Source organism: Lynx rufus, unplaced genomic scaffold, assembly GCF_022079265.1.
Source record: "Lynx rufus isolate CCGP_SWC_20201006 ecotype Redwood Valley unplaced genomic scaffold, mLynRuf1.p SCAF_3, whole genome shotgun sequence".
Classification (NCBI taxonomy): Eukaryota; Metazoa; Chordata; class Mammalia; order Carnivora; family Felidae; genus Lynx; species Lynx rufus.
This window is the reverse complement of record NW_025814845.1, coordinates 194,905,143-194,977,231: the sequence shown is the minus strand read 5'-3', so window position 1 is coordinate 194,977,231 and position 72,089 is coordinate 194,905,143. Positions and strand designations below refer to the sequence as shown.

Sequence of the window (72,089 nt, the reverse complement as noted above, 5' to 3'; positions counted from 1 at the left end):
AAGGCAACAGCCTTTCTTACAATTAATTTTTGCCACCCTATTTGAGAATTAGAAGCTTTTGAGGTGAACAGCCTGTGGATTTGGTGCCGTTACTTGCCGCGCAATCTTAGATGGTAAAATAGGATCCTGTTTGACCTGCAGCCTAGCTCTGCTCCCCTCCTTCCACTCACTCCGATTATGTTAGCTGACCTGACCTAAACACTCTGCTCTTTCAGTAGAAACAACTGAGATGGAATGCCTTGAATTAATTTGGAAAAAATAAAATCTAGCAAAACAGCTCTCATCGATGTAATTACCAAAGTGAGCTGCACACCATTCATTAATTTCCGTTATGCCCAGACTAAGAGGATCCAAGTTTCTGGAATAGGATTGAGAGAAGTAGAGAGAGAAAAGCATGTTTCTTCCCATCCTGATCTCTCCTGGTGATGTCTCCAGGCTTAGCCCATCACCCACTTTGAAAAGGATGGAGAAAGCCCACTGCAGTGAGGGGGACTCATAGAAGAGCATGGAGAGAATAAAATGGGGGAGAAGTCACGTGCAGCAGTTGCTACGTCATTACAGTCGTAAAAGCAGGACTCCACTCTCCTTGGAGTTGTGATCCGAAATGAGAGCATTATTTTTCTAAAAACTCATTTGTGACCTTGAAATGTTTCTGGAAAGATAAAGGAAAGTTCTTCAGCTATTCAAGTATCAGTAGCCATCATTGTGTGTGTGTGTGTGTGTGTGTATACACACACACACACACACATATATATGGACACTTTGCATCTGTTTCTTATGCAGGAAGGAGGCCTTGCAACATTTCATTCCTCTTCCCGCCTTCTCATTGCAGGTCCCGAAGCAAGTGGTCCTGTGCTTTCCCACCCCCAGGCAGGTCCAAGTAGTCCTAAGGGGAAAGAGGCAAGCAAGGGAACCAGCAGATCCCCCCCCACCTCCCCACCCCCCCACCCCCCAGCCTCTGCCCTGGAGCCACAGCTTCTACCTGCTGGAGCTCTCCCTGCAGGCGTCACTGTTGGAAGAAGGTTGAGGCAGGTTGAAGGAGAGGATGTGTTCCCAGAATCTGAAGGTGAAACTATGGATACTTATTTTTTTTTCCATAGAAACGTCATTATTCACTTCTGTTGAGTCATGCTGAGTACCATGCCTCAAGCATATGAGTTAGACCTTTTAATGGACTGTTCTAATGTCTAGATATTACAAAGTGTGCTCTTAGAAATGGTAGTTCTACCAGGCCATTAGCAAAACAAAACCAAATAAGAGTGATGTGTGATCAAATAGAGTTTGGAAAACACTTCCCTGGGTACCTCTCCTCTTCACTGTTTACAATGAGTATTAGCATATTAAAGGCTCTGAGAAATCACAAGTTTAAAAGGAGGAATCTGTTAACATTGCTTTTCCAGACCCTATATAAACAAAGGCCTGTGTCCCCCACCCCCCATGAAACCCTTAACATTTTAGGAATCCTGCCTTGTAGGACAGGTCCCCTAATATTTTCCATCAGAGCCCTGACAGTAAAAACAAAACATGGACACTCAGTTAAGTTCGAATTTCAGATGAGCAATGAATAATTTTCAATGAAAGTATGTCCTCAACATGTCCCTGTAATTGGTTTTATTGGTTATATCTGTTTTTATTCACTAAATCTAGAACCTACTTTGTGGGCAGCGACTCGGCCCTGCTTTTGTCGCGTAAAAGCAGCCCACAGACATGGCATGCGGAACGGTCCTGGCTGTGTTCCAGTACAACTTTATTTATGAACATAGAAATTTGAACTTCATACAATGTTCTTGCATCAGAAAATACCATTTTTCTTCTGATACACTGTTTGAACCATTTAAAAATGTGAAAGCCATTCTTAGCTTGCAGGCTCTACAAAAACAGGGTGGGAGACTGATTTTGGCTTATGGGCTCTAGATTGCTATGCTATGAACACTTTCTGAACTCCCAGGATTTAAACTAGGGGCTTGTTGTAATACAAGTATGCAAGTATCCGTATCTGCCTTAGGGCTGATTCCTTACCTGCTGGTAGAGAATTGAGCTTTGAGCTCTGCACTGGCCTTCACCTGTTTCAGACCCACCTCTTTAAAGATACATCAGAGCTGAAGTGGGTCCTTTAGTTGGGGTGGGGTGGGGGGAACCTGGCTTGGAAACCTCCCCAATGTGACCGGTACTCAGCGGACTGTGTGGCCCCTCCACCTACCCAGAGCATGCCGACACCAGCCTAATACACAGTTTTAGACTGAATGCCTAGACCAACGTTTTCACTGTTTAAAAAAATTCTAAGGAACGAAGTAGCAGCAAAAGGTTCAGTTCACAGGTAAAAAGGATAAAACCACAGTAACAAAGACTCACGTAAAACAGGAGCAACTCTTTCCCTTGAAATCATGGAGTTATATTTGCACTGAGAGCCATGGGTTGGAAGGTGGTCAAGAGTAAGTTCTCCCACTGTTGGTTTGACCTCAAACCGTTCTATGAAATAGGAACACAAAAACTGTTAGAAAATCACTACGGCCAGGGCCAGAATAAGACACTGTAATTTAAAAATTAGGCAAATTCTTTAGACATCTGTTTTATCATATTCTTAAGAGTGGTGTGAATATGAAGATTATTAACCTTCTCCCCACATTTTTCACATCTTTGATGCACAAGATAGTGGCTTTAAAAAAGTTATTTCAAAAAAAACCCGTTATTTTAAAGACTATCTTTATGTTCTTAGTTTTTTTGATAAGTTTTTATTCAGTAATAATATGTATACAGAAAAGTAAACAAATTATGTGTTTACAGCTTGATGAATTTTTGGAATGAATACACTTGGGGTAGCCATCACCCAGGTCATGAGATCATGTATTACTAGTAAGTACCCCCCAAATCCCCTGCTTGTCTCTCCTACACAGTATCCTAAAAAGAAAATACTGTATTGACTTCTGTCATCACAGGTTAAATGATTTCTTAAATATTGTTTATATTTCATATGAACAACATGCAGTATCTGTTTTGCAAACTTATTTAGGCTTTAAAACTAGTGACTTAAAATTATTTCTTTGTTTCCCCTATTTCTCATTAACTAGTTCTATAATTCTATCTATCGCACTTGGATATCAACTTCCCTGTGCTTCTAAAGATCACTTACTGCCCCTCTGCAGCTTGAAGAAGAATCTAAGGTTATTTCTACTTATCAGCCAGACCCTGTTCGTGCTAAATACAGCTCTGGTCAGCAGCATCCTCAGAACTATAATTACCACAGTTCATGACTTTGAGCTTCAAATCAGCAGCCTCAAAGATCAAGATGGGTGATAACAGAATACTGTTGCAGAATCTGAAGGGTTGAGGTGATCCATGGCTAAAGAGAAAGTGTGCTCACGGGAGGACAAGAGAGATACAGGTTAACTTTGTGCAAAGATGGACTTTTAATTAGAAGATTAAATAGAATACTTGTGTTTGGCTCTAGAAATCCCAGTGAGAACTAGTGAGTGACAGTGATGGTGAGGTAGACTAAATATAAGCAAACATTCTGTGTGAAAAATAATCGTATCTGATTTATGGTGTTAGAAATAAGGTAACTTGACAAAACTAAAATGCCGAAGTGCGGTAAGGGGCTGACAAGGAGCCGTCAGTGTTTTAGGGTCCTTATAGTTGGAGAAAGAGTAAAGACATTAATTTTAGATGAGGATAAGTCTGCATGGTGAAATTTCTAGAATGGCACTACAAAGAGTAGAAATTTAAAATTTTCCAAGTCAGTTTGGGGGGTGGGGGGGAGACAGTCTTTACAAAAAATTCAATCCAATCAATCCAAAAGAAGAAAAGATAGGTGAAACAATAACAAGAAACGGAAAAAGAATAAAGAGCACAAAACACCACGATAGACGTGAATGCAAATATAGCAGTAGGCAGTACTACTGAATTCCTAACAGTAAAAGTCACAGTGAATGAAATAAATAGGTCCGTGCAACAGGATACTTCATAGAGGGAAGAATGGCAGGACTTGTTTACCAAGTGCCAACACTTGCTATAAAGCCATAGTAACTAAGATCGTACGGGTGATGAAGTTGCACACATTTAGACAAAATCAGCTAGGATATATATATATATAGGAAACAGGCCCAGATATACACAGAAACTTGGAAAGTTTGAGACATAAGGATACTACAAATCAGTGGGGAAAGAACAGACTATTCAAAAAATGGTTCTGAGACCATTGGTTCTCCATTTCAGTTGCAGACAAATTAAGATCTTTTTTTTTTTTCAAATTAACATCTTAAAAGAGACTAACCCCTTATCAGATACATGCTTTGCAAACATTTTTTCCCCATTTTATAGTTCCCTTTTCACTCTTGTTTCCTTTGCTATGCAGGAAGCACTTTAGTTTGATACAACCCCATGTATTTATTTTTGCTTCTGTTGCCTGTGTTTTGGATGTCATTTCCAAAAATTCATTGCCAATACCGAGAAGCTTTTTCCCTGTGTTTTCTTCTGGCAGTTATATGGTTTCAGGTCTCATGTTTAAGTTTTTTAACCCATTTGGGTTTGATTTGGGGTGTGAGATTCTTCAAGTGGATATCCAATTTTCTCAGCATGATTATTGAGGAGATAGATTGTCCTTTCCCTATTGTGTATTCTTGGCATCCTTATTCAAGATCAGGTGACTGTAAATGCGTGGGTTTATTTCTGGGCTCACTGTTCTGTTTCATTGGTTTACATGTCTGTTTTTTATGCCAGTACTTTACTGTTTTAATATAGTTTGAAATCAGGTAGTGTGATGCTTCCAGCTTTGTTCTTTCAGAGAATTGCTTTGGGTTTTCAGGTTCTTTTGTGATTCCATGTGAAGTCAGGATTGTTTTTTCTATTTCTGTAAAGACTGCCATTCAGTTTTGCGAGCTTGCATTGACTCTATGGATCAATTTGGTAGTATGGACATTTTAACAATATTCTTCTAATCCATGAACATGGGATGTCTTTCCATTTATCTGTGTCTTCTTTCCTTCATCAGTGTTTAATACTTTATAAGGAAGTAATATCCAAAACGTATAAGGAATTCATACAACTCAATACTGAACAAAGCAAATAACCCAATTAAAAATGGGGCAAAGGACCTACGTAGATGTTTCTCAAAATAAATACAAATGGCAAACAAGTGTATGAAAGGTGCCCGACATCACTAATGATGACCAATAATCAGGGACATGCAACCAAAACCACAATAATATATCATCATACATCTGTCAAAATGGCTGTTATCAAAAAAGACAAAAGATAAAAAGTGTTCATGAGGATGTGAGAGAAAAGAGAACCCTTCTACACTGTTGCTGGAATGTAAATTGGTACAGCCATCATGAAGCAATATGGAGATTCTCTCCCAAATTAACTACCGTATGATTCAGCAATCCCGCTTCTAGGTATATGTCCCAAGGAAACAGAATCAGTATCTCAGAGAAATATCTGCATCCCCATGTTCACTGCAGCAATACTCACATTAGCCAAAGATACAGAAACAACCTAAATGTCCAAAAATGGATGACCGTATAGAGAATATGTACATGTATACATACACACGTGCACACACTCAAAATGGAATATTAATCCGCCTTTAAAAAGAAGGAAATTTGGGGGGTGCCTGGATGGCTCAGTCTGTTAAGCTTCCAACTCTTGGTTTGGGCTCAGGTTATGATCTCACGGTTCATGGTTAGTGAGGAGCCTGTTTAGGATTCTCTCTCTCCCCCTCTCTCTGCCCCTGCCCACTGGCACAGTCTCTTTCTCAAAATGAATAAATAATAAATGAAAAGGAAAATTTATCATTTGCAACAACACAGATAAAACCAGAGGACGTTATGCTAAGAGAAATAAGCCGGACATGGAAAAACAAATACTGCATTTCCACTTCTATGTGGAATGTAAAACAGGCTCTTCGAAGCAGAGAGTGAAATGGTAATTTCTAGGGATGGGGTGGAGGGGCACGTGAGGAGATGCAGATCAGAGGTGCAAAGTCTCAGTTATGCAGGATGGGTAAGTTCTGCAGGTCTAATGTGTGGCATGGTGACTGCATCTAATTGTGTATTGTGTACCTGAAATTTGCTAAGAGGGTAGGCCTTAAGTGTACTCACTACACAGAGCAAGCAAGCAAGGGAAAAAGAAAAAGGAAGAAAGAAAGAAAATGGCAACCTTGTGAGGAGATGGATATTTTAATGTTTATTTTTGAGAGCGAGAGAGCCTGAGCAGGGAAGGGGCAGAGCGAGGGGAGACAGAGGATCCAAAGCGGCCTCTGCGCTGACAGCAGCAAGCCCAATTCAGAGCTTGAACTCAGGGAACCGTGAGATCATGGCCTGAGCCAAAGTCAAACGCTCAACTGATTGAGCCACCCAGGCGCTCTGAACATGGATATGTTTGATTGCAGTGATCACTGAACAATGTATATGTATATCGAAACACCAAGTTTTACACCTTAAATATATGTAATTTCTATTTGTCACTTATACCTCAGTAAAGTTGAAAAATTATTTTAAATGAAAGGCTAACATAGCAACATTTTTCTAGGTATGTCTCCTGAGGCAAGGGAAATAGAAACAAAAACTCTTTGGACTACATCAAAATTAAAAGCTTCTGCACAGGAAAGGAAACAGTCCACAAAACTAAAAGGCAGCCTGCTGAATGAGAGAGGATATTTGCAAATGACATATCCAGTAAAGGGTTAGTATTCAAAATACATAAAGAACTGATACAACTCAACACCCAAAAAACAATCCAATTAAAAAATGAGCAGAGACATGAACAGATGTTTCTTCAAAGAAGACATCCAGATGGCCAACAGACACATGAAAAGATGCTCAATAGCACTCGTCACCCGGGAAATGCAAATCAAAACTACAATGAGATACCACCTCACACCTTTAGTCAGAATGGCTAAAATAAAAAACACAAGAAACAACAAGTGGTGGTGAGGATGTGGAGAAAAAGGAACCCTTTTGCACCGTTGGTGGAAATGCAAACTGGTGCAGTCACTCTGGAAAATGATATGGAGGTTCCTCAAAAGGTGAGAAGTAGAACTGCCCTACAATCCAGTAATTGCACTACTAGATATTTACCCAAGGACTACAAAAATACTAATTCAAAGGGATACATCACCCCGATGTTTATAGCAGCATTATTTACAATAGCCAAATGACGGAAGCAGCCAAAGCATCCATCTATGGATGAATGGATGAAGACGATATGGTGTGTATGTTTATATATATATAAACATAACGTGTATATATACATATATATGTATATATATACATACATACAATGAGTTATTCAGCCATAAGAAAGAACGAAATCCTACCGTTTGCAACATGGATGGAGCTCGATAGTACAATGCTAAGCAAAATAAGTCACCCAGAGAAAGGCAAATAAATACTATATGATTTCACTCATATGTGGAATTTAAAAAACAAAAAAAAATGAGCAAAGGGGAAGAAAAGACAAAACAACTAAGAGACTCCTAACTACAAACAGATGGTCACCAGAAGGGAGGTGGGTGGAGGATGGGGAAATAGGTGATGCGGTTAAGGATGCACTTGCGATGAGCACTGGGCGTTGTATGGAAGCAATCACTAAATCGTACACCTGAAACTAATAGAACGTTGCGTTAACTGGAATTAAAATTTAAAAAAAAGTGGAAAGGCTAAACCTTAGTCAAGGTAAGGATAGGAGAATATTTTTATAACCTCATGATGCCAACAGTATTAATTATGAAGTTTGTATTTGTTTTTCATTTCTGCCGTAACAAATTACCATAAAGTCGGTGGCTTATGAACAATAGCCATCTTTACTCTCACAGTACAGAAGTCTATGGGCTTCTTTTTAGAGGCTCACCAGGCTGAAATCGAGATGTTAGCAGGGCCACATTCCTTCTGGAAGCTCTGGGGATGAATCCTCTCCCCTGCTCATTCATGTTTTTGGCAGAATTTGGCTCCTTGCAATTCTAGGTCCAAAATCTGTCTTGTTGCTGGCTGTCCCTGAGAGTTGTTTGAGGCCATGCCCTCACCTTGTGCTCTCCAGGTGGCCTCTGTTCAGTGGCAGGTTGAGGCCCTCCCACACGTCAAATCGTTCCTGCTTCTGCTGCACTCCTCTGGGTCCACTTGGAGAACCATCTCCGCTTTTAAGGGCTCGTGTGATTAGACTGGATCCGCCTGAATAATCCAGCATAAACTCCCTATTTCGAGGTCTGTGACTTCGGCAAAGCCTCTTTTGCCGTGTAATACAGCGTGTTCACAGGTTCCAGGGATTGGGGCATGAACAACATGGGAGACATTCTACCTAGTACAGAGTTTGATAAAATCTTCTCAATTGAGAAATACATATGAATGAAGTCGTGCGCATAAACAAACTTTTTGAAATCAAGGCAATGACAAAGGCTGCAGGACAATGGTTACTCTCAGAGGCAAGTATGAAGAAGGCGGTAAGAGCAGGACACCGGGAGAATATAAAGCTATGGGTGATGTTCCACGTCATAGATTATGCAGTGATACACAAATATTTATTCATTGTCTTTTTAAAGTTGTACATCTACATTATATGCATGCATGAATCACAGCAGAATTAGTGTTTAAAAACCTACAAAAGAATTTGACTATATAATTCCACAACAGGATTAATGACCTCAGTTCTTTTCTGTTCACAAATTCATGAGTAAGAGCAAATAAGGAAGAGAAACAAAAAATGATAGGCAGTGGAAGATGAACAGAGCAACAGGATGAAAACCAAAATATCCAACTCACATTGTGAGGGGAAGTTACAGTTACTGCTCTCCTTTCCTTCCAGAGACTAGAGAGAAAATGGCTCTTTTCTTCAGAAAGTGGGGGTTCAAATGAGGGAGAAATCCTACTGACCTACAGCTGCCTCATTCTTGAATGGTTTTAGTGCCACGGTCATGATGAAGTCACTAAATGTCTGGAATCAAGGACTATAGAATTCTGAGACCAGTGGTGTCCTAAGTTAAGTGTTAGTAAAGCAACAACAATGAAAGAAAGAAAGTTCACTTATTTTGTTTGTCATTTGTTGGGACTCTGATGACAAATGCTTTGGATGCTTTGAGAATTATTTCAGTGATCTCTCTGGAAGATTGCCGTGGGTTGCCTCCATCTGCCTTACCTTACGTACCCAGTCTACATACCGAGGCTACTACAGGACAACCATGACCATGGTCTGGAAATCATCTAGAGCAAATCATGATAATCCAGGCTTTTCCTAAAGTACTTACATCCTGATGAAGTCTGAAATATTCTCATCCTCGTTAGTAACTTGATATTTGAACTTACTTCCCACAGAATTTTATGTGAACATAGTCACTCTTTTCTAAAAAGAAAAGTGTTAATATACTAAGTTACCCTATGCTTTCATTTAAAAAAATATGCCGTAAACCACTCCAGCGATGATAAATCATTCCACTGCTAAGCATAAGAGAACCACTTTCCCTTTAAACCAGGGATAGAAAAAGCAGAGTTGGGACAGACAGTGGTCAACTTTTCTTTCATCTGTACTCAAGCATAGATAGCCTCACTACGTTGGGAAGAATTCAGTTGACTATTTCCAAGGAAAACTTACTGGGATTCAATTTTCTCCTTAATTTTCTTTGCAACATTTGTAAAAGGAAGAGGAATTCTACTTTAAGTTCATTGCTGAGCGTGTTGGGATTGCTTTTTATCTCTGATGACCTAATGTTATCTTTAATCGACTTGGAAGCTGTGGAGCTAGGAACCAGGGGCAGACGCATCTGGTAACTGTAGTCTGTGAAATTCACGAGGTCATCCTGGATACTTTTAATTCTGGAACGAAAAAAATATTGTTGACAAGCCATATTTTAGTAATGAGATTTATATTACCAAATTTTCATTTTAAGTTGTATCGCTAGAAGATTCCAAATGACTTACTCTCGATGCGTTAGCAAAGTATAAACCTCTTGTATTAGTATTTCAGGTACTCCAGCTTTGCAATGAATTGTTCCATGGATTAGCTCTTTAGGTAATTTAAGTCTTTTTCTTGCCAGGAACTTTAATAGTAGAAAGAAGGTATTTTCATTATAAGAAGTTACGTAAAAATCTTCATTTACTTTGTATTCACCTTAGCCCCCCTTTTTTTGTCTCTCAACTAATAGTTTTTTTTAACATGTTAATTATTAAAAAATATCGTTCAGCAAGAAAAGCAACCATTCTATCCTACTCCAATTTGAAATGAGTTTCATAAGTGACTCCTGACAAACTTTAATAACATTCATTTTAATACACGGAAACAAGCTGCCAGCTTCGTGGCACAGCCACACGCACGTGTGTGTAGATATCCACGACATCAGGAGTACACCATTTAAAACACAAACTTCTTAAAGTCGATGACTGCTAATTTACCTTCTCCAACTGTGCCCAGTTATCCAACTTGACTTTCAAAGAAGTTCCATTTTCAAAGGATGACAATTTAAGGTCCCTGGGGTAATATATAGTGAATATTTCTGCAATCAGGAAGCCATTTGAAAAATCCCTGATCCATAATATTAAAGAAATGAAATAAAATGTGGTTACTTTTACAGTTTGTTTTATAATCAATTAACACCAATTTAATATTCCACACTGACAGCAAATAACTTATAAAATTAGTTTTGTTGGATCATTGCTCTAAGGAAGACCTGCTATGGAATAGAATTTTAATAAGATTAGATACACACTAAAGGCTTTCGTGTTCTTTTTATGAACCCAAACTATTAATTTGTATTGAATCTTCATTTTAACAAGATCCCTAGGTGATTCCGATGCACATTGAAAATTTCAGGCATGTCTCTATTAAGGAGTATTGAAATTAGTAAACCAGAGTCTGCAAAAAAGTCATCGTCTTCATCTTTATGGAAATTAGTTCGCATTCCCAGAGCAGATATTAACCGCCCGTTACGTTCAGGGTGGCTGCAGTTCAGCAGCAACTTTTTTCCAGTCCCTGATTGGAAAAACTAGATGCCACCCAGAGGATAAACTGATCCCCACGATTATTAATGTCCAGTGTCTCTAAAGAAAGAGCCTTGACTATCAGTATTTTTTTGTAGTCACCAAGGCATTCTATATTAGCTTAAATCTAAAATGTGATGATTGAATGGGTAAATGAATAAGTGAGTGCTTCATCGCGTATTTTCCAGGCCCGCTCCCTAAAAGAAGGGGTGTGTGTGCTTGCGCGCGCGCGCCGCGCGCTGAGCGGGTGGGGGTCGGGGTCTGAAACCTAAACCAGGGGAGTAGGCCGTCTGCGCCCAGTGCCGCGGCGGGGCAGGCGGGGCAGCCGAGCGGTCGGCGGGTCCCCGGGGTGCTCAGGCCCCGTCTAGGCGGCTTGCTCCTGCACCTGTTGACGTTCCTAGGAAAGAAGGTGAGATCCAGGCCCTGGAGCCAGCGCAGAACCGACGGGGACAGGCGGGAGCTCTTCGGTGGATGCGGATAGACCAGATATTTCTTAGGCTTCCCTCGGATGGGAGCTGCTGCCTGTGGCGAAAGTGACGGTGACTTGGGTAGGGCTGCCGCCGGCAGTGTCAAAAGCCTTCCTCCCAGGCCGGCGGCAGCCATGTCGCTTTCTGGGTTTCTATGGCAGCATCCGCGGCGGGGCGGGGCCTCGTGGGGGCGGGGTCTCAGCGCGGCTGGGCGGGGCCCGTGGGTGGGCGGGGCTTCGGCGGGGGCGGGGGCGGGGGCGGGCGCTGGGCCTCGCGAGCTCCCCAGTTTGCAGAGCTGACGCTCTGGTCTGGGGCGATTCCTGGCCCCAATCTTGGTTGTAGTTAGCCTCTCTTCTCCCAACCCTTTGTCCTTCCAAATTTACTTTTTAGATATTGTGGATTCAGCCCAGCCAAAGGCCTATTGTCTGTCAAACATTTTGAGGATGGGAGAAGCTTCCAGAAGACAAGGTCAGTTTTTGTTTAGAAATCGGAAATGGTAGAGTATTTGCTCCAAAACGCCAAAGAAAAAATTTTCGAAATTAAAGTGAATAAATGTCTAATATCTACAGACTTAACCTCTTTCCTTAATTATTACGTTGTTTATAAAAATTTGTAAGTTTTCCCATTTCACAAGGATGCCCTGGTATAGATGATTCATTCATTCAACAATTATTTGAGTCCCTAGTATGTGCCAGGCACTGACCTAGTTACTTGGGATTTATCAGTGAACAATGCAGAGGGGAAAAAAGTGTAGCATCGACAGTTATAAACTAAATACGCAACAGATTTGTTAAAATCCTTCAAAAAGTTTTGCAAAAAAACACCAGTGTGGCATGTAGATACATATTATGCAAGATAAAATATGGGATAGAGTTTGATAGTGAAGCTATATAATGTTTTGTGGCATGTTTATTCATATAGAGATTTATTAATAAAGCAAACCATGGGACACCTGGGTGGCTCAGTTAAGCCTGGGACTTTGGCTCAGGTCATGATCTCGAGGTTCGTGGGTACGAGTCCCAAGTTGGGCTCTGTGCTGACAGCTCTGAGCCTGGAGCCTCTTTGGATTCTGTGTCTCCTTCTCTCTGCCTCTCCCTGCTCTGTCTCTCTCTCCCTCTCTCTTAAAAATAAGTAAACATTAGGGGCACCTGGGTGGCTCAGCCGGTTAAGCATCCGACTTCAGCTCAGGTCATGATCTCACAGTTCATGAGTTTGAGCCCTGCATCAGGCTCTGTGCTGACAGCTCAGAGCCTGGAGCCTGGTTCGGATTCTTTATCTCCCTCTCTCTCTGCGCCTCCCCCGCCAATGCTCTGTCTCTCTCTCTCTCTTGCCTTCAAACACAAATAAAAAGCATTAATAAATAAACATTAGAAAATTAATAATAAAGTCATTGTGAGTCTGTATATGGTTTGAAAGAGAAGAACGAAGCTATGGAAGTATTTTCTTTTTGCCCAGTGAAGTTTTTCACGAATGACTAACTGTTCTGTACTGTGTTACTCGCTGCATCTTCACAATCCAATATGGTGGCCCCTAGCCACCTGTGGCTATTTATATATAAATTTAAATAAAATAGAATAACATGAGTGACACTTGCTGCGTTTCATCTGTTCAATATCCACGTGTGGCTGCTGGCTGCCCATGTTGGACAGCACAGATACAATGCTGTCACCGCAGGGGGTTCTATTAGGCAGCTGGGCACTAGATTATTTATAGAAGGTGCACAGATATAAATACCAGTGAAAAGATCATGTACACTGAAAAGCTCCACCATGGTAAAAATATATCAGGGAGGAAGCATGTAATTTGGATTGAGGGACTCTAGGAGTCTTTTCAGAGAAGGTGACATTTGATTTGGATTTTATGAGGCGATATTTTAAATTGTTTATGACAGGCATTGGAGGACCAGCTCTACTTTTTTATTAGTTATGTGACTTTGGGCAAGTTGTAAAATGTTTAAAAGGTGGAAATAAATAAGTTATACCCCACAGGGTTGTGTTAATGATTAAATAAAGTTAAATATGCAAAGAGCCTAGAAGGGTGTGCAGTACATAGTAAGATCTCAGTAAGAATAAGTTGTTTCTAAGATGGTCATGGAAATCTGTGGGATGGGGGGGATGGGGACAATTCCACACGGAATGACTAATGTGAACAAAAGTACAGATGATATAATCTGTGATATGTGAGGATTTTTAAGTTAAGTTTATTTAATTTATTTTGAGAGAGAAAGCACAGGGGAGGGCAGAGAGAGGGAGGGAAAGAGAGAATCCCAAGCAGGCTCCACACTGGCTCAAACACAGGGCTCAAACCCACAAACCATGAGATCATGACCTGAGCCAAAATCAAGAGTCCAACGCTTAACCGACTGAGCCACCCAGGTGTCCCAATATGTGAGTTTTTTATGAGTTTTGGGAAATAACGAACTCAATAGGGTTAGAGAAAGCGTTTAGGTTTTAGCATGAGTGCTAACCCAAGATTTAGGTGGTAACAGCTAAGGAGCTAGATTAGGGCTACGGACTGGGGCTAAATTAAGCAAAGTTTTGCTAAGGGTTAAAGCCTTCCCGTAATAAATCTGCCAGTTGATAAGCAGATACATCTCTGTTTCAAACACGTTCTGTATTTAGCCCGTCTTAACCACCACAATGTGATTTCTCCTTTGCTGAAAGCTTTATTAAACTTTGCCAATAGGGGGAGCTAGAGGGAGGCCAGGAGGGAAAGGGAGGGGAAAGGGCGCTTGCTGTTTCCACATGAATTTGCAGGGGTGTTGCCGCAGCAACAAAGCATCACCTGGCAGGGGCAGGTGGTTGGATCTCCAACTTTCTTTGGCTCTCCTGGAGCAGATTTCATCTTAATGGTTCAGACGTTTACCAAGCCCTGAGAAGCGGCCCTCCTTAAAGAGTCCCGGATTTTACTCTGAGCTTCCGAAGCCTTGGCTCCAGCTGTGTACTCTCACCCTGCAAAAAGCCAGTCCATAGAAGTTTCCCTTCGAGTTCTCGGCTCTTACAGCCCGCACTTCTTAACTGTGTTCTCCAGCACGAGCAATTGCTTCCTGAATCGTCTATTTCTGTTAATTTGATGGCCCCATTTTAGTTTTTCAGTTCGCCGGCATCTGTTTAACCACTTCCTTAGATTAAGTTCTTGTTTAAATTGTGTAGTTACTTCCGTCTTCCCGACTGGATGCTGAGGGATCCGTTGCTTTATAGGTGGAGTGAGGTTTCCCTTTTCCACTAGTTGACCTGCTTCTCACTAAGGCATCAAGATCCAGGTCCAGTCAGCATGGCATCATCCGTAGAGTGCACACGTGATGTTCCGTGGAACGTGAAGACACTTAGAAACCTTGGCTCATCTTCCGGCAGAAAGCACGAAAACGGATTTGACCCTACGGCAAGATCGTGAGCGTGCACTATGGGTCCTGATAAATAAAAGCAAACTACTTTTGGTGGTTCTTGCAGATTGTGACAGAGGGGAAAGGTACTTTCCAGATGGGTAATGGCGTCACAGTTGCTAGGACTGTGGTGATTTATTCCAGTAAAGAGATGTCAAATGGGGGGGGGGGGGGAATGGCTATAATTGGAGTTACTGCCTGATGAAGTTTGCATTAATCCACAGTCACCCCGTAAGATCCACCGAAGTTTTGTACCAGCCAGATAGCCATCAAAGTCGTTGGTGGTTTTTGATGGATCGCCTGCCGAGAGAAAATTCAGAGAGCTTTACTTCACAAGGATGTTTTGCTGAACAAGGAGCAAACCGTTCTCAAACAGGGAGATTACTTGCAACTCAAAGGGGAGGAGTAATTTTGTAGCCAGTGCGTGCCCGCATACAGCAATGACACGGTCGCGGGTGGAGCGTTCCAGGCAGAGGAACAGCAGGGGCAGAGGCAAGGAGGCAAGAGTACTTGAGGGAGAATCAAGTGTGCTTTCTGACTTTCCCACTGGGAGCTTCCCTGTAAAAGGCACTTTGTGATCTGTCTCCTGATGCAAACAGGAGGAACAGAGTCATTCCTCTGGCACAGGAGTCTTCCGGGGGGCACACCCTGGCCAGTGAACGCTCCCACCGAAAAGTGGGTTTCACAGAATCTTTTGGAATTCAGATGCTACCCCAGAAAGAATGGGGAGGGAAGAAAAAAGACTGGCATTAACAGGCTCCGTCTGAAGAGTGTAGCTGAGAGACTGAGAAAGCACTGAATTGAATGAGTTTACCCCAAAGGGGCCAGATTTCACTGGGTGAAAGGGAAGCTCGCGATAAACGTGAAGTTCTACGAGAAGAATAAAGTTGGCTTTCATACGCCTGAATATGTGCTTTGTAAAATTTGTATCTATAAGGTAAGCCTCTTAGACACCAAAAATGTTTTGAAAAATGTATCTGAGGGGTGCCTACATGGCTCAGTCGGTTAAGCGTCTGACTTTGGCTCAGGTCATGATCTCACAGTGCCTGAGTTTGAGCCCACATCACGCTCTGTACTGATAGCTCAGAGCCTGGAGCCTGCTGCAGCTTGTGTCTCCCTCACTCTCTCTCTCAAAAATAAATAAGCATTAAAAAAAATGTATCTGAATTTCAAAAGTTACTTATTGAAAGACTCCTTGAATTTGAGCATACTACTCAAAATGGGAAGATACCTATCATTTAAAAAAGGAGAAAACTGAGACCTCGAGAGCTGAAGTGAATTGTTTAAGGTCCTAGAGCAGATGGAGGGGTAGTAACTCAATTTTTTTTCCCTTTTTTTATTAAAAAAAATTTTTTTAATGTTTATTTCAGAGACACAGCATGAGTGGGGGAGGGGCAGGGAGATAGGGAGACACAGAATCAGAAGCAGGTTCCAGGCTCTGAGCTGTCGGCACAGAGCCTGACGCGGGGCTCGAACTCAAAAACCGTGAGATCATGACCTGAGCTGAAGTCGGTTGCTCAGCCGACTGAGCCACCCAGGCTCCCCTTTTTTCCTTTTTTAAAAAATGTTTATTTATTTATTTTGAGAAGAGGGAGCATGCATGAGTAGGAGAGAGAGAGAGAGAGAGAGAGAGAGAGAGAGAGAGAATGCTAAGCAGACTCTGCACTGTCAGCACAGAGCCGGATGTGGGGCTCAATCCCACGAACCATTGAAATCATGACCTGAACCAAAATCAGGAGTCTGACACTTAACCAACTGAGCCACCCAGGTGCCCTACACCTGAGTTTTCTGAATAAATTTCCTGCCACCAACACTGAAAAATCTGACAATGATTGTTTAGGTTTTTAAGAGAGAAGGCAGGCCTTGAAATAAACTAATTATAAATGATAATTAGAATAAGAAAGTTGAAAAATTAGAGTAAAAAAGTGAGACTAATCCGGGAGAGAGAATAATGTATAAAGTTACTTTGTAAACAGACAGCCACAGTCACTTGGGTTCAAGACCATCACAGAGCAATGAACACAGTACATTCAGACCTTCTTTTCCAAAGGGGCCATGTTTCACATAGTGTCTCTGTTCACTTCTTCGGAAACATCAAATATACTTTGTGGCTAAAACAAGAGTAGAAATTAAATACCTTTTCCTACAAAATAAATGTTTCAGCAGTGCCTTACTACAGTGATTAATTTCATGGTACTTTAATCTCATGTCAAATAGTTTGGTGTTGCTTGGTCTTTGCCTTTGTGGGATTTTGTCCTTAGATCTTTGTGTGTGTGTGTGCGTGTGTGTGTGTGTGTGTGTGTGTGCGCACACAGTAAGATTTGGATTAGAAGGCCTTCAAAGTATCTGTTTCAGTCTGCACTACTCTCCTAATGCCCATAATACAGTGATTTGAAACTAATGTTGAAAAAAATTAGGGCAACTGAATCTTATTCTCCATTACCTTCAATTATAAAACCAAATACTAATTAGAACAGAAAAAAAAAAGTGTTTTATTCCAGTGATAATAGTCACACTTTAACATATTAACAAACACATGATACAGTTAAATTAGAACACTTCTTCGATAAGACAATCATACCCAAGCAAAGATAAAAGGTATCAGCATACTAAAATTTTAAAGTATCCGTTTTAATTTTAATATTGATGTGTACTTATTGGCACAAGCCCAGTGAAAAGGGACAAATTGTATTACCTTACACCCTAAGCCTACATATGTCTAGCTCAGGGAAAATACTAGTCAACACCTGTTTCACTAAAAAAGCAGTCTGAATACCCAATTATATGTAATGAGGTTACTCTATAATTAAACAATTAAATGCACATTATTCATGAGGACATTATAAATTTGTTAGGCTGAGCTATTTAGTAGAATAGCCTCATTTAAAAGTCTCTAGGCACACAGAAGACATTTTTTTAACACACATGCTACAGCCTTATTTCTATTTTTGAAAATCTAAACACGACTTAACGATGTGATCTTAGTGACTTTGGGGTTACATTCAAGAATAGTTTATTTCCCATAGGTATCCAAAATTCAGCCAAGAACCGAGAAGAAAGGAAAAAATAGGCCCCTGGGCTTATTATTAAAATAGTGGTCAAAATACTTTATCAAACTTTGATAAATTTATAAAACTCATCAAAACATTTTCTACGTTACACTATAGTAAGTATCCTATCTTATTTCTCAGTCCACAACAGACTCAAACTTAGTCTAAATTACAAAGAAGACACAGTTTGTTTTATTATGTTTTATACCGCGCTAAAGTATGTTTAAGGCAGAAGAAAATAAACACAGTAATAACCTTGCCGAAGACACTACTTTGTAATGCTATATACCCTCTTGCTAACACGGTCTAAGCCTCAACCGTTGCTTTGCAGAAGAAGGATTGGAAACAGCACTAGTAGGGTGTATGTATGGGGTAAATTTCGTAAGGTGTCTAAGTTTGCTAAGTGGCGCAGCCTTTTTCTTTTCTTTGCACACCCCACAATCGAAGGAGATTTTATCTTCTGTTTTCCACAGACTTGGACTGCCCTGATCCCTGAAGCATGGCCCAGGAAGGGCCTCTTTCGCAACTGGGTACGAAGTTCATGGTCTTCAGTCTGCAGGTACCACCAGCTAGTGACAGTTTCTGGATGGAAGAAGGCTGGAGTGCTTCGTACAAAAGCACTGTAGAGAGGCCTTATGAGGCTACCCTGGAGAAGGAGGAAGTCTTAAAATAGTCTTAGCAAAGGTGTAAGGTTCCAACCATCCCAGGAAGAGATGGAAGGAGCCATAACCTTAGTCCAACCCGTTTCTGGAATGGGGACATTTAAGGTGGCAAAGTGACTAGTGAGATCTTTGCAGGGAGGGGGGCAGTTTATCTTTTCTTGATGAACTGATGATTATAATGACAAGCGCACATTCGACGCGGCGGGTTTCGTGAATGACAGCCATCTTTATTTCAAAAAGGGTAGTTGTTCTTTTCTAAACCATACTCGTATTTTGCATTAATGTAAAAAATACACAGAGATCACCAATTACAGCAGCTAAAATTTAAAAGTTAATGCATTATTGGCAGAATGGAGGCCTTTTAAAGTACGTAGTTTCAGTAAGAGTTCACATTTTTTTTCATAAAAAGAAACACTGAAATGAAAATTTCTCCTTTTTTCTACATCAAAAAGGGTACATGGGAATAGCTAATAATATATAGATATTTTAAATATGCTATAGTCCAAAAAAAAAAAAGTAAAAATGCATAAAACAGTAGTACTCACTAGTACACTTAAAATTTAAATTGACATTTCACTTCTTCCCCAGGGCCTCATAATCCCTTATATACTGTGTTTAGCATATTTTACTATGAAATATACACTATGCAGATGAGACAGAAATGTTTTGATTTCGCAAGTATTTAGCATTACTTCCCTGCCTTATCGGTACTGTAAGAAATTCTGCAACAACGTTGGCAGCTGGAGCTGGGGGATGAGGTGCAATCTCGGCCTCCCTATGTAGTTTCTGATACAGAGTCGGCAAAGTTGGCAAAGGCTGCTTGGAGTAGCTACAAAAGACAGGAAGGCATTTGTTAATTAAAATCCAAATGGATTTTTATATGTTGTTAAGATGCACAAAACAAACCATAAGCTTCAGTGCTTTGAGGTAAATTAAATAGGGTAGTGCGACCGCTATGCTAGAGACATTTACATAAGCATTTCAGTGGCTTTTATTTATAAGCTCTTATTGTAATTGTGGTATATTCCATATGGGTTCTTTAAAACATTATAATCCTGAGGCTTATGAAATTGTTATTGCATGTAAAGCCTCAGAAATAAATTCTGCTTCTCAAAGAACATATAAGTCAAAAGACCCAATAATGTTAGGCACTAAAGGGGGAAAGTTTTAAGTTGTATCTTTTTCTCAAATTAGGTCTACTAGTTAAGCCAAAACAAATTTTATTATAGTGTCTGAGCCACACTTAAAAAATTCTGTTTTAAAATACCAAAAGTCTTGGGGAACCTGGGTGGCTCAGTCAGTTAGTTAAGCATCTGACTGTGGCTCAGGACATGATCTCACAACTCACGGGTTCGGGCCCCGTGTCGGGCTCTGTGCTCACAGCTCAGAGCCTGGAGCCTGCTTCGGATTCTGTGTCTCCCTCTCTCTCTCTCTGCCTCTCCCCTGCTCACATTCTCTCTCTCTCTTTCTCTCAAAAAATAACCATTAAAAATTTTTTTGAATAACAAAAGTCTTAGGTATGAAAGTATTTCCTGATTCTGTTTCTATAACATTATAGAAGCCATGTGCCCTTAGAAAAGGGGGCATGTTTCTAAATATTTATCAGCAGATATTAAACAGAATTACATATTGCATATTGTCAAACAAACTGAATACATTTAACTTAACCCAACATATACAGACTTTATTTAGGTAAGATAAAAAAAAGAAAATTGAGATCATTGTGCTATCTTCTTTACAGATAGAACCTCAGTTAAAAAATCATCTGCTTCAAAAAAATATTTTAAATGTTATGCCAGTATCATTTTACATGTCAACAAAAAGTCTTTACTTTGCATTGATTTCAGGCAAATGTATTTTTGTGGGTTTTTTTCTCTTTTTTGGTTGTTTTTTCTTTTATTTTTAGAGAGAGAGCACAAGCTGGGGGTGGGGGCAGAGGGAGAAAGAGAATGTTAACCAGGCTGCACCCTCAGCACAGAGCCCGATGCAGGGCTCTATCCCAAGACCCTGGGATCGTGGCCTGAGCTGAAATCCAGAGTCAGAGGATCCACATACTGGGCCACCCAGGGGCCCTGTGTTTTGAAGTGCCCACAAGTATTCCTACCTTCATGCTGAAGCAACAATCTTTCCACCAAACTGCTGGAAGTCGCCACATCTACAGGTCGAAGCAGCTCTGTATTTTTGGCATTGATATCCGCTCCAAATTCCAGCAGTAGGTTTACAACTTCCGTACTGGACTGCTGGGCAGCTGCATGCAGTGGGGTGTCCCAGTATTTGCCTTTTTGTACATCGGCACCTGCGTGTAAATAAGGAACGATGAGAAATCTAAACAAAACCCTTAGACCAGTCACTTACCTCGATGCACGCAGAAAAGGGTGGTGCCAAATGGACCTCACCTCTGTCTGTAATGAGTTATTCCCCCCCTTACACACACACACTTCAAATGTACACATTAAAACTTGACACACATAGATGGAGAGTGCACGTTTGTTATGTTCTCTAATATTTTCCTCTATGCTTGAAAGAGCCCATAATACAAAATATTTTTAAATGCTTTAAAGCCCCCAAAGTAATCATATTAACTGGTTATTACAAATAGAGCATGATGAGGCCCACTCATACCTGTTTTCATCATGACTGAGATTCCTTAGGATTATCCAAGAGTTTATTGCTCATATTCTTTTCATTTATTTTAAGGCAATAGAGCTCTTCGTGTTTCCTGGAAAACTCATGAATCTAGACGTGTGAGCTGTTTGGGGAAAATGTGCACGGACTTTCCTGTCACTTCTCTCTCATACAATGTAAGTCGATAAATATATAAAGGCATTGAGCCTCTTCAGTAGAAAGACACATTGTATTTCCATGTGCAAAGTAAATTTTTTAAAAATCTTACATTAAAAAAAAAACACCACCCTACCTATTAAATTATTTATTGCTTAGTTATTTTATCTGAGTATGAGTCATGGCACATGGTGATCATTCAATACATGTGCAATGAACCAATACTGTGTAATACTGGAAAGAGCAATCTCATTTCCCAGTACCTAAGTGGTTATGACACCAAGAAATATCTATCGGTAAAAATGTGTAAGTCCTTTTCAACTCTGCTTTCTGATACTATCAATAAAACTAACGATGTTTACGAGAAGCAGTACGTTTTAAGGGTCCCTTCAGGCCTCCCTGCTACTTTCACATTTCAATAAATGTAATTGTTTTCATATTCTTTCATCAAATACACAATGTTTAGTGAAAGAATGACAGTCCATGACAAAATCTCCATGGAGAAAGCATAAACTCTATTGGTTATGTTAGTTTTATGGGAGGACAGAGCCTGATAATAACAATCAGTCCACAATTACCAACAGCATTCTCTTTCTTACCCAATATAAAATGTCTGGTGGAAATAATAATATTCCTAGCAAAGTAAAAGAAAAGAAAAGAGAAGAAAAAAGGCAACAAAGAAGAAACTCTTCTACTTCTACAAATTCGTGGGCGATCACAGCCAGAAAATAAGAGTGTGTCAACGGTTATTAGCAGAAGTCATATTTAAGACTTAACAGATATGACGGGAGTGAACTAACGAAGTAGAAACTGCCTGCAAGAAGCTTATAATTTAGCTAAGACATTATGAGCGTATCAGAGGCCAAATGATGGCAGAAACAGTAAAAAGCATGGAAATCCTTTTACTCATTTTACGTGTATTTTCAGCACCTACCATGTGGGAGGCGCTGTGGTAGGGAAAGGAGATGATGGGGAAAAAGACATAATCCACATCCTCAAAAGCGCCTGTTCCTGGGGTGCCTGGGTGGCTCAGTTAGTTAAGCATCTGACTTCGGCTCGGGTCATGATCTCACAGTCCGCGAGTTCGAGCCCTGCGTCGGGCTCTGTGCTGACAGCTGAGCCTGGAGCCTGCTTCAGATTCTGTGTCTCCCTCTCTCTGACCCTCCCCCGTTCATGCTCTGTCTCTGTCTCAAAAACAAATAAACATTAAGAAAAAAAATTTTTTTAAAAAAGCTCCTGTTCCTATAGGGGGAGACACCATTATGGTCTCAAAAGATTAGGACAAGTTTTCAGGAGGCTAACACTGAACGCTGAGGCATAGGTTTGTTTCAAGTTAGAAGAAAAGGCCGTTAAGTCTTTGTAGGTAAATGGGACAGGACAAAGTCGGGGCGAGCACATGAGCTCTTATGATTGGTAGAAGACAAGGTAGCTAAGCAGTTACTACCCCTCAAATTCCTTGTGATGGATTTATTCATGAAGAAATACATATTTGGCAACACTATATCAACCTTGAGGTTTTACGCTGTATGATCTTTACAAGGGGGACTTTAGGACTTGTGAGATAAAGCTTGTGAATTATCAAGAATGCAATTCCTTTTTTTATGGGTTATGTACTTACATGCAACAATGCTTAGAATAAGAACATTTTTAGCAGGGAGATATCTTTACACAGTTTATTCAGAGACATAAATATGGATCTGAATCATTGCTTACGTGTACGGACAGAACGAGAGAGGTTTTAAAGAAAATTACCAGCATAAAGAAGCTTCCGGATGCAGTGGAACTGCTGTGACATACAAGCTACGTACAGAGGAGTTCCCAGATGAGGAATGTCTTGGTCAACATCTATGCCCCAGGATATCAGTATCTCTAGGCATTCGTGATGGCCTGCCAACACAAAGTAGAGAGGAGCTTACTCTCGACACTGCCCACCTCCATGCGCCTCACCTCATGCTGTTCCCTGCAGTTACTCATTGAAAGCAAAATGCAGCACTCCACGTTGCTAAAGGGACTTCCTCCCCTTGTCACCTAATCCCATAACTAAGTCACCTTTGCTGGCGGCCTCATGTGTGGGAGAAGGAAGACAGGACTCCAGCTGGGGTTTGGCACCGTATTCCAGAAGAAGTTCTGTACAGCTGGCACTGCCTTGTGAGCACGCATTGAATAATGGAGTCACGCCATCTATCGTGATTGCGTTTACCTAAACCAAGCCAGAGTTCAGCAACGAGAGTCACAGAGCCGTACGAGATTAAACGCTAGGCATTTCAAAGTTCTACGACCCAACAGAAATCACTGGGATAATGTGTGCAGTAAATATGACAGAGGATATTTAGCTCATACGCATCAACAAGCAAAGCTTTTTTTTTATGTATTTTTTTCAATATATGAAATTTATTGTCAAATTGGTTTCCATACAACACCCAGTGCTCATCCCAAAAGGTGCCCTCCTCAATACCCCTCACCCACCCTCCCCTCCCTCCCACCCCCCATCAACCCTCAGTTGGTTCTCAGTTTTTAAGAGTCTCTTATGCTTTGGCTCTCTCCCACTCTAACCTTTTTTTTTTTTCCCTTCCCCTCCCCTATGGGTTTCTGTTAAGTTTCTCGGGATCCACATAAGAGTGAAACCATATGGTATCTGTCTTTCTCTGTATGGCTTACTTCGCTTAGCATCACACTCTCCAGTTCCATCCACGTTGCTACAAAGGGCCATATTTCATTCTTTCTCATTGCCACGTAGTACTCCATTGTGTATATAAAACACAATTTCTTTATCCATTCATCAGTTGATGGACATTTAGGCTCTTTCCATAATTTGGCTATTGTTGAGAGTGCTGCTATAAACATTGGGGTACAAGTGCCCCTATGTGTCAGTACTCCTGTATCCCTTGGGTAAATTCCTACCAGTGCTACTGCTGGGTCATAGGGTAGGTCTATTTTTAATTTTTTGAGGAACCTCCACACTGTTTTCCAGAGTGGCTGCACCAATTAAGCAAAGCTTTTAAAAGTCAAGAGATAAACAGAAATATGATGTGGTAGATGAGTCAGTCACAAGAGTGGCCATGCAGCTAGTAAAAGTCATGGAAATCAATACATGCTCAAGAGTCAAACAAAAATGAATTCAATGGTCAGGTGCCTTTCAACTAGGAAAAAAGTCCAGAAATGTGATGGTGACAAACGTTGTGGTGAGGTCTCCTTGCTGGTGGTAAATCAGAGAAATGGGAAATTGTGTTTCTGAGAATTTATCTAAAGAAAAACATCCTGGGGCGCCTGGGTGGCTCAGTCAGTTAAGTGTCCGACTTCGACTCAGGTCAGCATGCTACCCGTTTTTGCAAACACTAGAAATCCTTCTTGGAGCGCACTGAGAACACTGAAGCAAAGTGATTTCTTATTATTCTGCAATTTTTGAAAACTACTAAGGAAAGAAACGCCACATGAGAACTTTGTGGATTGTCTTAGTCAGTAGACGTGAAGTGATTAATGGTTTTAACCGGTACCTACATTAGCTCCAGCCTCCAGCAGAGTTCTGGCACATGCCACATGGTCTCCAAGGCAGGCTTCGTGCAGCGGGGTGATGTGGTCTATGGTAACTGCATTTACGTTGTAACCCTAAACACGACATGGATGATTTTGAAAGGTGAGCAAGAAAGTATACGAAATCATCTTTATAAAGGTCATTAGTGAGTGATACAAAAGACCAAAGACTCAGGGAGGCAGGTATAAGTTCAGCAGGAAAGGCCAGTTCAGACGCCATAGAGGCAGTCCGTTGTCAAAACTCGTCAATACTGTAACACCACCACCGTATCTAAACCCTGTAGTGGCTAAATTGTTTTGTTTAGTAGATTCTGAATATTTTCATAAAATTCCGCCTCCTTAACTTTCTGTGGTCTTTATGAATTGGTTTGATTACTATTATTGTTTTCTTTTTTACTTTGTAGAAGTGGAGACTGTTGATAGGCCGGGTCACTTGTTTTGATTTGGGGCTATGAAATTACAGGTTAGCCCAGACTGGGGGGAAAATACTCTAAACTGTAGTGAGCCATGTTGTGAACTTTTGTCACTGGATAGGAGTGACTAGGTTCTATTCTTGTGGTTGAGAGCTCTGATCATCAAGTCAGTCACACTTGGGCTTGAAGCCTTGTTCCAGAATGCAGTAATTATTTTAATTTGGGTGAGTACCTTAACCTCTAAGTTTTAGGGTCATCGTGAGGATTAAACAGCATCACGTATGTAAAGCAATTATTGTTACAGGGCCCCGCGTATGGCAAGAGTTCCATCTTATTTTATTATCCAATCAAAACCAAGTACACACTTTAAAAATCAAATCAAAACCAATAAAACACTTTATTCCAGTTAAACTAATGATGTCGGACTAAACTAATTAAATATTAGGACATGAGATTCTGTGCTTTCCTGCTATTTTTGGTAACTCACTGTCTATTGACCATCATACTAAACACCGTAAGAGGAAGATTTTCGTGGCCAAACCCCCATAACATGACGCACTGCCATGGCCTGGAATACCGGGATGAATCTTAAAATGAAGGCAAGAAAAGATTCACCCCCATTCTTTGTCACTAGCAGGTGGCAACTTTTTAGATCCCTTAAGTTATCTTTTCACAGATTTCGAATTGTCTAGCCAGCAGTCAGACTTGAAGGAGCCAATTCCTAACTGCCACCCGCCGGGGTGACCAGGTGGCCGAGCGTCTGAAGAGGTCTGGATTCTGTTTCCCATCGGGCTCTGGGGGCAGCCTCGGACTCTTCCTGGCTGGCGTGTGGGTGTATGAGATACATGTCGAAAAATATCGTGAGACTGCTCTCCTCTCAGAGAACTGCGTGAGGGTTTCTGTAGGTGGTTGGGGGGACCGAGTGGGTTACGTTTAGAAAATTACTGACTTTTCTGAGGGTGGGTTTTTTTTCCCCCCATCAAGTGATGAGCAAACAAAATGGTCACTCTGTTATCACAGGACAGCCCTACAGGAGCAGCTTGTCCTACATGTTCCCTTTATAGATGAAGAAAGGAAGGTCAGGAAGGTTGTGATCCACTTTAAGAACCCGCCTGGCATGCAGGTGCCCTGAGTCCCAGGGCCATGTCCTGGAACCCGGGCATCACTGCCTTTCCTTCCCACACAGTCACCCGAGAGCATCCCTTTCTCCCGGATACCAGGAAGCACCGGGACAATGACTTCCAGATCTGGGTGTGCTTCTGAATCACGTCGTTCAATTTTAACAACGCACAGGCTAAGCCAGAGTGCTCTGTGTTTCTGTAAGGAATCTATGCTTTTCATTTCTCCTCTGGTGAGTCTGAGGAGTGGGCAGGGAGAGAAGTGATCGCTCTGTAGCGTTCACGGGTAATTCGCCATCACAGAGGACAGATTAATGTAAAATAGCTTGTTTGGGCATCTGCTCTGATTACCCCTTTTTGGATATTTTGTGACCAAACTTTCTCTGCAATTAGCTGCACACATTGTATAGAGTAAAGCATAGTTGAAGTGCTACATGAATAATACATACGTCCAGTGACTTCTTGCTGAAATATGTTTCAGTGAGCAAGTATACTGTATGAGAAACTCGGTATATTAAGACATAGGATTATGCCAAAATATTTATAAAGAAATCTCAAAGCTAAATGCAAAGTAGAGAGCTGACTGATAAGGGGTTAAAACAAAAAAGACTGGTAGCATTTATTAAGAAGCTTTATTCTTTTTTCTTTGATTACTTTTGAAAGTTAATGTTCTACGGTCATGGGACAGGGATGTATTTCCAGCTGTAGCTAATACGTCACCTGGGATAGCAGTGTTCGCAGAGCAAGAAGACGACCTTGACTTGCTGCTTCATGTAGTGGTGACCGGTCTGCCCAGGAACCTGTTGGAAAAGAAGACGAGATCTGTGAGTAGAAGTGAACCCTGACGGACACACTCAGTTCCTGGAAATGCATACTCTTCAGAGTCTGTGTTCAACAAGGTGACTGAGACACCTGACCATATACCAAGAAGTCTGATTCTTGTCTAAAAGATCCAGCCTGGCAGTTTCAGAATGCCAAGGGCTATAAAGCATGTTCTGGAACTGACCAATCCCAGAACTACTGTACCTTTTGAACTGTCTTCCAAGGAAGGGGAGGATTAAGTTCCCTTAGATATGCCCCCAAAAGTACCTGTTTCATGGTTTCTCAGAACTCCAAAAAACTTTTTTTTTAACGTTTGTGTATTTTTGAGTGAGAGAAACAGAGTGCAAACGGGAGGGGAAGAGAGAGAGAAAGAGAGAGAGGGAGACACAGAATCCAAAACAGGCTCCAGGCTCTGAGCTGTCAGCACAGAGCCCGATGTGGGGCTTGAACTCACCAGCTGTGAGATTGTGACCTGAGCCAAAGCCGGACGCTTAACGGACCCAGGTGCCCCGCCCCCCCAAAATCTTTTTTGGGCACTTTTAGGAAGGCTAGCAGCAGGAGCACCCCACCTCTCTACTTTCTACGCCCACCCTGCCATGCCCCCCTCTCTCTGCACCCCCAGACTGTCCTCTCCTTACAGTTTGCCCTGAGGTGTAAAGGGGCTATGCCAGGTTGCCAAGGAGAATGAGTAGCTGACCCCTACGTCCTGCGCCCTCGAACGAGCCCAGTGGGCCCTCGAAAGGGGTGTCGCGGGTTGGGAGGAGCAGACTATCATTGATGTTTGAAATGGTACCGATAATGCCAAGGGCTCCCTCAGGGGTCGCTGATTCTCCACATACCAATGGTCGGCAACCCCTCCAACCCTACATCCTGAAGAAAAAGGCACCTTGTCCCCCAAGTTCCCCCTTGTCCCCCAAGTTCCCCCTTCTTATGTGCCTATGCGTCCCTCCCATTAGAAAATCAGTGCCCTCCCGTGTGGAAATCCCATGTCCTTCTCTCCCCCAGAGCCATCTGGCATCCAACCACCCCTATCTCTCCCACCCTTGTGGTCCACCCAGGTGGTTTTATATGATACCGGCTTGGTGCCCGGTGATTTTCTTGTAATTTAAACAGGATCAGCATGGTTGATTCTATTTAATCTACACGAGAGATCACCCGTGGAGGTTTTTCAGTGATTAAACATGCAGAACGTGCCAATCAGAAAAACATTCCTTTAAGGGGTCTCATTGGCTGATAAGCTGAAGCACTGCTAGCTAGAGGGAGAGCCTTCCTGATGTAATGGGATTATGTTCGCTAGTATCTGTCTTCTTGTCTACTCCCTCTTCCTCCTTTCGAGGATCCACAGGACGCAATAAACAAAAATAATGTTTAAAAACCCTGCTGGTCAGTCCTGGTACAATTTAAATAAAGTCACTTAGCTGTTAGAAACAGACATTATATGAAAAGCGTGTCTGAAGCTTTCTGAATAGGTCAGGAAATTAGGGGAAACGCAGTAAGGTGTAGTACTTTAGAAACACGTCATTGCTCCTATGATTTCATACCTTTGAAGAAGTCTCACATGGACCCAGGCTTCCTCAATTATGGTCTCACAGAAGAACTCTGCCAGAACACCGTAAGGGAGGTCCAAACGATTTCACCGAATAAAATGTGGGCCACATATCACAGGATTCATGAAATGACCGAGTGAACGTGGTAGAGAGGGCAGAAGGCAACTGCCCATCATCAGTCTTTTTTACATCCGGTGATATTATGGGATGTTGTGGAAGACACAAATCCCGAGGGCGAGGGGGCACAGCTTCTCTTCCCGTTACCCCTGATGTACCAGTAACGGTAATGGTGGCCGATGCCCAGCCTGCGCCGCGTGGGACACGCGGTGGGACATGGGACACCTGTGCCAGCACCGTGTGCATGATCCCCCTTCCTCCTCACACTCGCCGAGGCATAGACAACTATTAGTTCTAGTTTTTAAATTTTTCCTTTAAATTATTTATTTTTGAGAGAGAGAGAGTGCAAGTGGGGAAGGGGCAGAGAGAGACGGACAGCGAGAATCCCAAGCAGGCTCTGCGCTGACAGTGCAGAGCCCTCCACAAGGCTCGATCTCATGAACGCTGAGATCTTGACCTGAGCTGAAGCCAAGAGTCAGACGCTTAACTGAATGAGCCACCCACGCACCCCTATTAGTTCTACTTTAAAGCTGAGAAATGAGAGCCAAGAGAAACATCATTTAAAGAGAGCTACATAATCTAACTGGAGTTGGTTATGACACTGCTCTGTTCTCCCTTTCCAGCCAGCATTATTTCTTGCTTATTCAGAAGATTAGCAAGCCAGACATCCAATTCTTTGAGCTGTCAACCGAAAGAAGATTTACCGTTATTAGCTTTTGGGCATTCTTTCTTTCCCGTGTGCAACACTCCTATTATATATTAAAAGTAGGATTGAAATGCACAGCAATAAATATTTGTTGATAGGACAATATTTGGCGACAAAGCAATCATTTCTAAGAAGTTAGAACGTTATGTTCTCGCTAAACAAAGTGCAACGTCGCCATCGTAAATAATATTATTTGGGGGAACAGCTATGTTTTGAGTTTCAGCTTCTGAGGTGAAACCTGATGCTTTAAAAATCATACTCGTCAGAGCAGCTGGGTGGCTCAGTCCGTTAAGCATCCGACTCTTGATTTCAGCTCACGGCATGATCTCATGGTTCATTAGATCGAGCCCTGTATCGGGCTCTGTGCTGGCAATGAGAAGCCTGCTTGGGATTCCCTCTCTCCCTCGCCCTCTGCCCCTCCCCTGCTCAAAATAAATAAACTTTAAAAATAAAAATAAAAGTCATACACGTTTGTTTTATCATTAAAGTAAACTTGACTGCTGAGTGAAACTCTGGAGAACTTAAGAACACGTATCAATTTCATTGTGAAGATTTAAATAAGGAAATTATAACAACTTTTCAAAGAGATCACATGTGAAATCACTAACTTCAGCTTGCTCAGAAGAGCAGTAGTAAATTAATAAAGTTTTAAGTAATCCTTGCTTAAATATATAAATTTAAATAATCATTTATAGTATTTACAGTGATTGTAATGATCATGTTTTCTCTCCTGTATATTGGCTCAATAAATTCATTACCTTAATTTACCTCTGAAAGATACACGCTGAATTACATGATGCCGATTCATTATTGCTGCCTATTCTTTCATTGTCACTAGCTAAACGGCAATTAACCAGATGTTGAGACTGGGAAAAGTTTAGAGAAATAGCCTTTTGGTTCATTTTGGGCTCATTTCTATCTAGTATATTTATGAAGACCTTTAAGGGGCAGCAAAGCGAACAATATTTGTAGCTGACGGCAATCTGATATCCCCCTTTTGCAAACTAATGTGTTTGCCCATCAAAATCGTTGTATTGTACTTCTGAACAATTTCAGCATTGCTTGTTGGTGTTCATGAAAGAAGGCGGTGGGGGGAAGAAAGGAGAAGGATCATTTAGAAAACAGGCAACAGAAGGACCAAAATAAAGAAATGGAAGTATTTGAAGGTACCGCCCCGTACCCCAACCACCACTTGTCCCCCAGACTGTCACACAGCTTTCTGTGGCACCTTCAATTTCTTTTTCACCAAGACTTAGGTCTCTTATGGTGGGGAGAGAAAAAGCTGAGCCAGGTTTTTCCTGTGTGTCTTTGGTACTGTTTCTATTTACATGACCTCCAAAGGCATGACAAGGGAGTGAAACGTAATCTACAGGGCAGCGTGGTGGGAGGTCAGTTACAAAACCACTGGAGATGTGCTGGACGAGGAATCTCTTGGCCCATCAGGCAGAGATCAAGCACGGGCCCCCTGCTGTCTGCCATTATTCCTACAAGAACTGGGTTGGGGATGGGGGAGTGGGTGGAAGGTTGGGGGAGGGGCGGGGAGCAGGAGAATTAAATGAGACACAGATAAAGCTAGAGCACAGAAGCTCAGGAGGAAAGAGACGGAGGGGCCAGGCAGGCGACGATTCGCATCCCAGTTTAGGACAGTGGCTTCCATGAAGTCATCTAACTTTTCCAAGATTCGGTTTCCACCAAAAATGGGACAAGCACCAGCAACAGTCAGACAGGGTTGAGAGGGGGGACTGGGAATGAGCAAGTACAGAGCCTGCTCTGTAAGTAATAACCTGGTGGTCTTTGCTAAACAAACTGGTAAATAGGGGGGCTTCTAGTAGGAATTTTAGGGAAAAATAATTGTTTTCCAAAACTAGAGAAACTCGAACCATAAACAACAGCATTAAAATAATTTTCAGTGCTATCAGTTTAATAAACTAAAGCAACTGAATGATTTATAAATGTATTTAAGCCAACAAACAACACCTCGTGCTACGTTTCTTTGAAGTGTAGGTATGTCCATCTACCGAAGGAGTGACCTATAGCACGTGCATGGGACTCGAGGCACCTTGTTTGTTTGAACTCTGCTTGCTTAACTCCCAAGCGACCCCACCTCATTCCCGGTAATGCTGGAGAGGAATCTCTGAAATGAATCCATAACGTGTGAGAATCACAGGTACGAGATCAAATTCCGGTTCCTGTTTTGACCTAAGCCTCCACCCCTCCGTATTTCCTGCCTTCACAATCTGAAATTCGGCAACTGCAAATTTCCATTCAGCTGTGTTGCATATAAAATATCGTCCCTGTCAACATGGACATGCTTTATATTAGAACGATTGACACACTTTCTCTCAAAACCAAGCAAAATTACACATAGCTTCATATACAACAGTTCAGGAACTTTACAATCTTGTCAGACTTTAACTGGGTAGCTAAGATTTTTTTAAGTGTCCACTTTAACTCTTTAGGATGAATTAGTGTGAAAATTAGTTTTACAAAACGCCTGTAACTTTCGCCAGGCTGATCGGGTGCCTTCTGTGAAGGCCGCGCTGTGCCACACGGAGGTAACTTGACTATATTTAGAAACACCACCAGTCCCCAGACATCTGGTATATAATTTACAGGGAGAGAGCCTACCCTGTTCTGTAAACATCGCATGGCTAGAGCAAAAACATTCTCTTTCTTAGATAAATACGGTTTGGTAAGAGTGTATACCGTACCTAAATCGCCATCTCCCCATGGCACTTCAAGCCAGCCACTGTTGAGGTAAATCCGACTCATATCTTTCTTTTATCAACATAAAAACAAAACAAAACTCGCTCGTCGTTTGCTAGCTCTGTTCGGCCATCTTAAGGACCTCTAAGCTCCTTGTAACATGACCTTTCACCACCCAAAACGAAACAGCTTTTAAAATCGGATTTATTTTTCAAAACTGCCTTTTCTTACGGATCATTCCTCTTTGACAAATTGCTTATCCTACCTAATTTTTTCTTTACAGTATATGCCTTGCAATAAACTCCAAGCATTACAATGAAAGCTCTACCCATAGCGATGATGACACCAATCTGCTTCTTAAAGAGTCTGTGCCTGGCTCTCCTTAGTCCCATGTGCGGAAGTAGGACGTAGCCTCATTCCAGAGCTAACCTCGCACTGGCAGTGGTGCAGAGGGCTCTCTGTGTTTGGGTCACTCCCACTTTGCTCAGTTGGTCTCAAAATACGAAAGTCAGGACACTTATCTCAAACAGGAAATTATAAGGACAGATGGGAAGCAATGACATCTTCCTATATGAATCGGTACCAAATGTTAATGCATTTTACAACTCCCTTTGCTATAAAGCATTCAATCAACTATCTTCTTCAAAACGGCAGTGGATTTACCATGAAGCCAGTGCAAACTTAAGTTCAGGACCCCTCCATTGCACAGACACTTTCTAAGACTCTGTAGTTTTGTATGATTTTGTTTAAAGAAGATCCCAAAATGCAGATAAGCTTCAGGCTCAACATCTGGCCCATCCCTCCTCACGGGTTTACAAAATAATTAAAAAACCACCAGGCATTTACTGACCTTGGTGGTGTACTTTTCTGTTTAACCACATAAATAGAGCTACATAAACCCATGAGAACACGCCTGGCAAGGAGGGAAGCATTACGCTGTTAAAACCAGTCCCTCCCAAGCTTGAGACTGTCCTCTTTTTCCGTCACTGTTGCCTCTCTGAAAGTTTCCTCAGAAAAATCTCGTCCAGATCTGAAAACCACAGGCCACAGCTGTGCCTTGGAAACTTTAGGTCTAAGTGGTGAATTGCATGGGTATGCAACTTACTCTAATTGCTTTCTTGTTCACAGTCTAGGATCCCGTCATTATCTCCTAAGAAGACAGTGTCTGGTCCCGAACAGAAAAAGACAACAGGTAAATGAAAAAAGTTCTGGGGTTGAGCTCAAATTAAAAAAAAAAAAAAAAAAAAAAAAAAAAAAAAAAAAAGACTTGGGGCGCCTGGGTGGATCAGTCTGTTAAGCATCTGACTTCAGCTCAGGTCATGATCTCGTGGTTTGTGGGTTCGAGCCCCGCGTCGGACTCTGTGCTGACAGCTCAGAGCCCGGGGACTGCTTCAGATTCTGTGTCTGCCTCTCTCTCTGCCCCTCCACTGCCCCTCATGCTCTGTCTCTCTCTCAAAAAATAAGTAACATTAAAAAAAAAAAAAAGACTGGATTTCTAACAAAGTGAAGGCAGAGATTTCGCTATGATAGCCACGAATATCCAAAATCAAGAGAGAAAGAGACTGTAAGGCCTTGCTCAGGTAACAGTGCTGCTCTTGGAGGAGACTATCTAGTCATTCCAATTACTTGTCACTGGTCACTGGGGCTGTGGGCAGAGCACGCTGGACATCTTCAGGTGGATCTGAGTTCAAATTCTGGCACAGATCCTACTTGTGAACTTGGTAGTAATTAACCTCTTGAACGTCAGTTTTCTCAACCATAATGGGAAGGATAAATCTCTATACATCACAGGGTTGGAGTCACTGTGAACTACTTAGCATAGTACCAAACACATTTGAAATATGTCAAAAACAATCCAAATTCCCTTTTCAACAATTATTTCCAAATATCCGCCCCGTGAGCTTTTTGCGACCTGTTCTAAACAGGAGGGTAGAACAACTTAACTTACTTAAGGTTATGAAGCTTTAGCTCCTCTTACTTAGATATCTGTAGGGGGCTATAAATAGAGAATGGTCAAAATTTAGGGACAATTATCTCCTAAGTCTCTTCCCTGGGCTTCCCAAAAACTTTTGTGCCAATTCTGAAATTTACTCCTGGATGTTCACCTGGGTCAATCATGTCGATACATTTCTAAAAGTAAACTTGTCACCTTTCTCTCAAAACCAGTTATTTCTTTTTGCTTCTGTATGGTTTTAAACAATACCGTCCCCCCATCACCTGGCCCTAATAATATGGTCTTAAACGTAAGCACAACCATTTTCAAGGAAACTTCATACATGGTCACTGTTTCATATGCTCCTCTGCAAGGAGGGAGTTAGTTATTATTGGCTCAGCACTTCTTTTTTTGTGAATTTTCTTCAACCCAAGCGGACTCCTAGCATCTGCCTACACTCGCTCTTAGGGGGAATCTCTTCTAGTCCCATCAGTATAAATATTATTTGCGTGTTGATGAGCCCAAATTTGCATCTCCAGACCGGCTCTCGCCTCTAAATTCCAGACTTAAATTTCCAGCTGGCTCTTCCAACTTCTCCACTTGGGTATTTAAGTGGGCAATTCCACTTCACATGGAAAACTGAACTCGTGCCAGACTCCTCCTAGATCTCCTATCCGCTTCCTGACAATGCCACTCATCCAGGTGCTGTGAGGCCAGAAGCTTCCGTGTAATCCTTCGTCTCTATTCCTGACATCCCACAGGCAGATACCAGTAAGTCTCCCGCCTCTCGCCTTCCAGTGTAATCCAGACTTTGGCTGTCATAACCCTCACTGCTGCTGCTCCACTACCGGCCACGATTTCCCTCACCTGACGTGCCGCAAAAGCCTGCTGACTGGTCTGTGTGCTTCTACTTGTGACCTTCCAATAGTCTGTTGTAACACAGGAGCCAAAATGATTCTTCTTAAGTCACGGAGAATCCAGTGGCTTCCTTTCTTGCCCAAAGTAACATCTGACGTCGTCGTTGTGAGCCACCAGTGTCCCCAGGCTCCTCTCTGACCTCAGGTTCTACCTCCGACCCCTTCCATCGGCCACACTGGCCTCACTGTTTTTCCTCAAGCACACCTCATGGACTTCTGTTCACTCTGCCTGCCGTGCCTCTTTGTGAAATTTGCACATGGCTTTCTTTGTGACCTCTGTTCTGCCCTGGCACGTCACCTTCTCAGAGAGCCCTTCCTTGGCCATCTTCTAAGAAGTCCTCCCTGTCCTGTTCTTCATTCTGTCTCTCTACCCTGCTTTATTTTTCTTCTTATAATTGCCGCTAGTATATAAGATCTTGGAAAGCACGACTTGATGTATTTTATTCATTGCCATGCCCCCCAATACTTAGCCCATTAATAATGTTCGTTGATGAATAAATGTTCAAAATCACATGACGCTCTAGAGCTTGGGGGCCCTGACTCCTAAATTCACTGGTTCTTCCATTGCCCCGAGCCACTCCCCACCCCCCCATCAATGAGTCCTAAGAGTATTTCCTTAAGCAATAATCTTGCCCTTCACATTCACCCACTATTTGTTCATTTATTAAACGTTTATGGTGCTGTTCTAAGCAATTTTCACCCTTCTAGATGCCAGAGATACACAAAGATGAATTAAGTATGGTCCACTTCCTTTTGAATTCAGTTTGGATGGTCTTCCTCATGCCCATCTCTCTCCCACCATCCTTAATACTGTCATTGAATTCAACTTCCAAAAGCACCTAGAGTTCCAGCCAGCCCACAAGGTGCCTTGAGGAAAATTAGAAAAGGCCCCCGTTTCCATGGCAGTCACACCCCATGCTGGGCACACATGGTCGGGCTACACAACAGCGAGTGGCTGTTGTGAGCCCGAAAACACCTTTAGGACTGTGTTGCTCTCAGGCTCAAAACCTTGAATGGCTCGCCACTCACATGCCCATCCTAGAATAAAAGATTATCTGCCATGTGGATGAGACTTTGTTTTTATCTTCTGCTACTTGCCTTCACATGCCCCATGCTTATGTTAAACTGGACTCTCGTACGTGTTCCCCCAATTTTTTCTTTTTTTGGATCATCTCCCCCAGCTCAGTTTTCCTTCTTTTGTGGCTGTCTGTCTGCTCCGCTGGTCTGCCTACTCTGATCCTTGGGGCTTAAGAAGTCCAAAAAGCAGAAGTGGTAGCTTCCCTTACGGGGAGAGTTAGACACTGGGCGGGGGAAGAGGGTAGAGGGTGGGTAGAGGGAGGAGAAGATAGCCAAGAGAAAGGAGGATAGAGAGGCAGGAGGGAGGTGTGAGAGGGGAGAGGCAAAGGAATGGAGGGAAGGAGAGGCAGAGAGCCACAGGGATGGTTTTTAATGCTGGTCCTGAGGCACCAGATGCCAGTGTCCAGGCCTTGGCCACACCCCTGAGAGGTGACAGGCAGAGGAAGAGAGGGGCCCTCGCCCTTGTGTCCCCACCTTCAGGACAAAGTTGCATGCTTTACATCTTAAGCTTTAAGATTTGCTGAACTTGTTTCAAGGGATTAATGGCTCGGCCAGCAGGCTCATCAGCAGGAAGCCTGGGGACTGGAGGCCAAGTGCACCTCCCTAGTGCACTGGCATTCAGCTCCCACCTCGGCACAAAGCCGAAGAAAAGGATGGGAGGGGACATTACTAAAATGATAAAGTTCTTGGGGTGCCTGGGGGGCTCAGTCGATTAAGCATCCGACCTCGACTCAGGTCATGATCTCACAGTTCGTGGGTTCGAGCCCCGCGTCAGGCTCTGTGCTCACAGCTCCGAGACTGGAGCCTGCTTCGCATCCTGTCTGTCTCTCCCCCACACCCCCCCCCAACTCATATTCTGTCTCTCTCTCTCAAAAATAAGTAAACATAAAAATAAATAAAATAATAAAATAAAATAAAATAAAATAAAATAAAATAAAATAAAATAAAACGATAAAGTTCCCAGTCAGCCTGAGGGATGGGAGCTTGAGGCTAGGTTTAATGGGGAAGTTTAAGCAGGCTGTCGTCTTTTGACCATGCCAATTTTCAGAGTAAGGTTCTGTCTCGCCAAACTAGACTGGTTTCTCCCTGACCTCCTCGCAGAGCCTGGCTCCACAGTTTTCTCGTCCAGAAAACCCTCGGAGTGCTCCAGCAGGAGCGCAAGCCCTCTTTCTTCCACAGACCTCAGCTCCTTGAGAGTGAGCGTGAGTGGTGTGGCCATCCTGTGTTCCCAGCACCGACTCTGCACGTTTGCATTTTCTCAGTCTCCCTCACGTGGGGGAGCTCCACAGTGGGCTCTTCCTGCTTCCTCAGACACAGTCATGTTGATCTTCCTGAGAACCCTGACAGGTCAGGTGGAGATGTGGAGGGGGCTTCAAACCCGGCTGTGGACGGAAGGCGTATCTACATTGGACATCTGACCATCATGTATTTCCTACTGCAAGTCGATGAGTTTAAGTTGCTAAACTGGTTTCCTCATCTATAAAATGGGGGCAGCGGTGTCTGCATTTTCCAGTTATTGTTATAAGGGTTAAATGGGCCTGTGTGAGAAGTGTTTGAACCTCAGTGTGTCTTTAATAGAACTCTGACTCTTTTTTCCATTGTACTGAGATTCAGTACTATGGACTGATCCGTGTCCTCCTAAAATTCATATGTTGAAATCCTGATGCCCAATGTGATGGTATTTGGAGGTGGGGCCTTTGAGAAATATTTAAGCCATAAGGGTGGAACCCTCATGAATTGGGAACTAGTACCCTTATAAAAATGGCTCCAGAGACATCCGAGCCCTTCTACCACAGGAGGACACAGTGAGAAGGTGCCAGCGATGAACCAGGAAGAGGGTCCTCATGTAACATGACTGTGCGGGCACCTTGATCTTGGACTTCCAGACTCCAGAGCTGTGAGAAATAAATTCTATTATAAGCTACTTAGTCTCTGGTATTTTTTTTTATAGCAGCACAAGTGGACTAAGACAGGATTATTTTGTCTGCCACCAAATTCCTACGCTGAAGCCCTAACACCCAATGTGGCTGACTATATTTGGAGATAGAGCTTTTAAGAAGTAATTAAGGGGAGGCAAGGTCATGAGGATGGGGCCCTAATCTGATAGGGTTGGTGGACTTATAAAAAGAGAGAGATCTTTCTCTCCACAAACATGCACCAAGAAAAGTCCATGTGAGCATATGGTGAGAAGGTGGCCAACTATAAGCTAGGAAGACAGTTCTCACCAAGACCTGATTGTGTGGGCACTTTGAGCTTAGACTCTAAGCCTCCAGAACTATGAGAAACTTAATTTCCGTTGTTTAAGGCACCAGCCTGTGGTATTTTGTTACGGCAGCCCAAGAAGACTGAGACAGTGATTAAATGCTTTGCTTCAAGTTAAAATCAGTACCTGATAAATCCAGGAAGCAAACTCAGTCCTTTTGAATGTTCAATGAAACTTTATCATATAATATTTTCTCTTCAGCCACAGAGCATACAGTATACTTAGCAGGTTGTTAATCCATAATGGATCCATAATAAATACTACAAAACAAACTAATTAAACACACTAAGAAGCGTTACCTTCTAAAAATGAAAAAGAACCGTGGAATTGTTGTCTACATTCTCATATAATAATATGTATATTTGCAATAGTAGCAACAATAGCTGTACTCTCTTATTCAATTATAAAAGTGGGAAATTAAATAAGACAATAAATACATTGTCAATCAAAATCAAAATACATTGTAATCAAAAACCAAAAATCACAATGCTGCTTTCCAAACATAACCAAACCTTTTGTTGTATATACTTACTAATTTTTTTCTAAATGCACACTTTTTAATCAAGATGCAACCATACTACTCAGATTATTTTTAACCTTTTGTTTTCATTTATAGATATAATTCTACAACATTTTAAATGGTTATAATGCATATGTCATTGTATAGGTATACCATTATTTATTTAGTTAATCTCCTACTGAATGTTTAGGTGGCCTTTAGTTTTGAGGAATTAATATTATTTCTTATTTTTGTGAATGTGTCTAATTATCTGCTTAGAGTAAATTCTTAAGATTCTGATATATGTCATCAAATTACCTTCAGCAAAATGGGCCTGTTTACATTCTCATTCACAGTGCTGGAAACATTTGAAGCTAAATCTAATGAAAGTTTGACAAGACTTTTTTTCTTTATTGAAGCATAGGACATTTCCTTTTTAATATATTTAAACTATGTCAAGGAAAATTGTGTAAAACTCTATTTTCTCTACACGAAATTAGATTTTAAAATATAATTTTACAGCTTATTTTCAACTTCTCTGGAGTCTGTCTTAAGTGAAAATGTGTGAGACTCATCCAGTTGAATTAATTTTTTTTGTTTGTTTTTAGCCACCTTGCCGAACTCTTGTATGCTGCTCGTACCTGTGGTCAAGTGCATATTTAGGTAATTTAGTCTTCACTGAAGAAGGAACAAAATGCTCTACAATAATTATTCTACAATAATTGCCTAAATTCCTCCTGGATCTAAGGACCGTGCAAATGATGAGACTATTTATTACTGCTTTCCAACCTCTAACACAATGCCTAGCACACAGTAATCGCTCAATAAACACTTGCTCACTACTGTCTTCTTTGTAGTCAACTACTTTCTATTCATGCTAATCTATACTTAATTTTTATTGATAATTGTACAGTTAAAAAGTAACTGAAAGGCAATGTGTGCTGGAGAGGAAGCATTAGGGAGTTTTCTCAGTCTTTTAAAGAAGTGATAGTATTTCATCCTATTTAAAAGTATTCTTTTAGATTTTTAAAATTTGTAATACTTTATCAGTAATATTCTCAGATTTCATCTATTACACAGTAAATCCAAGTCTTGCAGCGTTTTTGGAAATAGAGGTTTCCTGGAACAAGGGTCACCTTCGAGTCTGCATTCCCAACAGTTAGGTCTATTATTGACCATACTGGTGTTCCACTAAAATTTACATTTAGAGTATTCTTTTTAAAACTAATTTCCTCACAAAGCTCCCTTCTGGTACTGTGCTCATTCTCCTTTATACGTTTCACATTTTTTTATTCCTAAAATTAATAACTTTGTGTCAGCGTATTCTAAGGAACCCATTCTATTCATTTTCTTGCCTCCATCACCCTCCTACGTTCTGGTCCAATTTAAGTGATTCAAAATGTTCATCTTTGATGGCTTGTGAACAGTCTTTTCCTGCTTAACAGCATCTTTCTTTGTTTCCATACCAACTTGGAAGCACCTGCGGAAACAGAGAGGTAAACAACCCAGAGGCTAAGAGTTTACCGTTGTGTTTAATCTACGGTCATAGAAATGGGTCCACAGATGCATTCTCCATACACTAAAAAGTGAAAACAGTGCGGTCCTCTGCCATGCCATACATTTACATTTCAGAACCCGCGTTCTGGAAAGCACCCACAGCTTAAAGTTAGTATTTGCGAAAAACAGGTCAACAGAGTTTACTGCAGGATACCAACGGATTTGCAATGGCCGCTATACTAACCTTGACTGGTCAGAATAGCCCAGCTAGCTTTTCGTTTAGTAGAACGTTCTTCTACACTCGCTAGCCTTCTTTTCGTGAGGATCTGCTGTACACAGTCCCTTTCAACAGCAATATCTGCGGGCATCGTGTCGTAGACGTTTCTGTCTGCGACAACCAGGTATCATAAGTGCAATTGCTCTAGCCAGAAGAAATACCAGCGACTGGATTTCTTTTCTAACTACTTTTTCCTTCCCTTGAGACTTTCACAAAGATTCCTGTGTGCTAACTGGAGAATGGCCTGGATACTGAGCTCTATTCAGAAACACTTGGAGCGGGGTTAGTAAGGAGCAGGTGGGGGATGGGCCAGAAACGCAGTAGCATTTTCTATTTTTAAAGTGGAGACTCAGCAGCGGCCGGAAGTATTTAACTATTTGCACGATACAGAAAGGAAAAATGTGTAAAACTGCATTTCCTACTGGGAAACAGAACAGAAATGAATTCTACGTTTAAAATATGAAAGCCTATTTGAATTATTGACAAGTCAATCCCATGTAAAATTGTCCCTTGAAAACAGCTACAGACAGAACGGTAGAGCCAGAAAGCTCTGTTGTGATCAGTGAGTGGTTAGCCTTTCTTCTTCATCCTCGGGAGTAAACAGTGTTTGTGCATTAGGATCAGCTGGTACGTAGCTCATGTTCGTTTCGTAAGAATCTAACTTTAGAATTGGCTTTCCTACAAAATCACAGTCCTGTTATTATTTATATAGGCACAGCTCACTATTGTGATTTTTTTGGAGGTCATTTCTAGGCCAAAAGGCGTCAGCGGTCAATTTAAGTACAACAGATCTTTCACCCTAAAAGGCAGAGCAGAGCAGAGAGGAAAAACCGCACCTGTGCCTCGTATTTTTTGCTGGCATGTAAGTTAGAACAGGGTACGCTGTCCATGACTGAGTCAAGAGCAGCGACTGAACCATGGTTGGTCTCCAGGGATTAACTGAGCTGGCGGTCATGTTACACAGTATTAATATATTGAGATCTGTCTTGATGAAAAACGGTCATAGAGTCTGTTACCACCTTTACTTTTTTATCACTATTTTTTAGACTCCACCTTCTGTTGGCATATACAGAAAAAAAATTATTGGGGTATTGCCTTTACATAACAAGCTGGGTAAGAACAAAAACATTTCATGCGTAAAATTATTTCCCATGCGCTACCCCGTTAATAGTTGCTGCCAGATTACCTTGCCAGTATTTACCTCCAAGTCATCACTAATAAACACCAATATCTTTCCCTTATCTTGAATTAAGCTTTAATCCTACGAACTATGTGATCTGAGGCAAGCAGCTTAATGATACTTCTGTAAAATGAAGAACTTGGATAGGATGACCATCTTCTGGCTCTAACATTCTTTGATCCCATTCTTTGATTGGGATTCTATGACTGACATACAAAGGGCAAGGGTATATGAGCTGGACGCATATTACATTGCCACAAAGGAGGCCACACCTTCCCAGGAAAATGAGCTCAGGGCCAACTCAGCTGAGGCAGTCGGTATGGGGGGCACATTCCTAGGGGTCTGAGAAGGCTGAAGGGTGGTCGATGAAGGGGCTTATTCAGTCCGTTCTCTCTCCATGTCCAGTTGTCACTAACTGTAGGTTCTTTGTCCCCAGGTGGTGGCCACAGGGGAGTGTGCTGATCTATACAAGCCGCACGGTAAGAATAAATACTAATTTTTGGTTTAAAAAAAAAATTCAGTTTTACGCTTCTGACTTTTTGGCTTTGTACTTTTATTGTTGCAAGATAAATATAGGAGGCTTTATTGTGAGAGTTGGGATAATTTTTGTTCTTGAAAAATTTTGGACACCAGATATTGTCATCATTTCCATGGCTGTCCCCTCTGGGTTGTGTGATCAGAGTGCATACCTCTGTTATTTCATAGACCTAGCACTGTACCTCTTGAACAGTGGGCGTTCAAAGCAAACAAAAAAAGTTAAAGAGTGATTTGAATAATGGCATTCACAAGAATGCATCAGTACTTCAAGAAGGCTTTCTGTAGTCCGTGGGGGGTAATAAATTTCCAGTGCCGTGGGGAGAAAACAAGCAGTTAACTCAGATGTGTGCTGGCCTGCAGAATACATATAATAATTCACACATATAATCAAATGGACTAAGGGAATAATAATCACTTCTTTCACAAATTTTCAGTGCATCCAAAGCGAAAGTAATTTTAAGAAATGACTGCAGGAGGGGCGCCTGGGTGGCTTGGTCGGTTAAGCGTCCGACTTCGGCTCAGGTCAGGATCTCACGGTCCATGAGTTTGAGCCCCGGGTCGGGCTCTGTGCTGAGAGCTCAGAGCCTGGAGCCTGTTTCCGATTCTGTGTCTCCCTCTCTCTCTGCCCCTCCCCTGTTCATGCTCTCTCTCTGTCTCAAAAATAAATAAACGTTAAAAAAAAATTAAAAAAAAAAAGAAAAAAAAGAAATGACTGCAGGAAATGGAAGGAAAATGTTGTGACAATTAATTTAGTGGAAAAAATAAGGAACAAAATGCTAAATCTATGGAGTAGCTCAACTGTATGATTTCATTTAAAAAATGCACAGTGAAGTGAATGTGTTTTGGACCAAATCACTTGAATGCTGGATGTCGGCCATTATATGAACATGAGCGCACTGTGAAATATCTGGATATGTAGAAGAATCTAGCATCTTTCCTTGTGTCAATGTAAAAGTGGACTGGATAGGCTGCAGGATATCATTGGGCAGAAGTTTTAAAGTAAACCAGTATTCGATACAACGCTGCTGGAAATAATAAAAATTACATTCCAAGTAAGATAACAGATCCTGCATTACTATGCCTCAGAAAAAGCATGTGAGTTCACTAGGGATCAGAGATGACATACTACTACTCCCCACAAAGGCTAACGTAAAATTCTACATCTTTTAGGAAGGATAAAGGGAACGAAACAGGGCCACTCTATTCCCATTTTAACCAATGCTGATGTGTCTGAAAAGTCGGGGACCTATGTTTGGGCTGGTTGCCAATCCTCAGTGAAAAAGTGCTGTGAAGATTGGAAAAATTTCAAAGAGCGCTGGAAATCATCAAAAAGCTAAAGGCACTTCTACCGGAGAGCAATCTGAGTACCTTAGAAATTTCAAAATGAGAAGTTGAAATCTAAGAGGGATTATGCTAGAACTATATACAATCATCCAAGACACCGTTGGGAGTGAATAAACTTTTTCAAGAAATTCTGAAAAACGAGATAGTGGGATCAACTTCTGACAGTTTTAAAATTATATTTGGGACACAAATGGAAACTTTTTTTGGCTCGCACAACCATTCACAAACTGCAGGACCTCACTGGTTCCAAAAGGCAGTGCTGGGCTACCACCTGAATCTTGGGAAACAGGTCAGGATGAACAGACGCCCGCTTGGATCCAGGTGGCAGTTTCCCCCACTTACGACTATGGAATATTTTGTTTTTATTTATTTATTTTTTCAACGTTTTTTTATTTATTTTTGGGACAGAGAGAGACAGAGCATGAACGGGGGAGGGGCAGAGAGAGAGGGAGACACAGAATCGGAAACAGGCTCCAGGCTCTGAGCCATCAGCCCAGAGCCCGACGCGGGGCTCGAACTCACGGACCGCGAGATCGTGACCTGGCTGAAGTCGGACGCTTAACCGACTGCGCCACCCAGGCGCCCCCTATGGAATATTTTAAACCCGGACGCTCTCCACCACCGGATTCAACAGTTAGCAACTCACAATTAGTCTTGTTCCTTCTGTCACCCATCCTAGCCCACTCCTAGCATCACTTTGAAGCAAACCTCATTATACCATTTGATCCATAAATACTTCAGTCCACACCTCTAAAAGATGAAGACTCTTGGCGATCAGAACTACAGTATCATAATCATACAAAACGCAGTCATTCTGATATATCATCAAATACATGTTGGCAATCTTTATTTTTCGAAGAACAACTCAGTTCACAAATTGCCTTCTAGAATAATACCTAAATTGATCGTGTTTACATCCTTTCTCTTAGGACAAAAGTCTGTGATCTCTCTGCTTTCTAAACGTCTTTTTAAAAACGTCCAGGTTCCCATCCCTGAAAAGAAGATGTTTGTCTTCTCTAAAGTACCAATGGCTTGTGAAGTACAAGAAAATATCTTCCTCTTAAATCATCACACAGATATGTTAGATTCCCTTGTACCTGTTACTGCCAAATTTCCACCCTTGCAAAGTCTCATCAGGAACGGGGCATCATTCAGTTCTGGGAGGCTGTTTTGCCAGGGGTGTCTTTGCCAGGCCACACGTACATGTGTCTCAGAAACGTCGTCTCTGAGCCCCCCTCTTGTCGCTCCATTTTGTTTTCTCTTCTATTTTACTGAAACATGAGTACCTAACTCTGTTGGCCTAGTGATGGGGAGTGAGGGCAGTGGAGGTCTGAGGGCAAACCTGACATGAGTGTCCTGTGGAAAAGCAGAGTGATTGTTATCTAACAGTTAACCTTTGTCCAAGGGTCATTCGCTGCTCCTCTAAAGGTTGCTGGGAGACCTAGAGTGACATCTTGTGGTCCAGGACAGCTTCTCTCTTAGTTGCAACTGAGTGGTTAGGTAAGGCCCCAGGGGTCTGAAAAATCGCAATTAGAGAATATACGGTTAGGACGGTGACACAGCCAAACGTATAACACAGTGCCTAACCACAGTGGATACTTTATCAGCCTGGGTGTGCAAGACTTTGAGAATCAATATTACGGAAGGAGGTGTTTTCAATATTACCAACTTGTTTTGGTATGATTTTTTTTTAAGTATAAGTGTAAATATAAAATCCGGTTAAATTATACCCTTGCGCAAAACATTTTATTGTAGATCCTGAAACAAAATGGAAGGGGCTTCTATTGAGGAAAATGTACCCGTCCCCAACGTCCAGGAAACTTAACAGTGAAGAGTAATTCTCTGTTAGCTGTCACTTATGGGTGATTTCTACCATACTCAAATGTTTATTAGTACTGAGAGTTAAAATCTTCTCAAAATATTTAAAATATCATTTTCAACATTATAAAATAAAAGATGTCCCTGGATTTGGGATATTTTTCACTGTACCAAAAGATGTACATGATTTTCTTAAAGGCACAAGTAATCCCTATATGTGGAGAGAAAAAAGTAAAATACAATTTAAATTCAAAATCCCTAAGATTCTAAACCATGAAAGGCTAGCATAAACTCAAACTACTGAAGTATATTAATTTCTAGTTGCATAATGAATAAGTTGATAAAATGTCATTCATTCATTCATTCATTTGCTCAGTATCTCCTAGGTGTCTAATAGATGCTGTATCCTGGGTACACAAAGATGAAAAGACAGTCGCCAACCGCTTGAACCTTAAACTCTAGATAGCATTTCAGAATTACATGAACCTCACTCACTGTCTAAGAAACCTCTGTATGTCCAGGAATCAGGGACTCTTAGAGTCATGACGTTCTTGGAAGTTCCCATCTCTAGGTTGCAGTGATGCCCCTTAACTTCAAGAAGTGTCCACAAAATATCTGATTTGCATACAATTTTCACTGAAGTTAAATAAATAGTAAGCGGTAAATCGTGATTCCCAATAAAGAAGAAACGACATTACAGTAGAAGATGCCATTGAGAAAGGAAAAAAATACAGAGAATCTAGCCAAAGACATCAATTCTGTCTTTGAAAACAGGATTCAACATTTCTCCAGACTTCTGTTGAACATATTTGTGCAAGAAGGTATATACACTTCTAATTTTGTTTTTCAGCCATAATAAACAGAACTAAAATACTTAAAACTCCCACTGATGTAACTATTGTTTCCCAACTCCACATACATCAGCAACGTATCTACACTTGGCTTAACAGATCTCAGGAGATCCACTTTCTAATAGAGCTATTCATTCCAACACAGAGTAGTAGTTAGGGGCCTCAATACTGCCCTCAAATGACCAAATCCGGGTCCATACCCCAGAGGGGGCAAACGATAAACGTGTTACCTTGAGAAAGTTACCTCATTTCTTTGTGCCTCAATTTCCTCATCTGGAAAATGGGATAACAGTCCTACCTCACAGGATTTCTGTAAGAATTAAATGAATTAATATATAAATCAGAACCGTGCCTGGTATACAGTTAGCCCTCAAATAATGTTAGTTTTTATGGTATCATCCTGGCTAATGTAGAATTGTACATATAAATGCATCATTCATGCCTTTTTCATCAAATCTTGACTTTCCATTTAGTAGTAAAGTTAAAAAGCAAATTAAAAACTCACAATGCTCCAGCATTCACTTACTGGTAAACGCCACAAATATTCACGGTTGACTAGTTGCTCAGTGTCTATGGTGTATATAAAACAGTTCTTGGTCTACTGGATATAACTTTGCTACTTTGTAAGCAAAACAAAATAAAACAACCAACCAAAGAAAATCAGCTAATAAAAATTAAGCAACAAAAAATGCAGACTAGAACAGCTGCGGACTCAAAAAAATGTCTGTCCTGTGTCAGAGGTGAGTCTACTGGTCACAAAGAAAGAAATGCTGGTTGATATATAACTGATCAGCCATTTTCACATAAAAATTACAAAAAAATGAGAAAATACTTAAAATATTAGAAATGAGAAAATTGTTAAAAGAGAAGGAAAGAAGCCACAAATTTTGAAGTACAGTAAAACCTTGGATTGCAAGTAACTTGCTCTTCCACAAGATGAGCAAACATTTCTAATAAATTTTAACTTGATAAACAAGCGATGTCTTGCAATACGAGTAGTACGTGACGCCCAATGTCACATGATCACAGCTGAGCCAATGGTCCTTGAAATTCACTTTGATATAAGAGTGCTTTGAATTACAAGCATGTTTCTGGAACGAATTATGCCCGCAAACCAAGGTTTTCCTGTAATTGCAAGCAGCATTATTCTGGAAACATAGAAGTCTCTCAAATATCCTTATCAACAGTCCTTAGGTTCTGGAAGGTTTTACCAGGGGTGATGAAGCTGGATGATTTGGACAGTCCCTGAGTACAGCTTTGTTCAGTTGAATTTTACTTCCTCTTTTCCCTAGGTAAGTGCCCGTTCAACGGACAAAGAAATGAATGACAATTCCTAGATGTGCAATAATGCACTTTAGTGTCTACACTGAAAATCCCTTGATAAAGTTAATTGCCATTAGCCCATGGCATTCACATGCATAGGCTGATCTATTACTTCACCATGCCAAATTTCTTCCCCAGTTTCCTTTGATTATGTCCATATTCATTCATCTCCAATACCATCACCCTTGGGTCAAAGGCTTAGACCACGCTACTGGATATTCCTGTACTGTAACAGGTACTAACTGTTCTCTCTACATCCATTCTGGCATCGTCCAATCTCTACTGATTAAGTGATATGTCTGGGTTTGCTTCAGAATAATCCCAGGGTGATTTTTGCAGGTTTGATTGTGTACTTCTGCCAAAGCAAGGTTGTATCTCGTAACAGGGTGTTATCTTTCCGCTCAATCTCTGGGCCAGGATGTTATTTAAAACAGGCACCCTTATCATAAAAATTTCTTAGAAAGCTGATGCTTCACGCTAGATTTGGTTTGCTGATATTTTATTTAAGATGTTTGCAGCTATGTTCATGAGTAAGATTGACTTCCTCTAATTTGCCTTTCCTTTACTGACTTTTTCAAGTTTGAGTAACGTATCCATTAAACTCTGATCACTCGGAATGTTCTAGAATGAGGAATTTTTGTAGCAGTTAGTTAACCTGCCTCTGTAGTTGCAGGTTAAGAATCTCTGTGAGGCTGCTGTCTTTGCAGGTGTGCTGGGCTTGAAGTTACCATAGGCTGTCTGGCTGACCGTGGTAACAAGAGCCGAATGTGAAGTTGGGGAGAGCAAAGGTGTACTTGAAGCCTTGAGGAAAACCTGGAACAGAGTTTGTCTGTCTCTGGGGTAGACATCCCTGTCTCCTCAGGGATGTTGGTGCCCTGAGGAGAACTGGTGCCTTTCACCCCAGAACGCACACACAGCTGGCCTGGGACTCCGGAACCCAAGTGGACAACCTGGAGGGAGCTGAACTAGCTGTAGATCTGACATTGCCAGATGGCCAGTGACACGTACAAGCAGGATGGCACAAACGTGGACTGTAAAAGCGGCAGCTCCTCTACTCTGCCATCCGATGTTCTACAAAGTTCTCCTTTGCCCAATCCCAACCCAGACCAACACTAGAAAGGGAATCTTGGGAAGCAGTTTTGGCATAACTAAGTTGACGTGGTACAAAGCCACTAGATGTAATGGTTACTAACTCCATGAAAGGAGCTGGGGACTTGTCCTTGGCTTTCTCTGCTGTCATGGTTCACCTACTAGAAATATTTCTACCTATAATGCTTGGTAGACATCCCAGGTTATATCCTCTGCTCTTGGATGTGTTTTGGAGGAAGTTTTTTTTTTTTGTTTAAGTTTATTTATTTTTGAGAGAGAGAGAGAGGGAAAGAGTGGGGAAGGGAAGATACAGAGAGCATGCAAGTAGGGGAGGGGTAGAGAGACGGAGAGAGAGAATCCCAGCCTATCGGTGTGGAGCCTGATGTGGGGCTCAATCCCAGGAAGATTCTGTGAGATCACGACCTGAGCCGCGATTAAGAGTCAGACGCTTAACCGACTGAGCCACCCAGGTGCCCCTGCCTGTAAGTCTTATCCCGCATTAATATGGTGATACACTTGCAGGTAATATTTCTCTTGGGTCTATTCAACTTTTCTGAATCCTTATTTTTCGATTAAGAGTCAGACGCTTAACCGACTGAGCCACCCAGGTGCCCCTGCCTGTAAGTCTTATCCCGCATTAATATGGTGATACACTTGCAGGTAATATTTCTCTTGGGTCTATTCAACTTTTCTGAATCCTTATTTTTTAGACGAGTCATTAAAAAATATATATTGCTGGCTATTACCTAAAAAATCTGAAAATGGTTATTTTTAAACAAGAGAACTCAACTTATTTATTTAAGATTATTATTTAAATTACTGATCTATTTAGTTACTTATAGTTAGATTTATTTTTCCCATGTTAGTTCTGTACTTTGTCTTTTCCCCACCTTTTCTATGTTCCTTTGTTCTCTTTAGTTATTTTGGTTTGATTAATTTTATAATTCCATTTTCCCCTATTCTCCTCTGAAAGTTATATACTGTATTTTTTTTAACTCTGGGCCTATTATTTTATTCCAACTCCAACACTAAAGAAAGCTGCAATAAAATTATAGACCTAATCTTGTCTGTAGAAGTGACATATTTCAAGTACAAGTTTGGAGGGACACATGTCTCATACCCCAAAGCACAAATTCCCTTGTTCCCTGGGGTACCAGCTGTAAACCACATGTACATCCATAGCTACTTACATCTGTAGCACAAAATACATACATTGCTAATCATTATCTGCCAATTATCACTCTACATTACTATATATGACTCATACCTAGAACCTCTCTTTAGAAACAAGACCTCATATCCAGTGCAGAGAAAAAGTCTTTCCCGAAAACTGGCTAGCTCTTTAATACACCTCAACCTTCTCTTGCTACCCAGTGAAAACAGCCAAACTGAACAGTCACTTCAGTGAAAATGACCCATGCCTCGCTTCAGCCACCACTCTCCTTATAGTTTGTCCTCTGAACCTGGCTTGTCAGGAGTTTCCAGATCACCTTAATTACTCCACAGTTCATTACCTGGAAGCAATAAGGCATATTACAGAAAACTATGCAAACATAATAAAACACAGAAAGATCCCAAAGTTGACCTTGGCATAGATTTAATAAGGAGGGCACTTGTGACGAGCACTGAGTGTTGGATGTGAGTGATGAATCACTCAATTCTATACCTGAAACTAATATTACACGGTGTGTTAACTAACTTGGATTTAAATGAAAACTTGAAAAAGGAAAAAAAAATAGTAATGGTTATTTAAACCTTTTATGGACACTTTGAAGACAGTTGATGGGCCAGAATGTAATAGAAAGGAAGAATGATACTGCTAAATCATGTTTTTCTGAGACAAGATTTTTAAAAGTTGAAAAAAACTCATCTTAAAAAAGAGTAATTCTCCAGACCATCTAGCAGGCAGGTGCATTCCATGGGTCCAGGAAGTAAGGAATGGACGCTTTGAAAGATCAAATAGTTTAAACCAGTATGACTGCCCCAGACACAACCACAGAATGCCAGTGTAGGCAACACATGCCAGCGTGTCACTTACGAGGTGAGTCTGGGCCCTGTGTAGTATAATTAGGCGAAAATGTGAACTCCATCATTGATGATATGAGGAATGCTAAAAAAAAAAAAAAAAAATGCATTTGCAGAAGTAAGTGCTCCTTAAGTAAACAGGATGCCCAGATGTATGCACAGTTAGAAACTGCTGGGTTAATAAAGACAGAACAACACTCAGCTAACCTAACAGAAATAATAAGGTACTTCCTTAAAAATGGTAAAGGTTGTCTACAAAACCAAAGAAACAAAAACCTTCAGGAAACATTATACTTAATGGCAAAATGTTGAAAACTTTCCCTCTGAATGGAAAAATTTAAAAACAGACACTAATTATCACCGCTCCGTCAAACACTGTACTGAAGGTTTTAATCCACAGAATAACTGAGGAAAAAGAAAGAATGGCGTAACAATTAGAAAGGAAGAAACACAACTGGCATTAGTCACAAATAATATGATTTTCTACCTAAAAAACCCCCACAGCACCTACAGACTCCTATTAGAATTAATGAAAGTTTGGCAGGTTCGCTGAGTATAAAATTAATATATCAAAATTAATTGTATTTCTCTACGCCTACAGTATACAGATGGAAAATGAAAAAATTTAACAAGACACTTTTCACAGTACCATAGAACAATTTAATACCCAGGAATGAATTCAACAAAAATATGTAAGACCTCCTCAGGGGATAATAATAAAACCTTACTGAGAGACATTAAAGAAAACCTGAATGAATGGGGAAATATATCATGTTTAGTCATTGGAAGGGCAAGTACTGCAAAGATATGAATATCCTTGTAATAAATGATTGACAGGTTAAATGAATCACAACAAAAAACCCGACAGGTGTTCTGTGAACCACAGAAGTTGCTTCTAAAATTTGGAATTACAAATTACTGAGGATGGCCAAAGCCACTGAGAAAACAGAACAAAATGGCAGAGGGAAAGGAAGGCTTGTCCAACCAGGTATCAAGGTATTTGAAAGCGGTAGAAACCAACGTACTGTGGTTTAGGTCTGGAGAGATGTACCCAGGAAGAGAGTCCATAAACAGACCTTTGTATGAACAGACGCTCTACTTACACAGAAGGGCTGCGGCAGTGACCGTGGTTGACAGAACGTGTGACTGACTTCCTACTAACTGGGAGGAATATAATTGGCTATCCACTTGGAAAAAAGGGGCTTACCACTCAAAAGGTCATTTGCAAATGGATAATTTGAAAGGAAAGCTTTAAGAAGAAAATACAGAAAAATACTTACGGGGGCGCCTGGATAGCTCGGTTAAGTGTCGGGCTCTTGATTTCGGCTCGGGTCATGATCTCATGGTTCGTGGGATCGAGCCCCATATGGATGCCCACGTCAGGCTCTGCACTGACAGTTCGGAGCCTACTTGGATTCTCTCTTCCTCTCTCTCTCTGTCCCTCCCCCATGCATGTGTGCATATGGGTAAGGGCACTCTCTCAAAAATAAATAAATTTAAAAGAAAAAAATTTTCATTATCTTGAAGTATGGCAGGAATTTTTAAAGTAAATTACACAAAAAGTGTTAACCGAAATGGCAAATATTTATAAATTTGACTATGTTTAAATTTTTTTTAATGTTTTATGTTTATTTTTGAAACAGAGAGAACATGAGCAGGGGAGGGGCAGAGAGAGAGAGGGAGACTAAAGCAGGCTCCAGGCTCTGAGCTGTCAGCACGGAGCCTGACGCGGGGTTTGAACCTACAGACTGCGAGATTATGACCTGAGCTGAAGTCAGACGCTCAGCCGACTGAGCCACCCAGGCACCCCTAAATTTGAGTATTTTTAAATAAAGAGCGTCTATTCACCAAAAGAAAAACCATAAAAAGTGGGAAGCTGAGCCACAAAAGATATTTGTAAGTAGTACCTTTAAGTTTTTTTCATTTTTGATTTAATTGTTAGAATATATAAATAACTTCTAAATCCAAGAAAAACAGGGCAAAAGACCCAATAGAATAGATGGCAAAATATTTGGTACACACATCACAATAGTGGAAGCACAGATGGCCAATAAGCATATGAAAATGGCATTATTAGGGAAATGAAAATTAAGCCATACGGTTGCATTAGACCATACATAATCTGCGTGCCCGCTAGATTGGCAAAAATTAAGAATACGGACAATACCACATATTAGCAGTAATGGGAGGGACTGTGAATTCTCATACACTGCGGGTTTCACTGTAGATAAAATCACGTTGGAAAACAGTGTAACACCAACTAAAAAGCCAAAGTTATACATGCTGTATGACTTGGCGATTCTCCTCCTAGCGCTGCACAAACTTGCGTGTACTCGATGTTTATCTCCATATGATTCCTGGTTAAGCCAAATTTGGAATTTACAGCGCTGAAAATGAATGAACTCCAGATACACATAGATAAATGCTTCTCTCGTGCTGTTCGGTGAAGAAAGTAAATCAGGAACATATATTTAGAGAATGGTTCGATTTATATACAATTTAAAAGCAGGCTAAACCAAACTGTCTCTACTTGAGGTATATTCAGAGCAGTGAAGCCCTTAAAGAAAGACAAGAAGACGATCACCGGAAAAGTAGTCACCCTCTGTCCACCCACCCCCTGTCAGAATAAAACAGGATGTTCTGAATGGAAAGGGGACACCTGGATGCCTTCTGAGGTTCTAGGATGTTCTAGGATGTTCTATTTCTTGATGTAGATGGTGGTTAAACAGGTGTCTACTATACAATCTTTTACTTTTTTATTAAAAAATTTTTTGTGAGAGTGAGAGAAAGAGAGAATCTTAGCATGTTCCATGCTCAGTGTGGAGCCTGATGCGGGGCTCGATCCCATGACTCAGAGATCATGCATGACCTGAGCAGAAATCAAGAGTTCGATGCTCAATTGACTGGACCACTCAGGTGCCCATCTGCTTTATAGTCATTTATAAATGTCTGTAAATGTGTTCTGTTTCTTTTTTTTCCTGATGTAGTTTATTTTATGATGACAAAAATACTAATCAACAAAAGGAGGCCAGCCAAAAGGATTTTAAGTAGAGGAGAGGGCTAGCAGCAAACCTAACGGTCCAATAAGAGAAAGGGTCGCACTTGGCTCCCGTCACTCCAAGCAGCAGGACCCGGGGGCCCCCCCTGCTCGCCCGCCTGCCTGAATCTGCTGAGTGTCTGCTCCGTGCATGAGACCAATAAGGCTCTTCTCCCGTTTGTGCAGAAACGTTAGCCGTTCGCCTCTCCGGGACAGAGTGCCCGAGATGACCCATGGGCTTTCTCTTCGAACCGCAAGTGTGCATGCCAGCCAGGGAGAGGAAGGGGACCATGGGACAGAGCACTACCCCAGCGTGGCTGCAGAGGAAAGTCACTAACCATATGTTTCAGGGGACTTTGGGGGACCCCTGAAGTGACTCATTGAAAGCATGTCTGTCTGCAAGACCACAGGGACTGTTCTAAAATAATTGTCATTATGTGTTCTGTGGTGACTCATGACAGTTCTGAGCAGTTCAGTTGAGTACATTCTCCATGTTCTGGAATAGGGCAGGTGAGGTCACGGGTATGATAGATTCACAAAAGGTAACTCGGGTTCTCTATGCTGAAAACTCCTCTGGTCAAAAATGATTCACCAACAGGCAAAATAACATGAAAGAATCATAGTGTTTCAGAGCGAAGAGAGGACTCAGATCCCACGGACTTCAGTGATTGACGGATGGTTTCAAAGGAGCCCCGTGAGGCCAGCAGACCCACCGCAGAGCGTGCGGGCAAAGCCTGGGGCTCTGCCTTCAGACAGCACAGCGACCACTCTATTGGCTAAATTGAGCTTCTGGAGCATAAGAGAAAAAGTCAGTGGCTTAAAAAAAAAAAGCCTTTAAAACCCACTGATTTTGTCTAACTTCTTCATTTTGCAGGTACAGAAACCGAAGTTCAGAGAGGGTAGGTGCTGTCCTCAAGGTCATCCAGAACATTACCAGCGAAGCAAGACCGGAACCAGCCAGGATTGTCCGCTCCCCACCAGTGTTCTTTCCATCTGCCCTCGACATCGTGGGCAGACACACTAAACCGGTGAGCACAAAACCAGGAAGGCAAAAACAGATCTAACAACCTCTGGCCCCTACACTGTAAGGTTTCTGTAAGGACTAAATGAGCTCATGATCGCAAGGGCTCCGGACAGCCCGTGGCGTCGGACGGAGACCAGAGTTGGTGTTTGCTCTCAGATTCTCCTAAAACGACACTTTCCTCGTCCTTCCTTCTCTTTCCCCGCTTGGTTACAACGTTCTGTCCCTGCCGACTGCCAGCCTGAAATTTACACAGGTCCACAAACCCATACAAGGAATGAAATGGGCAACCCGTGTTCTCTAGTCTGAGCCCGACAGCTGCTGGGGAGAAAATCTGATATGCGCCACGGACAAGGACTTAACGTAAGAACAATTTTACACATAATCCTTCTCCTCCCCATAGTTCTAGCCACAAATGGTTTTACCCCCACGAACCGTGTATTCACGGAAGGGTCAGGCGTCGGCAGCAGCTGCGGGTTTTACGTTGACATTGAAGGGAGAGGCGTGCTGACGTCTGTGTCTGCCATGTTGAACGTACTTGGAGGAGCAGGGCTTAGAGCAGGAAGCACAGAAAGTCAGGAGTCCCAGGTGTGCTGGCCTCAACTCGAGCTTGGTGCGAGCGGGCAGCCTCACATACGCTCGGGCTGGCCAGCTCCGGTGTCCCGGGGGCCAGTCTGTCCTTGTGTGTCTGTCCAATCTGTGTCTACCCCTGGCTGTAAGGGCCACTGCTCCGTTTCACCCTTGTGCTTCCTTATCCTGACACTGACATAAACCAATCCCCCTGCCCCCTGCAATCCTTCAGCCGCCCCGGTACAAAGAAGCCAGTTGCGTGATGGGCAAAAGCAAGATTTAAAAAAAAAAAAAAAAGTTTTATGTGTATCATTCCTACCACTTTGGTAACTAAAACAGACACGACAGAATTTGGGGCCCAGGCCTGAAGGGTGAAGAGCTAACATCCAGAGGTATTGTTTGCAGCACATACTGATCTAAGTTTTACGTCAGCCAAACCCCTTCTCGTGATACCTTCTGACACTTGACAAGAGAAGACCCTCTCAGTTATAGTTCTGACGTATGGCGTTTCGGGTGTTTCCTGTTTGTGACACACGCTTCGCGGTGCCCTAAGGAGCATCCGGTTTAAAATGAACAAAGGATGAACATTTAGTAACATTTGAAGTTTGGCTCAGAAAGTTAAAAATTTTAAGAATAAAAATGCATTCCCTGAAGGTGAAAAATCAAAGAGTAAACAGATAGCATCCCTCACCAGAAGGGAAGCGGTCTGGGTTCGTAGGCGATGATGAGTAAGATACCTGAAGACAGGTACGCTGTACGAGTCAGTGAAAAAGAGACAAGGGAAAGGGTTTGTTTTGTTCAGGGAGGACAGTTAGTGGCAATCCAGGAGGTAAAAAGGAACCAGGGAAAAGGGACAGTGAGTCTGATTCAGAAGGACAAGGAGTGGAGGGCGTTACTATAGATTTCGATTCTGGACAGTATTGATTTTCTGTCTTCATTTTTCCTTGAGAATTAACTCCCAGAGCCTCTCCACGAACATATACGTAGTGTCCATATGGGTCCACACCACTGGGCGAGGCCTGACAAGAACACGCAAAAGCCTGTGTGGAAAGTGGTAATAAAATCCATGGGCTTGAGTGATTGTGAATCCTCCTGCTTTCTACCTTCCTTTTTGCCTCCTTCATTTGTTCCTTCCTTCCTTGATTATTTGAGTCCCTGCCACATGCTAGGCACTTTTCTGGGCTCCGAGGATGACACGAATCTGTGTCTCCAAGAGGCTTACAGGCTGGTAACGAACCGACCCGGTGGCAAAGTCAATGTTGAATCTGTTTAGGATATCCCATGGACGGTGAGGGCGGGGGCGTGGTGGGGAGCAGCACAGGGCACTAAGGGATTCTGTGTCTGGCCGGGATTATCTCAAAGACCCTGAAAGAGAGGCTGAAACCAGAAGCAGAGATAGTTCCGGAACAAGGACATTACTTGCTTCATACTATAAACCAAAGAAACAAAATCCCACAGAATAGTCAGGATGAGTGATGTCAGAAGCAACATCAAAATACCAGGGCTCATGTTTTCACTTTCCTCTAACTAGATCAGGAACCTTGAGTGAGTTCCTCTACGTTTTCAACGGTTTCCTTCTTTGCAAAAGAAGCATTAACGCCATCGACTTTGTAGAGGACAGTTATGAGGATGACAAGGGATAGAATGTATGGAAAGACTTGGTGAATTACAAGAAAAATAGACCATATTATCATCAGAAAGTGTAAGACAGGTCACGCAGAGTTAAAGCTGGGAATAGAAAAGGTCAAGAGACGTGCTAACCACCCCTATTAGGTCCAATTACAGGGAATTTGAGAAACAAGAGATTCACTTTTTTTCCATTTCTCATCTTCTCCTCCTTCTCCAACATTAACCACATAATATCTACTAGGAAAGCATCTCAATTTAAGAAAATGTGGTATATGAAACATTTATACTTACAAAATAAATAGTTTCTTTCCAAAGGAACTCCTTTAAGTGACAAGTTTACATGGTGAGACAAAATCCAGTGATTTACTAAGAGCTGTTTTGTACCCAACTTATAAAGTACAACTGTACCCCTCTCTCTCCCTCTCTCTTTATATATACATATATATATATATATATATATATATATATATACACACACACGCACACACACATAAGTATATATATATATATTGATTGGTATATATATGCATATATATATACACATGTACGTGTGTGTGTGTGTGTGTATATATGTGTGTGTGTATATATATATATATATAGATCAGTATTTTACCAAGTTTTAAAGCTTCAAAAGCACCTAGGATATGGCTATTAGGAAAAATAGCATGTGTGTTAGAATATTATAATTCTGTATTATAACATGGAACTGAGGTCTATCGTCTCACGAAACAGAAGGCCAGTATCGTAGCGGTGTCATTATTCCTTAAACAGCCTACGGCAAACCAGGCTAGACTCAAGACACCTCACGAAAATGTCGGGGTCGTCAAACACTGCTTTGTTACTCAAAAACGCTGCTCTCCAGTTAGGGATATCGCGGTTAGACATTCCATTTTGAGAAAGTTCTTTGTCCATTATCATATTCCTGCCAAATTTCAGTAGCAAGGCCTCATTTCTGATTTGAGGTTGAGGTCCACACCGGGCCATGTACACTGTAGGTCCATGCCGGGCCATGTATATTGCAGGACAGCAACTGGTCCCTCAGACCTTGCAACTAACAGCCTTCATATCCCTACGGCTTGCATCACTACTTTGTTCCCAGGTTATAAGGCATACAGTTTAATGGTCTCTTACTCAAGAGGCAAGACGAAATCATTATTTGTGATTTATTATTTTCTCAACAGAGGCATAGCCACCTTCAGATAACCTCTGCACTAACCTCATAAAGAAGCAAGTGTTCCAGGAAGCTCGTGGAGGGGTATTTTGCAAACCTGTGCACAGGGCCCCAGACAATTTAAAATACTGATAGGCTCTGAGCTTTTTCAGTGAGCCTATGAAATAATCCTGCGTCCTTATTTCCAGTTATAATCTGCTTTGTTTTTTTTATAAAAGGGTTATTTTTCTCCCTTCTGATGAGAAAGAAAAACAAATGCTTTTTATAAGATATGTCCAGTGAAAAACTATGTTTTGCTAGCTTCCTGGAGAGGCCGGCTGGCAGAGAGAAACAGAAAATAAAGGAAAAAAGCCGAATCCCTCCACGAACTGACTCAGCCCTTCACGGCTAGTGTTGTCATTATTGTTTTTTGTCTTCCCTTTTCAGCTGCCAGGGATTAAGAGGAAAGAAAATAAAAGGGCAAGAAAGTTTGGCAGAGAAAGTTAGTATCTGGTGCTGTGATACTTTGGAGGTGAAGCAGCTTCAGCTCCTTCCATGGCCCTCACTCCAGAAAAACAAAGAGAAATCTGTGATATGCCATTGTGCTTTTACAGCAATGCCTTTGCGGGAAAGGTGAGGTTTTCCTACAGCAGAGCCGTGAGCAGGTTGGCCCAGGAACATTCCCGTCTGAAGGATTTCTGTCAACAAGAGTTCCTTTGACAGAGTAAGATGGCAGAAGAAATGTCTGCAAGTAATTCATTTTTTTCGTATTTATTCATTTTTGAGAGAGAGAGAGAGTGAGCGAGTGAGCGGAGGAGGGGCGGAAAGAGGCCGGGGCCAGAGGATCCAAAGCGGGTTCTGTGCTACAGCGGTGAGTCCCATACAGGGCTCAAACTCATGAACTGTGAGGTCATGACCAGAGCCGAAATCAAGACCCGGATGCTTAACAGACTGAGCCACCCAGGCGCCCTTCCGTTGGTTGTTCTTAAATAAACACGTGAATAAAGCCAACCACTTAAGCTTCTGAGACCATCTACCTGAAGAGCTAATGCGACGGTGGGCAGAATGCCCCAGCATTACTGTGTGCTTACAGCAACTGTTCAGCAAACACCATTTATTATAATTTCACCATGGGGCGCCCGGGTGACTCAGTTATTACGCATCTGACTTCGGCTCAGGTCATAACCCACAGTCCGTGAGTTCAGGCCCAGCGTCAGGCTCTGTGCCGACAGCTCGGAGCCTGGAGCCTGCTTCGGGTTCTGTGTCTCCCCCTCCCTCTGCCCCTCCCCTGTTCACACTGTCTCTCTCTCTCTCTCAAAAACAAATAAACATTAAAAAAATTTATAATTTCACTATCTTTTTTTATTGATGCCTCTCTGAGCTACTAAACTGTGGCAGTTTTGTACCGTTTCTGAAGAACTGTAAAGTAGCGTACAAAGAGCTCACTGTTACAGAGTGACTATAGTCCACAACACTGTGACGAATGGTTTAAGTAATTAAAGTATATCTCATAGAAAATGTACCATAACCATCTGAAATAAATATCATTCTGTCTGTTTTACTAATGAAGACACTGAGGCTGCAGACTTTAAACAACTTTCCTAAGATCTCACAGCTGGAAGGTGCTAGAACCATGACAGAATAATCTATGTATGGCTAAATCACTGTTATCTGTAATGGGATTTGAAACTCCATTTCCCCCTGATTTAAGGTATTTTCTTTATTCCATTAGTCTTTGCTGAGTTTCTTCAATATCCAAGGCATTGTTTTTCTTATATGCCACTGGCTGTTATTTCAAAGACCAAGTGACTTTTCGCTTAATAAAGAAGTATAATTGCCTTCTCCAAAATGACAGCACTATTTCCCTGCAGTCTTGTTATAATTCAGTATCCAAGTATTTGGCAAGAATCATGTTTGCCTCTTGAGCCTCAGGTTAATTACAAACTTCTTTTCTTTTCCTTCTAGTTAAATCCCTTGTCCTTCAAAACTCTTATCAAAATATTTTGTTACAATGCTGTAGAACCAGGTTTGTGGTCATTTGTGTGTGCTATTTAAAACGAACCTTGAGGGGCGCCTGGGTGGCGCAGTCGGTTAAGCGTCCGACTTCAGCCAGGTCACGATCTCGCGGTCTGGGAGTTCGAGCCCCGCGTCGGGCTCTGGGCTGATGGCTCAGAGCCTGGAGCCTGTTTCCGATTCTGTGTCTCCCTCTCTCTCTGCCCCTCCCCCGTTCATGCTCTGTCTCTCTCTGTCCCAAAAATAAATAAACGTTGAAAAAAAAAATTTAATAAAAAAAAAAAATAAAATAAAACGAACCTTGAAATGATTATAAAAATCTCTAATACAGCATCTAATTAATTTTCATAAATCAAAATTCCTTTAAAAAATATTATTACTTCCAACGGGCCCTAAACATCGAGCTCATTTAGACAGATTCCCCTTTCCTCCACATTCCTAGACCATCACGCCAGTTAGGTATACAAGTATTTTTTCAGGACTTAATATTCTCTATACAGGAGATAGTCTCTCCAACCCAAATCACTCTTAGTTTGTTGCTTTCTTTGAGTGACTGTAGGTAGCCGTAAAACTTGGCTTCTAGACTAGATTTTACCAGATGAGCAATTTCATCATAATGGCGGAATGGAGAGAACAAAGCTCACATTTTTGTGTAGCGTCCTTTTTCTTCTTGGACAGTCACTATGAAGAAATATTCATTCCTTCCCAGACTCAACAGTTGTGTGATCCTGTGGGTTTGAACTCTGAAGGAACTAGCACTTTTTCCTTTTCCTAATTCCCCATTCCGGATAGAGAAGGAAGTCAGACCCAAAGCTTCCAAATTCAGAAATTCATTTGGTGCTCCACACTGTGCTGAACGTTCTGTATTACTTGCCCTTGATGGATGATAGGAATCATCATTACTCTAGTGAATGAGGTGGTGTGGAAAACAGACGCAGCTCATCAGTCTCCTCAGTAGATCATCAGAGATGTGTTTGGTTGTTACGAAGGGGTTCCGTTCCCCCCAGACTCACAACTTACGTGCTCCTTATTGACTGCCGCTGTGGTGTGTTGGGAACTCTTTAGAATAGCTTCCTCCCACGCTTTGGTAGCAGTCGACTCTACCAACTGACAAGGAATTGCGCGGCATCATGAGGGCGCAGAGGCTCCGCGGGCCTTAACTTCCATGGCTCTCACCGTCCGTCTTCATTTAAACCAAGCTGCACACTTGATGACTGAGACTAAGCCAGCGTTTCTATTTAAGAGCATGAATGGCACTTCGGTATCACGTTTCAGTTTGTTTGTCCTCTGCCCATAGTTTAAGACTCTCAGCCTTCTGGAAAGAGTGGCTGTGTTTCTGAATGTTTCTATTTTGCTCAGTAGGTAATGGTGGCATGGAAATTTTAGCTGCCCTCACGGAGACAGGATGGCTGCCTGCCACTTCCCATGCTTGCCCACATTCCTGACGCGCCCAAAATGTTTACCGTTGTTGTGATCCTTAGGAAAGAATGCTGAAAGGTTGCTCAGTTGTGACTCATTTTATGAGGGGGTTAGGTTCCCTGAAGATGAATGTGACCTACATCCTATTTTAAACAAGCGGACACCGTTTATTTGTAAACACCATTTTATCCTTTCTTTAAAGAAAAATTCCTCTGAAAGTCCACCTTCTGAAACTTCATAAAAGTAGGGCTGTCCCGTTTAGAAGAAGGGGCCCCCCCGGGAACCCTGTCCCTGCACGCTGACACAGCCTCTCCATCCCACAGGCTCTTCTGGAAAACTCCTAAATCTACTTAGAGGGCAGATTTTTTTTTTTTTTTTTTTAATCTGTCCCACAGTAACTGATGGAGAATTAGAAGATTCAGAAAAAAAATCATTCTAACAGATGTTGTCCCCAAACCTAAATTTCACAGAGTGGACTGGTTTAATCACAGGCCACCTGGAAGGGTTGGCAATTTAATAATTTATGAGACTCTCCTTCCCTGATCTGCTATCCGGTGGGCATCTGCAGTCTTAAAAGCCAACGGTCTCCTTTGTAGCACTGCTGAGAAAAGGCTGGAAAGAATGAATGATTTGTTCTTCATGCAGCTGGTAGAGAAGAAATGCCAAAAGTTCTACGGACTCCATAAGCAAACTCTTCTTTAAAAAAAAAAAAAAAACAACTTTGTGAGGGTGGTTTCAAATGAAGAGGCTTTCCAAATACCCCACCTGCTCTCAATGCCATGGTTCATCTATCACTGGGGACAAACCTTCCTGTCTTCTCCCTAGGTTGGAAAATGAGCTTAATGTGCTAAATTGTTGCCGGAATCCTCAGAACCGCCAGAGAGCCACTCCGAAGACGTGTCCTGCTGATTCCACGAGGAGGAGGTATTTTGTCTTCTCTGAGATGGAGTTTGCGAAATACACATAGGGACGTATTAACTCATTACACCAAGGATTCTGTAAAATACTTCCGGGGGTAGTTATTTCCATCCTTAGGGAACGGCTCTTTTTTGTGTAGCCTGAATCCAGTCAAGGCAGCAGAAAGCTCTTACTAGAACTATTTACTTGTGGCTGTCTGATTTGAGAAGACGTGCCTTGACTGTTCACACTGGCACCAACCGCCCCTCTATGGATCCTTATCTAACATTTATCCATCAAGCTTTGCCCCAGATGAACCAGGCTTGCTTAGTTCCACATTCTAAACGTCCTCTTTGCGCTTATCTCCAGCTTGGTGTCATCGCCACTCGTGCATAACGAGATGCGGTCTGCCTCTGAAATTGACTCTCAAGCCCCACTTTCTTGATGAAGGGCCCGATACTCTCAGGGGACTTCCTTAGAAAACACTCATTACGGAACTGAACCGTTTTTATCTTAGCACCGTATGGATTTCTACTTACGTGCCGTTTGACTGTTATATATGTGCCGTTTGGCCCCACATCACCGAGTCTCCTTTTGCTCATAAGGGAAGTCATGCCGCACATGTGGTAAATACATAAATCTCTGTAGGTGCACGTACGTAATATACAGACACACGTATTCATCTATGTGCGTGTAGCAAGGACATTGGGCCAGAAATAGGCGTCCAAGTACTTATCGAACTGATTTAAATTCACAACTGTTATCAGTTATGCCAATTAACAAGAAAAAACTTATTTCATTAATTTACCACCTTCTAAAAGAGTAAATTCAAAGGCAGAAGGTCCAGACCTACTTTTTATTCTTCAACTGTCCTTATTATATAAAAACTACAGAACTGGTTATAACAATGCCTCCTATCAATATATGCAAAATTCATTTTGAAATTTTTTACTAAAATACCTGTTATTTTTCAAATGCCTTAGTGGATAAATAATAAACATACTTATTCTTGCCTAAAAACACATTCTTTTTTTTATTTAAAAAAAAATTTTTTTTTTAAACATTTATTTTTGAGACAGAGAGCGAGCATGAACAGGGGAGGGGCAGAGAGAGAGGGAGACACAGAATCTGAAACAGGCTCCAGGCTCCGAGCTGTCAGCACAGAGCCCGACGCGGGGCTCGAACTCACGGACCGTGAGATCATGACCCGAGCCGAAGTCGGACGCTTAACCGACCAAGCCACCCAGGCGCCCCAAAAACACATTCTTTTAACAATAAAACTTCGGGCTTTTAGGTAAAAATTTAGGCAAGAGATATGTGAGTCAGAAATAATAATAATAATAATAATAATAATAGACTGAAAGATGAAACAGTGAATGGGGGAGTGAAACTGGGGAATTTGGATGGTTTTGAGCGTTAAAAATAAGGATACATGCACGATTATGGGAGAGAAAATGCGTGTTGTTAGTACAACTTTATGTAACTGACATGTCCCAGGCAGAACTATTCTTATCCCTACGCTCTTGCCTCTTTGCTCCCCAAGCTCTTCTTTAGCCTTGTAAAATAGCACATCGCACGTTTTTAAACTACTCGGTTATCAATCTGTCTCCCAGTAGACTACACACACCTTTAGGAAAGGGACCGTGGTGCGTTCGTACAGTTTGTCCTTAATGCCTAGCCCAGTAAACACGGTAAGTAATAAAGGAGCAAGTAATCGAATGACCTAAGGAAGGGAGAGGGAAACAAAAGGTACGAGAAGAATATTCCTAGGAAAACCAACCCCTCGCGAAGTTATGAGTAGGCCAAGTTCTTTAATTCCAAAATTCCATTCATTTCTCCAAATACAGAGGAAGAGCAAAGATACTAACATTAAAAACACGACAGTCTTTGTGAACCTGGAACTTTGTTCCCAGATTCCGTTTTTAATTCACAGTATTATAATGGTCTCTTCCCAGAAAAGTGCTCTGACATTTCCAAAAAATAATAGAGCTTGGGCAAAATGAAAATTGCTTCAAATTTTTTTGTAGCACTTTTGATTATAATGTCGTGTCTTTTGTCATAGATAACAGTTCTATTGATTCAAGTTATTCTTACCTGGAGCTCCATCTAAGTATAGAAAATGTGCCCAAAGCTGTCACATCTTCACGGTATTTTTACACCTTTATATAATGCACACCATGAAAGAAGTCATCCTACAGGTTTGCCTCTTGAAATTTTTCACTGCTGAGATTCTGAGGAAGTTCCTAACATAACTAACCCCACACACAATCCACACGGCAGCACCGAAAACTACATAGAATAAGTTGCTCCTTGAGTACAGGTAAGATGAACATTACTGCTGCTGGAGTTGTTGGCATCTGACATATAGTTAAATTCCTAAAGCTGTTTTTAAACCTAGGATGGACTTTTTGATGGAGGAAAACATGACATTACATTGCATAAAATTCTAGCTGCTCTTCCTACCCAGCTGACGTTGTTCTCCAAGATTCCCGGCACTTTTGCCATTTGGCCTTTGGTGGCACATGGACACTGGAGCCTATTTTCAACAATAGATACGTCAAAAAAAAAAAAAAAAGGGTTGCATGCTTAATGGTCACCCTAAAACCAAATTCACGAAATCATAAGAACACAAAGCAGTCCCTGAAGAGTCTGCATGTCGTGAGACTGTGTTCCAAGCAGCCTCACAGGGAGACATTACTTTGGTGAATTTTTCCACAGTGCAAAATCCGGTCCGTGGCTTTGCACCCTCAGCAGCCCGATCTATGAGCAAAGCCGGAGGAAAGGCACACGCCGGAGGCGGGCTTAGAACTCAAAGAGCACAAAACGCTAAAGACCGCTGTCAAGATCCAAATATGTTAATTTACAACAAGGAGCAGCGTGTCGGAGCACAACACCCGTGGGGGCAAGCCAGCTCATTCTCTTTCTGTAGACACACCTCCCGGAAGAGCCAGATCATAATGGCAAGGTCACTTGGTGATGAAAAAATGGAACAGAAGTCTTACGTAACTCAAATGGAAGGCCAGGATTCAGATTCCAGTTCCACCACTTCCTGATTTACCCTGATGTCTCACAGGAGGGAGCAGTGACCCCGCAGACTCACCTAGCAGCGAGGGGTCCACCCCCCACCCCCCACCCCTGCAGTGGCTTTGGCTGGGAACTGCAGGCTCACCTCCGTGGCTCATCAGCCCCTCTGCTGAATGACAGACGTTTCCTTTAGATGTGTCCATGTCTAATTCTGGGAGACAAACAGTTACCCTAAAGGAATCTCTGCCCTCTCTGCCAGTGCCATTTAAAGGTGTCATCGGATTCGTTTCTTTTTTTCTTCTTCTTATTTATTTGTATCATCATTCTTCTTTTCTGTTCACGCCACCACCACCAGGCAAGTCTGGCCCCACATCTCCCCACGGCAGGAGCCTAACTGGCTTACGTCCTCTCAAGCCTGTCTCATTGTCCAACTCCAAAGATCGCTACTACATGCACATGTACTTCAGGTTAAGGTTCTATACATGTGTTTTCCCATTTCCCCCTTTCACTCATAGCAGAAACTCCCAGTGAATCCTAGTGCCTTCAAAGTTAAGTTTGAACTGCTTAACCTGCCATTCACATTCTTTTGTATCTGTGGGGCACCTGGGTGGCTCAGTCAGTTAAGAGTCTGACTCTTGATTTCTGCTCAGGTCATGATCTCATGGTTTGCAAGTCTGAACCCCACATCAGGCTCTGTGCTGATGGTGCAGAGCCTGCTTGGGATTCTCTCTCTTTCTCTCTCTCTCTGCCCTTCTCTCTGCCCCTTGACCCCCCCCATCCTCTCTCTCTCAAATAAATTTTTAAAAAATTTTTAAAAAATTCTTTCATATCTGTGCCCAATTTATTATCACTTTCCTACTATATGAACCTTGGCTCTAGTTAAATCTACTGTTTCTTAATATTCTATGAGCATCCCTAATCCATGTTTCTGCTTGTTCCTGGGGTCAACTCAACATCAGCCTCCTCAATTAGAATAAACTACCAGCAGGTGGAGAAAATACATCTTGCATTTTTTTAAGTTTACTTATTTTGAGAGAGAGACAATGTGTGCACACAAGTAGGGGTAGGGGCAGAGAGGGAGAGAGAATCCCAAGAAGGCTCCATGCTGTCAGCACAGAGCCTCACACAGGGCTTGATCCCACGAACTGTGAGATCACGACCTGAGCCAAAAGTAAGAGTTGGATGCTTAATTGACTGAGCCACCCAGGCACCCCACATTTTGCCTTTTTTATAGCTTGCTTTCTCAGTGCCTTGCTACCAAAGGTGTTCAAAAACAGGTGCTTAGAACTGGCCCTATCCGCTAGTAGGTAAAACCTCTGAACTTTCTTCAGAGCCTAAGATAGAATGTGAAAAGTATTACCCTTAACGGAAGAGAGATGCCGTCTCTTGACGTGTCCTTGGGGCATTCGTTAGTAGTTCATGGCTTCTTCTAGGCCCTTGGAGTGATTTCGTAATATCACTGTGCTCCCCCACACCCTCATTGGCTGTCTGTATTGTTTAATACCATAGCTGAGAACATCTGTCAACTCCTGTTAGCCTCACTGTTAGTCTCAAAGTATAGGGCTAGCTTTAAAAATAGACTAGTCGTCTCGTATTTTAGAAATTGCAACCAGGACATTTAACAGCTACAATGATACGGGGGGTGGCTATATAGAAAAGTACAATAAATAGGTCCCTTCAGTGCGATGGCGGAGTTGATAAAAGTCTTCAGTACAAAAGATGAAGAGGCAGATTTGTAAATTTCATTGGCATCGCAAAGAGATCAAGAAGGAAATAGTCTTAAGCTATTTCATCTGCCATTGAGCCTTCGGCATTCTCGTTGTGTAATCATACCCTGGTCCCAAGCCTGACTGGAAAGTACTTGAAGAAAAAACTCTACCCTGCATTGCTCAAATACAATGAGCTGATTTGCAACAGCATCTAGTAAGACACAAGTTTTTTACTTCATGCCAAAGTACTATGGCTCGTGGGGAGGACATCCAGAATGTTGTCAACAGAGTCCTCTGTGGTTGTGAAAGACATGAAAATACATACATCATCTCGTGTTTCATGGAATTTGGCAACTCTCCGTCAGAAATGTTGGGGAACAATCTGGCTAAGTCTTGAAAGTAGGAATGAGAAGCCTAATTCGAAGTGGAATGAAGGTGATAATCTTTCCTAGGCAGGAGGAAATTGCTAGATGAAATGAAGATAATTAAGCTTGATTAGTTAATTATAAAAATACAAACAAAATGAAAATAGTCTGATTGTAGGAAATAAAAGGAAGAGCTATGTTAAAATGGAGAAATAAATAATTTCCTAGGCAAAGAAAAATTAACTCTTAGAGGTAGGAGATCAAGAGTTAAAAAAAAAAAAAAGTTCATTAGGTACCTGCCTATCCTCCTAATATTACAATAAAATTGGAGACGAATTATGCTTGCACTGAATAAAAATTATAACGATATATTCTATTGTTTGTAGATTAATACAAGATATGAGAAAGAAGAATTTTGTTAAATCGACATAATATTAAAACACAAAGCACAATTTTTCAAAACCTTATGTTTCCAATTAATATTCCCAGGAAAAGATTTTCCATTAATGAGTGTTTTCTTTCTTTCTTTTTTAAAAAAAAGTTTATTCATTTTTGAGAGAGGGAGACAGAGAAGGAAGAAGGACAGAGAGAATGCCAAGCAGGCTCCGTGCTGTCAGAACTCACAGACCGTGAGATTGTGACCTGAGCTGAAATCAAGAGTTGGACGCTTAACTGACTGAGCCACCCAGGCGCCCCTCTTTCTTTCTTTTTTAGGGACATGATCCTAGAGTTCTAATAGATCTTCACGCAGGCTCATAAAACTAGACGGGAACATGGAAGGCTTGTCCTATATTCCTGTGACCTTCTGGCATAAGCACACTGAGATCACATTAAAGAGGAGACAATTGTCTCCACTTATTTATGACTATGGACAAAAAGGAGCTACCATGGCTTTCTCTACACATCTACACTTTTTGTCACCCCACAAAAAGTGTAGATGTTTAGCCAATATTTCACGTTATGTTATGTTCGGCAATTCTCCTAAGAGGTAGACAAGATTTGACCTGGAAGTAATGGGCTACAGGCTGCCATGAGAAGAACTTCTATCACCTTACGATCGTGTATGATTGATTTAATCTTATATCTAGAAATGCGGTTTGTGTTTTCAAATCTAGTTTCGTATGTTTGCTGCTTTCTAAACAAAATATTCCGTTTACCAACACAGCGTGCGCCACATTTAAATAGTTACAGCCGGTCCAAAGCTGGGCTGCTGGGCAAGGAATTACGTGCTGCCTGTTCCCTCTGGAGCCCATCTTCTTGTGTGAGTTTCATACTGGCGTTTAGATTTTCCACACTCTGAACTGAGTACATAAATTTCTCACTTTGCCTAAGAACACTCTTTCCCGGGAAAAAAAAGACTTCGTATCCATCTCACATACCAAAAAAGATTTTCTACCTTTGTTCAGCTTTCCACGTACCTACAGAGTAACCTAGATTCTAAAATGAAGTATTCCACAAATGGAAAAGGTAGAAAAGCAGATTTTAAGAAGGCAGACTTTCCATTCTAAGTGCTCTTTTTTAAAAAACTAAGTTTTCTCATTCCTTGATGGTACATTTGGATTCTGAAAATTTAAGCTCCTTCAGAGGTATCTGGGGTCTAAAGTGTGCATACCTCCCTGATGATGTTCAAACCAGAAATTAATCAAAAGGCTGTAAGGAAATTAAAATGTCACCCCGAAGCTCACCATAACAACTGTTTTACTGTATAGGATATCAGTCCAATAGAATAGAAATGGTTTTACAACCTTTAAATTTAGCCTATGGTTAAAATGACTTTCTCGTTTGGTCTCATACTTCAGTCTCTTCCTGAGAGACATGGGTAGACGTCCTTGGCTACACACAAAAAAATGTGTTAACTCATGTTCCTATCCCCTTATAATCAAGTTTCTACACACTGGGGCAAAGCAATGACAGCTCCTTCCAGAAAAACACACGCCGTAAATCCTAGTATTCCGCAGGCCGTGTTTTATTTTCTAATCTTGGCAAAATAAACGCTGTGAAAAACAAATACAACCTTCACCTTTCTCTTTTTCACAATCGACTAAAGAGTTGATTTAAAAATCATAAAAATCCGGGGACGTGTTAAAGGACAACTGAAGTACGATCGGTAATGGAAGCCTCTAGAATTACAGCGCGGCCAATGCAATGTTTAAGGTTTTCAAGAGTTGGGTTTTTTTTTTCTTTTTTCTTTTTTTTTAACAGAGAAATATATCCTCCATGGTAGGTTTCCACTAATCTCTCTGGCCAGGGTGCCCCGATTTTATGAACCCAGGCCTTTGCACGGCAAAATGATTTTCTTTTTCCTGGAGCCGTGAGGTTAAGGAATGTTTTCGTAAGGGGTCTGGGGGGGGGGGGAATTTAACGACACAGTGGGCTTTGCAGCGGCCCCTAAAGCAAACACGCGAGGTTTCCTCGGGCTGCGGCCGGAGCATAACCAGCCTCCGCTCCAGACGGCAGAGCGTTATCGTAAACATACCTTGGCCTTGGGTGACTCCGTAAAACTCAGCTGCTATCCTGGCCGCTTCCTTGCGGTTGCCTTTGACGATGTAGAAGTGGCTGAGGATGGCGAGGCTGATCTTCACAAAGAGCTTGAAGCAGAAGAGCGAAAGTATGGTGAAGTAGACGTTGGAGAGCTGCTGCGCAAACGGCCGGCTCTCTTCCAACAGCGACATCGCCGCACCTGAACCCTGCGGGGCCGTCCGCGGCGCTGCGAGTCTCGACCGTGCCCGGCTCTCCTCCTGCTCCCGAACAGCTGGTCCTGAGGAAGGAAAGCGTCAGCTGGTCACGATGCCCCGGGCTCAAAATATTTATACCGTCCGTCAAAGGCCTCCGCACGCTGCGATTGGCCTGACGCTGCTCGGCGGAAGCCAGGGCACGCACCACGTGCTCCGCCCGCTCGCCCGGCGCCTGACTTTCCGTGCTCCGCGTGGCACGACCCCCCGCCGCCCTGCTCCGGATTTCAAAACCCAGGCGCCGAAATCCGCTTGCAGACGATTTCCTTTTTCGGCGTCGAATGGTCACGAACGCTCCGGAGACTTCGCGCGTGCGGTTCCCGTTGTTAACGTAGACGATTTTCATCATAGGAAGATGAAACTGAGTCCGTGAATTCCAGGCCGTGGCTGCGTGATCTCCAGGACGCCTCATCAATTAGCTAGCCATGTCGCTTTCACTTTATCAGAAAAAAAATTTTTTCTTATAAATGGACAGATTGGAAGGCCATCGAGTCATAATTTTAGACTGTTCATTCGTCTCGAGAACACTTTTTAAGCACCTACTTAGGTGTCAGGTATTTTGCTGGACGCTGGGGAGACAAAGAAGAATGTAATGATGGGGCCATAAGGATCAGTAGTCTAGAGGAGCACAGGGGTAGGGGATAAATATCACATCACGGGAGCCCAAAGAGGAAGGGCCTGATCCTCCCAGGGAAGAGTCAGAAGAGACTTCTCGGAGGAGGTGGCCTATGAAGAGACCTAGCAGATAAACATAGCGTTTTATATAGTCCGAAACAAGCAAAACCACATAGGCCTGTCATTTTTTTTTTTTTTTTTTTTTTTGCCTGTAATCTTTAACCCTACCTTGAGTTAATTTGTGAATGAATTGCAAGTAGCTCTAAGGGCATTCTTAGGCAAGCTATATTTTTGAAAGACAAAGAGAATAAATTATTAAGAGGAATAATGTAGAGTGGCAACCTTTTGGCACCTAAGTCAAAAAGAAAACACCAAAATAAAAAATGACACGTTACACAGGGAGTTTATTCATACTTAAAAAAAATTATTTATTCTGAGAGAGAGAGAAAGAGAGAGAGTGAGTGAGCACGACTGGGAAGGGGCAGAGAGGGAGAGAGAATGCTAAGCACGCTCTGAGCTGTCAGCAGTAGTCCATCTGGGGGCTCCAACTCATGAACGGTGAGATCGTGACCCGAGCCGAAATCAAAAGTCAGATGCTTACCTGCATGAGCCATATGGGCGCCCCTATTCATACATTTCTATGACCAGGTTCGGTCATTGTTCAGTGTTGTATGCGTCCCAATCCTTCTGAGAAGCTCCAGAATAACACGTATTAACATACAGACTGAATAGAAGTGGATCGATACGATAAAGGAGCACACGGATGCCTGCACATATTGGTAAGTGTTCCATGCTTATCTGCCCTCGTATGTGCTTTTTGTGCTGGTTATCTTATCTGATTGGAGTTACTACCATGAAACATTCCTAAGACAGAGGAGACATTGCTGTAAAATAAAGGTGCCCAATGAAGCAGGCTTCTTTCCCCAGTGACCGAGTGGCTCCCAGAAAAATAAATTGGGTCAACACATTAGAAAGAAAAGACTGAGCTCTCTATGAGCTGGTATTGTTTTCACAG

The 72,089-nt window shown here is 41.9% G+C and overlaps 2 protein-coding genes across 2 annotated transcripts in view; both read right to left on the bottom strand.

The window, feature by feature from the left end:
- SPATA4 (spermatogenesis associated 4) overlaps positions 1-11,564 on the bottom strand; it is a 12,206-nt gene extending 642 nt beyond the window's left edge. Inside the window, exons 1-6 of the mRNA XM_047090608.1 lie at positions 11,347-11,564; positions 10,377-10,506; positions 9,906-10,024; positions 9,580-9,800; positions 2,353-2,469; positions 983-1,072 (exon numbers count right to left, since the gene is read on the bottom strand). Of these exons, the coding sequence (XP_046946564.1) occupies positions 983-1,072; positions 2,353-2,469; positions 9,580-9,800; positions 9,906-10,024; positions 10,377-10,506; positions 11,347-11,564 (895 nt within the window). The remainder of the gene's footprint in view (positions 1-982; positions 1,073-2,352; positions 2,470-9,579; positions 9,801-9,905; positions 10,025-10,376; positions 10,507-11,346) is intronic.
- Positions 11,565-19,223: 7,659 nt separating this feature from the next.
- Positions 19,224-70,399, bottom strand: ASB5 (ankyrin repeat and SOCS box containing 5). Its single transcript, XM_047092431.1, has 7 exons — positions 70,204-70,399; positions 27,086-27,165; positions 24,802-24,909; positions 23,353-23,503; positions 23,056-23,190; positions 20,627-20,818; positions 19,224-19,351 (listed from the first exon to the last, which is right to left on the bottom strand). The coding sequence occupies exons 1-7, from the start codon at positions 70,397-70,399 to the stop codon at positions 19,224-19,226; spliced, it is 990 nt and encodes a 329-aa protein (XP_046948387.1).
- Positions 70,400-72,089: the final 1,690 nt, after the last annotated feature.

What these genes read in the sequence shown, in the direction of transcription:
- ASB5 (XM_047092431.1), bottom strand. Translation starts at nt 70,399, where the DNA reads ATGTCGCTGTTGGAAGAGAGCCGGCCGTTTGCGCAGCAGCTCTCCAAC. An exon ending in CGGAGTCACCCAAGGCCAAG is followed by an intron (nt 27,166 to 70,203) that starts GTATGTTTACGA and finishes CTTTTCCAACAG; the next exon opens with GTTCCTGGGCAGACCGGTCA. An exon ending in ATTGTTGCTTCAGCATGAAG is followed by an intron (nt 19,352 to 20,626) that starts GTAGGAATACTT and finishes TGTCTTTTGTAG; the next exon opens with CTACTCCAAGCAGCCTTTGC.